Here is a 62,807-nt window from a genome sequence, read left to right as displayed (position 1 = left end):
GGCTGCGGCTGGCCCTGCAGCGAGCTCGACAGCCCCTTGCCCGGCTGCTCGGCGGGCCGCGGTGCCTGCGGCAGCACCATGCCCTGCGCCTGGCCCGTCCCGCAGCCCAGCGGTGGCTCTGCCACCCCGGTGGCATCCCCGTGCTGCTGGGACAACTCGGGACGGGCAGCCCCGGGGCTCGGCAGCGGCGGGGCGAGCAAGGCGCCAGGCTGCACGGGGGCCGGCCGCAGCGCCGGCTGCGAGCCCAGGACGCCCGGCTGCGGGGAGGCCAAGAGGAGCTGCTGGCCTTGCCCCAGCTCAGCCTGGTGCTTGGGGGCCGGGGGCTCCGGGCCACCCAGCCCTGGGGGGTTGAGGGCTCCCTGCTGCTCCTGGGGGCCCCCGTGCAGCTGCCCCCCGCTCTCGCTCCCCTCGGCGGGCAGGGCGCCGCCGTCCACCCCTCCGGGCTGGTCCTTGGCAGCCAGGACCGCCGGGGCCGGCTGCATTCCCTGACTCAGGTGCAGCACAGAGGGGGCCTGGCCCACCGCCCCGTGCTGCGGAAAGTGCTGGATCGAGGGCTGCCCCTGGCCCAGCCCCAGGAGGCCCGGCTGGGCGGCCGCCGAGTTCTGCTGCTGCTGCTGCTGCTGCGGGGCCAGCATCGCCCGCGACTGCCCCAGCTGCTGGGACAGCACGAGCCGGTGGCCCAGCATCCCCGGAGTCTGCGGTGCCAACTGGGGCGAGCCCAGCACCCGTTGCTGGTGGGGGGCCAGGAGGACCTGGCGCTGGGGCGGGGGGTGGCCCAGCACCGCCTGGTGCTGCAGCCCCGGCGCCTGCGTGTGGCCCAGCAAGCCCGGCTGCTGCTGGGGCGAGAGCTGCTGCACCAGCAGGCTCTGCTGGCTGCCCATCAGCCCCGGCTGCTTCGGCACCATGGGCTGCCCCACGGCGCCCGGCTGCGGGGCCGGGGCCGGCTGCTGCTGCTGCCCCAGGAGGCTGGGCTGCCCCACCATGGCTGCCGGCTGCAGCGAGCCTTGGCCCAGCACGCCGGGCTGCTGCAGCGACGGCTGCGCCATGACGCCGGGCTGCTGCAGCGAGGCTTGTCCCATCACACCGGGCTGCTGCAGCGAGGCTTGTCCCATCACACCGGGCTGCTGCAGCGACGTCTGCGCCATCACACCGGGCTGCTGCAGCGAGGCTTGTCCCATCACACCCGGCTGCTGCAGCGAGGTCTGCGCCATCACACCGGGCTGCTGCAGCGAGGCTTGTCCCATCACGCCGGGCTGCTGCAGCGAGGTCTGCGCCATGATGCCCTGCGCCTGCATCGAGGTCTGTCCCATGACACCCGGCTGCTGCATCGACGCCTGACCCAGGACGCCCTGTGGCTGCATCGACGCCTGTCCCATCACGCCCGGCTGCTGCATGGACGCCTGCGCCATCACGCCCTGTTGCTGCATCGACGCTTGTGCCATGACGCTCGATTGCTGCATCGAAGTTTGTCCCATCACACCCGGCTGCTGCATCGCCGCTTGTCCCATCACACCCGGCTGCTGCAGGGATGCCTGTCCCATCACGCCCTGTTGCTGCTGCTGCTGCTGCAGCGAAACTTGTCCCAGCATGTTCTGCTGCTGCAGTTTCTGGGCCAGCTGCATCCTCTGGAGCTGCCTCTCCTGCATCAGGCGGCCGTCGGCGGCCAGCCCACGGAGCGCGGGGTTGCCGGCGAAGAACGCGTTGGAGGTGCCGGGCACCGGGGCGTTCCCCACGGCTTGCTGGCCCATGAAGGACAGACCCTGCTGCATGGCCATGGACACGCCGCCCTGGGGCAGGCGAAGCCCCCCGGGCTGGCCCGGCTGCTGGCCCAGGCCTTGCGCGCCCACCACGGCCCCCGCCGGCTGCTGGACGCCGTGCGCCGAGAGCAGCTGCCCGGGGAGCTTGGACATGAGGCGGGGGCTCTGCGAGGGGCTCAGGGCCATGACGGCCGAGGCCTGGTGCTGGTGCTGCTGCTGCTTGTTGCGGTACTCGGCCATGAGGTTGGTGTGCTCCTTCTGCTGCTTCCGCACCTGCCGGGGACGGCGGGGCGTCAGCGCCGGGGACGGCACGTCGGCGCCGGGGACGGGGGCGCCGACCCGTTACGCAAGGCCCTACCTGGTCCAGCTGCTTCTGGATTTTACTCTGCTGCTCCGTCACCAGCTTCAGCTTCTCGGCGTCGGCCTCGGGGAACTCCCGCCCGGCTTTCTTGGCGGTGCGCTGCTTGGCGCACAGGGCTTTGCGCGACTTGCGGTGCGCCCCGATCTGCTCCTCCAGCACCTTCAGCTGCATCTGCAGGAGCTGCTGCGTGTGGAAGAGCCACTCCTCGTACTGCCGCTGGTCGGCCTCGTCTGCGGGAGAGCGGAGAGGGGCTCGGGTCAGCGGGGACCCCGGCTCTGGAGCGAGGCCGGCCACGGCCCTGCTCAGCCCAGCGTGCCGGGGCAGGGTGAGACGTGGCCAGCGCTGCCCCGGCCGCCTCCGCCGCACCGGTACTCACTGATGACGCCCTGCGCGAAGGTGGGTGGGTTGGGGCGAGCCTGGGTCGGGTCGGTGCCGCTCCGCTCCTGGCAGAGAGGGGAGCGTTGGGAAAGTGTGCCTTGCCACCCCGTCCCCTTCCCCACGGCTCCTACCTCCCCACGGAGCCGCAGACCCACCGGCCGGAGCGGCTCCTGCCCGGCAGGGTCCCGAGCACCAAGGCAGCCCCGAAGGGACCCCCGTCGGCCCCACTCACCTGCCCGCTCCCCGCCAGCAAGTGATTCTGCATCTCGGAGACAGCCGGGCCCCCCGAGAGCCGCTGGGCCAGCAGGGAAACCTGTTGCCTTTGGGGGGGGGGGGGGACACACACGCAGAGACGAGGGGTGAGCCGAAGCCACGGCCCCCTGCCCGCCCCAGGCCGTGCCCTGCTGCCCGCCGTGCCCCTTACCTGTTCATGCCCGGGGCCACCCCAATGCTGCCCTGCGCCATCACCTTCTTGATGCCCTTCAGCGCCACCATCTTGGCCTTGGCAATGGGGTCCATGATGTCCTCGGCCGCAAACTTGTCCAGGTCTGCCACGGGAGAGTCAGCACACGGTGCCGCAGCACGTTCAGCCCCGTGGCCCCCCTCCCCGTCCCCAAAAGGTGCCCCCCCCGCCCCCCGTCCCCAAAAGGCGCCCCCCCCCCCCCCCCCAGAATCGACCCCCCGCAGCCCCTACCTGTGTCCGGGAAGAAGCTGTTGGCCAACTGCTGCTGCATGACGAGCTGGGGGGGCTTCAGGCCCAGGGCGGGCGGCTGAACCCCGGCCATCGGCTTCTGCACCAGCACCTGCTGCTGGCTCTGCTGCGGCTGCGCCAGCGCCACCTGCACGCCGTGGGGGGCTGCCAGCACGTGGGGCTGCCCGGGGGCCATGCCCATGTGGGGGGCGAGCGCCGGGCCCTGCTGGGGCGCACCGAGCCGGGGGGGCTGCGGCGGCATCAGCGGCGGCCTGGGCACCAGCCCCAGCTGGAGGGGCGGCTGCGGGGCGCCCAGGCGGGGGGGCTGCCCCTCGGGGGGCTGCCCGGCCACTGCCGTGTGCAGCATGGGGTGCCCCGGCGCTGGGAGATGGGGGGTGCCCCGGGGCAGGTGGGCCGACATCTGCTGCTTCTTCTGCAGCTCCTTCTTCTCGTGCTCCAGCAGGTCCTCGATGAGCAGGGGCAGCTCGCTGGCCACCAGCGAGCTCTCCATCTTGTCCAGGTCGTCGGCCGGGGAGTGCCGGGCGCTGCCCAGGCCCAGGGCTCCACCGTCCAGCTCGAACTTCTCCAGCAAGGGGTTGCTCTGGCTGCCCAGCTGGGCAGGGGCCAGCCCGCGGCTGGGGCCGGTGTAGAGGTCCTTCTCCGGCACGGGGATGCCGGCGTGGCTGCTGTTAGGGAAATGAGTCAAGCCGAGGCGAGCCGGGCCGGCCCCAGGGCTCAGGAGGGTCTGGCCGGATTTGAGGCTCAGCCCCAGCGAGGCGGAGATCTTATCCGGGCCCTGCAGGGCCTCCGACTTGACGGGGACCGGGAGCCGCTCGGGGCCGCCGGCGGTGAACTGGCAGGGAGAAGTCTTCAGGCAGCCGTCCTCCAGCTTGGGCTTGACGTCGGCGGCCAGCGAGCCCGCCGCCACCTCCGAGCCCTGCGCCTTGAAAGCCGGGTCGGGGGCCAGCGCGGCGCCCGGCGGGCAGGGAGCGGGTCCCAAGCCCACCCCGGGCACCAGCCCTTCCTTGGGCACCTCCCGCTCCTCCGCGGACGGGGCCGTGTCTTTTGTGTCCCCAGGGTCGGGGACCTTCAAGCTGGGCGCCGGCGGCTCCGTCTTGAGCTGGGCTTCGCGCTCGGCTTTCTCGTTGGCCGACTCGACCAGGCGGAGATGCTCGTTGAAGATGTCCTTCTTGTCACCCGTGTCCAGCTCCGGGTCGGTGTAGGCCAGCAGGTCGAACTCGTCGCCGTTCAGCAGGTCGTCCAGGTGGGGGTCTGCCGTCTCCAGGCTGTCCAGGTTGTCCAAGTCGTCGTCCCCTTTAGCCACGTCTGGATCCAGGCTCAGGTTAGCCAAATCGTCATCATCTTCCAGGTCCTTGTGGGAGCCGAAGTCATCGTCCAAATCGGGCTCCACCGGCACCTCGCAGGGCAGACGCCCCCCCTCCAGGCTCAGGTGGCTCTTCCCCGGCGGCGGAGCCGGCGCAGTGTCCGGTGCAGGGCTGTCCTTGGGTCCCTCGGGGCGGAGAACGGAGCTGGAGGACAGCGGGCGCGGGGGGACGTGCTGCAGCTCCAGGCTGGGGGCCGGCAGCGGGGGGCCGGCCGCTGGTTTGGCGTGAGGCTGGTGGTGGCTGTTGCTCATCTCGGCTCCCTGCGGGGAGGCGGGCGGCAGCGGCACCGGCATCTTCTGGGGCTGCAGCGCCGGGGTGGGAAGCGCCTGCATGGGCACGACGGGGGTGCAGAGGGCCTGGGGGGTGCCCTCCTCCCCCGGCAGGAAAAAGCGAGGCCGGGGTGCCTGAGGGGCGAAGGGGGAGCCCACGACCCCCCCGGGTCCCTTCTGCACGTTGTGCCGCAGCTCGATGAAGGGGGCACCCAGGGCGGCGGGCGAGGAGGGCACCGTCTCGGCGGGTGCCGGCAGGCGGGTGCCCAGGCTGCCCACGGCGGTGCCGGCAGCCGGTGGGGCGAAGCGGGAGGTCACGGGGAGCCGCAGGGCCGCGGCTGCCTGTTGCTGCTGCTGCTGCTGCTGCCAGAGGTGCTGCTGCGGGGACGGCGCCGGGAAGACTCCGCGGGAGTAGAAGGCCTGGGGAGGCCCCACCGCTGCCCTGCAAGACACCGGCGCGGCGTTGGCACCGGCTCGGCACCGCCACGGCCCCGACGCACCACGCGCAGGACCCCGGAGGTCCGCACCGCGCCAGGCCCCCAGCGAAACCCCAGCCAGCCCGTCCCTCCGGGGCGATTCCCACCAGCAGGAGCGGGATGGGATGTGTCCCACCAGGGCGAAGCCCCCCTCGTTTCTAACCGGCTGCGGCGAGCCCCTCGCCCCGCCGCTGGGCGCTCACCTCCCGTTGATGTCCAGGGCGGACGGCGTGGCTGCCGGCGGGGGCCGGGAGAGCCGCTCGTCCTGCGCAAACGCCGCCTGCGCCATGACGGAGCCAGGCAGCTTCCCAGCGCCGCTGGCCAGCGTCCCGAGGAGCCCCTTGTCCTGGGAAAGGAGAGCAGGAGGCGGCGTCACCCCTCCATCCCCCCCAGGCTCCCAGCAGAGCCGTTCCCCCCGAGCTCTCCTACCTGTGCCGGCTGGTAGGGGGCCATGCCCCGGCTCAGCTCGAAGGCCTGGCTGCCGGCCTCGGGGGCCCAGGCGGCCGGCGAGGGGGTGGCGGCCGCTGCCGCGCTCTCCTTCTCCTGCCGCAGGCTGTTGCGTTGGATCTGCTGGCGGATGAGCAGCTCCCGGAGCCGCTGGCGCTGGGAGGAACCGAGCGTTAGGGCCGAGAGCGGAGACACGGGAGCGAGACCCAGGACAAACCACGCGTGGAGACCCCTTTGCCGCGCCCATCTACGCCCCCGCGCCCCCGCCACGGCTCTGGCGAAGGAGCCACAAGCGGAGCGGGGCTCCTCGACCCCACCACGGGCCGCAGAAGTCCCAAGTTCCTCCCTCACCTCCCCTCCCAAACCCGGAGAGACGCCGGCTTGACCACGGGTGAGCCCTCACCTGCCGCTGCTTCTCCAGCTCCGACTGGCTCATGGTGCCGAGGGCCCCGTCCTGGCCACCGGGGAGCTCCGCCAGGTCCCGGTTTGGGGGTGCCGAGAGCCCCGCGGCCGCCTCCTCCCTCTTGTCGGCCGCCGGCCCCAGCGCCGCTCGGGGCAGGAAGGCAACGGAGGCGTCCTGCTGCTGCGGGGCGGCCGGGGGCTGCTGCGGCAGCACCGAGGGGGGCCGGAGGGGCGAGAGGCTGTAGGTCTCGGCAGCCGCGGCGCCCGGTCCCAGCGGGCTGCCGGCTTGGTGGAAGCCGGGGGACGAGGCGTAGGCCGAGGTTTGGGGCTTGCCGGGGACGTAATGGCTGTTGATCCCGTGGGGCTGGTGGGACGGGGAGCCCTTGAGCGGCTCCGAGACGGCCGGGGGGAAGGTGAAGCGCATGGGGGGCTGGCTGCCCGGGAAGACGCTGGCTCCGGGGGAGCGGGAGAAGGGGGGTTGCTGCCCGGCCTGCGCCTTGGCATGGGGCTCGCCCGCCGGGGTACCCCCGAAACCCCCGCCGGCCGCCGGGCTGTGTGAAAGCGGCACCGACTTGAACCCCGGCTCCGGCATCTGGGGCCGGGGGGGCTTGTGGAGGGGGGTGAAGGGGTCCCGGGACTGGGGCCTGGAGGGCGGCTGGGAGTAAGGGTCCGGAGACTGGAAGCGAGGGGTAACGGGGGACTGGCAGAAGGCTTCGTTGGAGAGCGGCCGAGGGGTGAGGGGGGACTGGGAGCTGGACTGGGACTGGGGGCTGGCGGGGACACGGGAGAAGGGCTCCGAGGGGAGGGAGCGGGGCGGGAGGGCGCAGCAAGCCTCGGGGGGCTGCGGTCGGGGCGTCAGCGGGGGCTGCGAGTAGGGGTCCGGGTAGGGGGACTGACGGTAGAGATCGGGATGGCCGGGGGGCGAGGGGGCCAGGGGATGGGGGTCGGGGGGCCGGTGCCCCAGCCCCGGGCTCTGCGGCTCTACCTGAGAGACCCGTGGGGTCATGGGGGCTTTGAAGACGTCAGCCGCCTTCAGCTCCGCAGCGGAGAGGTGGGGGCCGCCCGGGGAGTCCCCGTAGCCCATGGTGGGGGCGTAGCCGGGCGAGCAAACCCCCAGGCTCCCCCCTTCCTCCTTTTTCACCTCCAGGCCCTTCTTCTGCTCCCCAAAAGGCAGGGGAGAGAGCAGAGCCTCCGGGGGCCGAGCCCCGGGGCTCCCCGGCACCGAGAGGTTGTCCAAGGAGGGGCACCGGGGCTTGAGGAAAGGGTCAGGGGTGCCGGGCTGGTGCCGGGGGGTGCCGGGAGGGGTGGGGTGGAAGTCGGGGGGCTGGCAACCGGGGACAGCGCGGGGGCCAGTGAGGGGTTGGGGCTGGGGCTGGCCAGGGAAGGGCTGGAAGGCAGCGCCCGCCGTGGGGCTCTGGCCCAGGGGCGAGGGGAAGCGGGGCTCCAGCGCGTAGGCGGGCGCCGCGCCGTAGGGGTCGTGCGAAGGCACTTGGGCGGGGGACTGGGGCGGGAGTTTGAGGAAGAGCTCGCTGGGCGACTCGGGCCCTGCCCCGGCACCCGCCGGGGGCTTCAAGAAGCCCTCGCCGGTGGCAGGGGGGCTGCCGATGTAGACGGGCTGGGCCCCCGGCGGCACCGGGATCCGCAGGTGCAGCGAGGGCCTCTCCGGCTTGCGCAGTCCCTCCCCTTTGGTCTGCTTGTTGATCTGGCTCTCGGCCTGCTGCAGAGAGAGCCGGGCCGTCAGGGCTGCGGGGACCCACGCCTGCCCCGCCCGGGAGGGCTGGGGAAGGGGCTAAGGGGGCAGGGGGTGGGCACACCACGTCCCCCCCAGCGCTGGGCCAGGGCCGCCGGGCACCTCCCCGCTCCAGCACGTACCTTCTGCACCTTGTTGATGCGATGAGCCGCCCGGTTATCTTTGGCCTTTTGCTAACAAAAACACGAAGCCAGCTGACTCGCAGCCCCCCCGCGCCCAGGCCGCCCCGCCCCCACCCCAGCGACCCCCCCCGCCGTGGCACTCACCAAATAAGGGGCTTTGTCTGTGGCGGAGACCTTCCTCCAGAGCTTCATGATCTGTTTGCAACGGCTCGACCAGTCTGGGAGGCCGGTAGGAGCAGAGGAAGAGGAGAAAAGCGACGTTAGTCCGTGCCTGACGAGCCCACCCGGGGCCCTCGGTGGGGGACCGTCCCCCTTCACACGCAGGGACAGCCCCGTGCCCAGGAGCTGGCGCTGAGACCCCCCACCATCGCTGCAAGAAGCCCTTCAGCCCTGCAGCAGAGCGGACGGGCTCTCCCCTCCCAACAGGGACCAGGGGCGTTACACCGCACCCAGCTCCCCCCTGCCCTCACCCCCCTGGCAGCGGCCACAGCCCCCCCAGGGCCCTACCTGGATAATCCTGCTTGAGGTTCGGGAAGTTCATGTTGGCGTAGAGCACGGGCGAGATGGTGGAGAGCTCGCCCAGCTCCTCGTCCTTCTCCCAGCGCTGGAGGCTGCGCTGGTTGTAGGACAGCCCGTCGCCCTCGCCCTCCGTCGTGGGCGTCGTGGGGGTCGAGGGGGTGGTGGCAGCCGAGCTGCTGGCCCAGGGGCTCTCGGGCTCGCAGTGGTCCGGGCTGAAGAAGCCACTCCGCTCCCTGCGTCAGGGACAGAGCGTCACGGACCCGCAGGGTGGGAGGAAAGAGGGGGTCCCGCAACACCCCGGGGTTCGCTCCCTCCAAGGAGACCAAGCCAGCTCCCCCGGCCACCTCCATACCTGTTGTCGAGGAACGGGGACTGGCAGACGCCCGAATAGGACTCCAAGGAGACGGCTCCGGAGAGCGAGCCCAGGGCAACGCTCCCTGCGAGGGAAGGGAGAGGGGTTGCAGGGAGGGCAGAGCCGGGGCTCCAGCCTGCGCCTGCCCCAGAGCCCCCAGACGGTACAAAATCCCCCCAGACACCCCCAAAACGCTTTCCACCTTCATCCCCAGAGCAACGGGGAAGACCCGGGAGCCCGGGCTCTGCTGTGCCGCAGGCACCGCTGCTCTTCAAAGAGCTCAGCCCCAACGAGCACCCCACACGTTGGCTTTCCCGCAGCAGGCGGTGAGTCCTGCCCTTCTCCCCAACCTGCCAGGACCCCCCCCCGACCCCGATCACCGTGTCTCGGCTCGGGGCTGTGCCCCCTCCACCCACCCTGCCCCGGCAGCTGCAGATCTCCTTGCAGGAACGGCCGCTGCGCCCGGCTGGGGTCCTGCCCTGCGCCGCCGGCCTCCATCCCTGCGGCCACGCAGTTCAGGGGCTGCTCCCCGCGCTCCGCCGAGCCCAGCACGTCCTTGAAGAGCTGCTGGACATCTTTGCTCTCCATCTTGGGCAGCTCTGCAGGGGGAAACAGAAGAGCTGAGCCACGGCGGGGGGCGCGCGGGGCGAATCTCCCGCTGACACGAGGTGGAGGGAGGAAAAAACTGGGGGTCCCAGCCTCGGGGCCTCGCTCGCTTCAGCTGACAAGGGGCACGGGGGGGGGCACAGGGGGGGCCCTCACCTTCTGTGGGGATCTTGTCGAGGTCGGAGCTCAGCGCGCCCTCGCCCGGGGTGGCCGGTTTCTCGGCGTCCCCAGGGTCCGGGGAATCCTTCGGCTCGTCGGCCCCTGCGAGGAGGAATCAGCAGGTGCTCTCAGCACCCCGGGACCCCCAGCTCAGGGCTCGGGACCCACACGGGGCAGCCCCCATCGCCCCCAGGCCCTACAAGGGGACAGGAGTCCTCCAACCCCCTGGGGCCGTGCAGAGCGCCGCACCACGCGGGGGCGCTCTAGGTGCCACTCTATGGTCACCAGCGCCGGGAAGCCACCTGGGGAGACCATAGAGTTCCTCTCTCGCACTTCCCGCCCTTGCCTAGAGCGTACTCCTCAACCATAGAGCACTTCCCTCTCTATGGCTGCAGACGCTCTAGGCCGCCTCTCGAATGCCCCGGCGGAGGACTCGGCTATCGGTCCGTCCCGCACAACCGGGCACGGCCGCGGACAGGGAGGGGTCCGGGGGATCCCGGGGGCTCACCCAGGTCCTCGGCCTTCGCGTCGTCTTTGCCATCGTCGTCAGGAGCGGCGGCGCTGCCGTCGGTGCTGTCGTCCCCTGCGGAGCCACCAGGCCTCAGCGGGACCAGCACCCCCCAACCGCCCCCGGCGGCCCCCCCCAACCCCCGGGGGCGTCCTGCGCCCCTCGGAGTCAACCCCCAACAGCCCTCAGCATCCTCCAACACCCCCCCAGCGTCCACAGCAGCTCCCAACAACCCTCAGTATCCAACAACCCGGGCGCCCCCGCCAAGAACTCCCCGGGTCCCTCTTGGGGACAGGGACCAGGGTTTGGGCTTCCCGGCCACGCTCACCTCGAGGGTGCGTGGGGGTCTCCCTCCTGTCCAGGGGGGCACCCTGCAGCGCCCCAGCCAGGCTGGGGTCCCCTTTGGGTCGCGGGGCACCCTGGGCCAGCGAGGGCCGGGCGGCCCCGTCCCCCACGCCGCCCGCTGCCAGCAGCGCCTTCCGGCTCAGGTCCATCAGCGCCTTCCCAAAAAACGCCTCCTGCCGAAGGGAGAGCTGCCATCAGCACCGCGGCGCCTCTCGGGGCGTCCCCTCTGTCGGGGCGTCCCCTCTGTCCATCCCCACCCTGCCCACCCCAGTCCCACCTGCAGGTAGGGGGGGAACATGTCCTCCAACTTGCTCTTCTTCCTTCCCCGGCGCTTCTTCTTCTCGTCCGCCTCTGCCGAGCCCGGATCCAGGCCGCCCTCCGGCGGGAGGTCGCCCGGAGCCCCTGCAACAGCCACCCTGTCAACACCTGCCCCGGCAAGAGTTTGGGGCTGTTCCTGTGCCACGGGAAGGGCTCTGGCACAGCCCCACGGGACGCACCCCGCGGTGCCTCCCCAGCCCCAGGGGACAAGCGGGCAGGGGGACAGGGAAGGGAAGTGGCGCCATCGGGCCCTACCGTCCTCCGGGTGCCCCTCGGCGCTCAGCCCCTCGCGCCCCACCTCGGCCAGCACCGCCGAGACCTTCTTCAGGCGGGTGTGGGATTTGCGCTGCCGCACCATGAAGCCGCCGATGCCTGGAGGGCCGAGGAGATGGGGGGGGGGGGGTCATAGGGGGGGCTTGAGGGAGGGGGTCTGGCGTTGGGGGGGGGGCAGCCCCGGGTGGCACTCACCAGGCCGGTAGGGCTTGCGCTTCCTCTTCTTGCATTCCTCCGGGTCCTCCAGCCCCTTCCCCGAGTCCACATCAGCCCCGATGTCGCGGTCCGGGCTGGCCGGAGCCTCCAGCTTGATCTCGCACTCCATGTGTTCGACACCCACTGCTGGGAAGGGGGGGGACACATGTCAGGAGGGTCCCGTGGCACCCCCACATCACACCCCACTCCTCCAGCTCGCCCGCCAGGGAAACGCACCTTCGGCTTTGAGGAGCTCGTCGGCGTCCAGGTCCCCGTCCTTCTTGTCGTCGGGGCCCAGGGGGTCGCCCCCCTCCAGCCCCCCGTCCCCGTTCAGGGCGCCCAGCCGGCCCTTGCGCTGCCGTCGCTTGTGCAGGGGCGACAGGGAGAGGTTGCGCAGCACCGCCATCCCCGTCTCCGTCAGCCACACGCCCTCGAAGCGGAAATACTGGGGCTCTGCGGGGACCAAAGCCAGCATTGGGGACCAAAGCCAGCGCTGGGGACCAAAGCCAGCGCTGGGGACCAAAGCCAGCGCTGGGTGCACGGGCAGCCCCGGGGAGCCCTTGGCACCGACCCACCCTGGCACCGGCACCGCACGTACCCGGCTCCTTGGCCTTGACCGAGATCTCCGGGGGAGGCACGGGCGCTGCAGAGGGAGAAGCAGACGGGGAGGTGAGCCCCTGCATCCCCCCAAACGTCCCCCAAACCCCTCAGGCTCCACCTGCCCCGGGGGCTCACCGGCTGGCTTGACCACGTAGGGCTGGCAGGCGCTGCAGTCGAAGCCTTCATCCGCAGCCTGCTCCACCTCCTCCTCGGTGAAGAGGCTGTCGCACGCTGCGTGCAGCCACCTACGGACAGCAGGGACCCGTCACGCACCCCAGGGACCCGTCACGCACCCCAGGGACCCCCCCCTCTGGGGAACCCAAGCATGAAAATCCCCCACCGACCCCCACGACCACCCCGCCGGGGGTGGGAGGCGCGCGGCGCTCACCGGTCGCAGTGCCGGCACTGGATGAGCAGGTCGTCCTCCACGTACTTCTCGCGGCAGAAGGGGCAGACGACCAGGCTGGCGCAGGGCGCGCAGTGGGTGTAGTTGTTCTGCCACTCGCAGTGGAAGCCGGGGGAAGCCGCCCCGCACTGCACGCAGCACACGCACCTGCGCCCGGGGAGGGGGGGACACACACACCGGGGGGGAGTCAGCACCAGCCCTGAGCCCCCCCCCTCGCCTCAGCACCAGCCCTGAGTCCGTGTCCCCCCCCGCCCTCGCCTCAGCTCCCCCCACCCCGGGGTTCCCCTCACGTCCCCCCCACGCACCACTTGCACTTCCAGCCGCCCTTGGGGACGGTCTGCAGGGGGGGGTCCAGGCAGTAGGTGTGGTAGCTGATGTCGCAGTCGTCGCAGAGCAGGAGGCGGGAGGGGTCGGAGGCTTTGCCGCACACCTCGCAGACGATGCACTCCACGCAGCGCCAGCCCTTCAGCAGCATCACCTTCGTGATCTGGGGGGGGGGGGGGGGTTGGGGGGCGGCCATGTGAGCCCTGGCCACGGCCGGGGGTTCCCCTGAGCTTAGCACGCCCCGCAGGGGACACCCCAGGGCTTGGCACGGCCATGGGGGGACACCCCCGAGGACGGCACCACCACACGGACGCGGCCTGGCGTGTGAGCCCCAAGGGACGTGGCCCCGAGGGACACGGCACGGTCCTGCCCACCCGGCGCAGGGCCAGGGCGTCCCAGTGCCCCCCTCTCACCTTGCTGTTGACGCAGTAGGGGTGGTAGCACTGGGAGCACTGGGAGCAAGCGAGGAGGTGCCCCTCGGCCCCGCGCCCGAAGCTGCCGCACACCACGCACATGTCCTGGGGGAGAGAGGCCGTGAGAGGAGCTGGGGGGCGGGGGGGGGGATGACAGGAGCTGGCAGGGAACAGGAGTCTGTCCTGTCCCGTCTTTCTGTCCTGCAGCGACCCCGTTACCTGCATGAGCACGAACTTGTCGGTGTTGGAGAAGAGGACGACCGTGTTCTGCATCGTGTCATCATCGTCCTCATCCTCCTCCTTGCTGGGCGAGCTCTCCACGTCGGCGAGCTGGGGACAGAGGCGGGGGGGGCTCAGCACCGAGGACCCCCACCTCTCCGTGCAGTTTGGCGGGGACACCAGTCACAGTCTGGTGCCAAACTGGGGGGCACAGGAACACGCGGGGCAGCAGATCCCCTGCCTGCAAGCCAGCCCCTTCCCGGGGGGCAGCTCCACACCAGCCCTATGCTTGTGGGGTGAAACCCCCCGACCCACAGCACAGCCTCAGGCAGTCGCCTCCCCCTTGGGACCCCCACCCAGCCCACCCCGAGGGCTCCCGAGCTTTTCCAAAGGACTGGGATGGTGGGGAAGGGGATGGGGGGAGACGTTCGGCGCTCAGCCCTGCCACCTCACAGCTCGGGGACCCCCCCCACCAGCCCCCCACCTCTGCCCCAGCCCAGCCTTACTGCTAGGGTGTCAACGGACGAGGTGGTCGACTTCAGGCGTGCACGGCCCCGGCCCCGGCCCCCGTGGGACCCACCTCGGGGGCGCCTCCGCCCGGGGAAGCTGCTGCTGCGACCCTAGGGCCAAGGGGAGAGGGCGGTTACAGCAACCCGGGGGGGCCCGGCCGGACCCCCGGAGGGGCACAGCCCCCATCCCACCCCCCCATCGCGCGCTCAGCCCTCGCCTACTCGCCCCAGGGGCAGCCCAGGGAGGGGGGCACAGCCCTGGTGGGGCAATGAGGGTGGTGGGTCCCCCCAAGATGGGGCCAGCAGGGTCCACCCCAATACCTGCTTGACGCGGGAGCGCCCCGGGGAGCTGCGGCGCCGGCTCTTGTCCCCGTCCCCCTTGGCGGCCGGCTCGAAGAGCAGCGAGTCGTCGGTCTCGGCGCCCAGCGGCAGCGACCCGGCGTCCTCCTTCTGCAGGCTGGCGTCGGCCGAGGGCGGCCCCAGCTCGAGGGACAGCGACCCCCCGCCCTCGGGGTCCGGGGAGCCCAGCAGCGGCTCCGAGCCAGGGAAGCTGCTGCTCGTGTCCCCCTGGCTCAGGTTGGAGATCTCGTTGAGGATGTCGGGCCGAGGGCGCAGGGCGGGGGGTTCGGGGACGCCCTCGTCCCCACGTCCCAGCAGCTTCTCCCCGGCAGAGCACACTTCCATGGGGGTCTCGGGGCCCAGCTCCTCCGGCTCCAGGAGCAGGGGGGACTCCTTGGCTTCGGGGTCCCCCCCAGCACGGCCTTCCTCCAGCACATCCTCCTCGCTTAGCGGTGGGGAGCTCCCGCTGGTGCCCTCCCGCTCCAGCCTCGGCGCCTCTTCTTCCTCCTCTTCCTCCTCCTCAGGCAGGCCCGGGAAGGGCCCCAGCTCCGGGGCTGGGCTGGCATGGGGGCCATCTCCGGGGGGGCTGGCTGGCGACTCCCCCTCGCCACCAGCCGTCTCCATCTCCTCATCCTCGGGGGGCTCGGCGGGGGCCAGGGTGCAGGCAGGGGAGCCCAGGGGAGGCGGCGGGGAGCCGGGGGGCTCCGTGTCCATGGCGGTGCCGGGGCTGCTGGGGGGCTCGGGCAGGGCTGGGGTGGGGGGCTCGGGCACCTCGTCCTCCTTGGCGTCAGGTGAGGTGTCTGGGGGGTGGGCAGGCGAGACGGCACGGAGATCTGGGGGGGCACAGAAGAGGGGACGGTGACACCGCAGCCCCCAGTAAAGACAACCCCCCCCGTCCCCAACCCTGGCACGTCCCCAGACCCACCTGGGGGAGCAGGGGGTGGGGGTGCCGTCTCGGGGGGCAGCAAGGGCTCCGGCTCCAGCTCCATCTCCTCTTCAGTGGACACCTCCGGGGCCAGGGCTGGCGCTTCCTCTGCCACAGCCACCTCTGGGAGGAGACCTGCAGGATGGGGTCATGGGTGAGGGGGGTACAGGGGTCCCCTCCACCCCCCGTACCCACCAGGCCCGGGGCTGAGAGGCAACAAGCATCACCTCAGCCCGGCCCAGGGACCACCCAATGCCCCACATATCCCCAAAATGGGGCATCGAAGTATGAAATCAGGGTCATCAGGCTGAGGGTCACACAAGGCCAGCACTAGGAGAGGACCCAGGTGTGGGACCCCTGCACCCAAGGGAGACAATAGGAGGAAAAAGGGGACAGACTCCGAGGTCCCTCGTTTACCTGGTGGCTTAGGGTCCTCCTCGGGGGGCAGCTCGCTGGGGAGCGGCTCTTCGGGGGGCAGCTCGTCAGGGGGAGGTTCTTCGGGGGGCAGCTCGTCGATGGGTGGTTCATCGGGGGGCAGCTCGTCAGGGAGCGGTGGCTCGTTGAGGGGCAGCTCATCAGGGGGTGGTGGCTCGTTGGGGGGTGACTTGTCAAGGGGGGGCTCATTGGGGGGTGACTTGTCAAGGGGCGGCTCGTCGGGGGGCAGCTCGTCGGGGGACGACTTCTCAAGCGGTGGTTTATCGGGGGGCAGCTCATCAAGGGTAGGGATGTCAAGGGGCAGCTCATCAAGGGGGGTTTCACTGGGGGGCAGCTCCTCGAGGGGGGGTCTGTCAAGGGGGGGCTCGTCGATGGGGTGTCTCTCAAGGGCCAGTTCATCAGGGGGTAGCTCTTCGGGGGGCAGCATGAGAGGAGGGGGCTCCTCGAGGGGCTGCGCAAGAGGAGGGGGCTCCACAAGAGGAGGGGGCTCCTCGGGGGGCTGCACGTCAGGGGGCTGCATAAGAGGAGGGGGCTCCTCGGGGGGCTGCACGTCGGGGGGCTGCACAAGAGGAGGGGGCTCCTCGGGGGGCTGCACGTCGGGGGGCTGCACAAGAGGAGGGGGCTGCACATCGAGGGGCAGTTCATCAGGGGGCACCTCGCTGGGGGGCACCTCCACAGGGGTCAGCTCACAGGGAGGAGCCCCGCCATCACCCGGGGGTGTCTCCTGGGGGTCCCCCCTTGGCTGCGTCTCCTCATCGCATCCCGCAGGCTCCGGCTCAGGCAGGGGGACGGGCACATCCGCCAGCTCGCTGCGGTCAGGGGACGCCAACCTGGGGGGGGGACACACAGCGTGAGGGGAGCGGGGCTCAGGCCACCCCCCCCGGGGCTGCGGGACACGTCCTCCCACCCACAAAAGGGGCACCCAGCCTGGCACCCACCAACCCCCCCCAACCAGAGGTGTTCCCCCCCCATCCCCACTCACATCTGGGCGGGTGGGTCCGGCTGCGGCGCGTGTGCCGGCCCGGCGCAGGCCTCCTCTGCGGCACGGCGCCGCTGGCAGCCCTCGCACACCGAGTAGCTCCGGTACCACTGGCAGCCGGGGTCGAGCCCCGCCGGGCGCCGGCCGCAGTCTGAGCAGACCCGGCAGTTCTGGGCAGGGCGGAGGCAGAGATAGGTCGGGGGGGGGGGGTTCTGCACCCCCGTACCCCCCCTCAGCGGGAGCGGGACTCACCTTGCACTTCCAGGAGTCGGTGGGGAGGCCCTCGATGGCCGGCTCCATGCAGAAGGTGTGGTAGCCCTTGTCGCACGCCTCGCAGACCAGCATCATGGAGTCCTCGCCGGGCTGCCTGCGGGGTTTGCCAGGGCAGGGGTGAGGGTTGCGTGTCCCCCCCTCCCCGCCCCGTTGTCTCTCTGTGTGCGCGTGTGTGTCCGTCCCCACCCCGCCACGGGGCTCACCTGCAGGTCTGGCACACCTTGCACTCGGGGCACTGCCAGCCCGAGCGCTTGCGGGGCGTCAGGGCGATGTCCAGGCAGGCCCCGTGGTAGTGCTGCCCGCAGCTGGTGCAGAAAACCAGGTCCCGCAGGTCGCCCGGCCCGTCGCACACCGAGCACCGGGCGTCCTCTGGAGAGGGGGGAGCGAGAAGGGCGGGGGGGGGGGGGGGGGGGCGGGCTGTGAGCACCACCCCCTCGCCAGGCTCTGCGCCCCTGGGACCCCAGCCCCGCAGGGCGGGAGGGAAGCCAGCACCCAGGGCTGGCGGCCCCCAGCCCGCACGCACCCATCTGAGCGGCCTCGGCCACGTGCTGGGGACAGAAGAGCCGGAGGGTCTTCATGGACTGGAAGCAGCCGCTGGCGGCGGCGCAGGGGAAATGGTAGAGGTGGGGGCAACCGGCCGCCCGGCACGGGATGGTGGCCCCCAGCCGCCGACAGTGTTCACATTTCTGCAAGGAGAGGACCCCGGTGGGGTGCAGGTGGGGTCAGAGACGCTGCCCAGGGCCGGGCTGAGCCCCCCAAAGTCCTGCCCGGGACCGGCTCACCTGTGAGATCCCTGAGAAAACAGCTCTGTCCACGCCGGCCAGCCCCGCCGCCGCCTCCTGCCCCACGCCGGCGGACCAGGCTGCGCACCAGCGGTGGACCCAGCAGTGCCCTGTGGGGAGGGGGGCGTCAGGGACGGGGTGGGGCAACAGCCGGGAGGATGGGACCAGGGACAACCCCCCCCCCCCAGCGCCACCAGGGCCTTTACCCGTTGGCTCGAAGAGCTGCGCTGGAGTCACCCGCTCGGAGAAGCCGATCTGCGCCAGGTCGTCGCCCGCCGGCTCCAGCTCCGGAGGGGGCTGGCCGGGACTCTTGGGGGGCTCGTGCCCCACCAGCCGCTCAGGCCAGTCGGGCGCCGGCTCAAAGCGCTGCAGCTCCCGCTGCCCGTGCGGGCTCCAGTCCCCACAGTTGCAGAGGGCGCAGCGGCGGGCCGGCGTGCTGGGGAAGGGGGGGGATAGGGGGTGTCAGGGGCGCTCAGGACCCTCCAGCACCAACAACTCCAAGCCACCCCCTGAGCCCGCCCCCCCCTAGTCCTCACCTGCCGGCCTGGGGAGGTCCCTTCGTGTCCGTGCTCTCCGGCTCCGGCCCCGCGGAGGCTCCTTCAGGGGGTTTCAGGGGGTCCCCCTCCGCGCTGCCCATCTCCTCCGAGGCCACGGCCCCATCGGCTGCTGGGAGAGCGGCTGTCGGCCACTGGGGGGGCGCAGGGGGGGACGACACGACACACAACACAGCGCCAGCGCCCCCCCCCCCAGCCCCCTGCCCTGCCCCACGCTCACTTGGCGCGTCCGCGTCCTTCTCCTCGCTGGGCGGCTTCTGTTCGTCCATCCTGCCTCCGGCGTCCCTCGGGGGAGGCCCGCGGCTGCCAGGGGGTGAGAACCATCAGCGTGGGGCCGAAGGGCCCCCCCTGCCCCCCGTGACCCCCCCCCCCAAGGGACAGGGCAGCCCCCTCCGACCGCTGGGGTCTCAGCCTAGCGGAAGGGTCCCTCCCCGTCCCTCCCCACGTGTGCCAGGTCCCAGGGGGTCCCAAGACCCCGTGCCCCACAGTGGGAACGGTTCACCTACTGCCCCCCCAGTCCCCCCCCCCAGGTCAGGGTGGGGACAGTGCAGGGACACCTCAGGGCAGCCCACTCCCCACCAGCGAGGCTGTGTGGGGGCCTGGAGGTCCATGACCTCAATTAAACCTGGGGGGCGGGGGGGGGGGGGGGGGGGGGACACGGACCGCAGCACCACCTCACACCAGCACCCTGAGGGGTCACCAGCACCCCCAAGGAGCCACCCAGACCCTCCCAACAGCAACAGCACCAGCTCTGCGGCAGGGGGGAAGCACCCTCGGTACCCACAGCGAAGCCAAGAACCCCCCAAATCCTCTTGCTGTGGGACCGGTGGGGATTTGGGGTGCAACAATAAAGCGGGGTGCCCGGGGTCCCATCTGCCAGCATCCAGCAGCCACCTGTGCCTCAGTTTCCCCAAGCACAGCACCGACCCGGCCGAGCCCACGCAGCACCGGGGGGGTCCCAGGATGGGTGCGGGGGGGGGGGGCACCCCCAAACACCACAACCAAAGCTGAGGGTGGACCATGTCCCCACCCGCAGCCACCCCCTCCCGTGCACCCTAGAAACGCAGGGGACGGGGGCCCAGGCGGTGGCGGGGGGGAGGGGGCAGCAGAGGAGCCCCCAAACCCGACTGCGAGCCACGCGGTGGGGGGAGAGGGGCTGGGCGGACCCCCCCCAGCTCCGCGCACCGAACCCCCCACACACACACCCCAGAGCACGGCGCACCGGGGAGCGGCGACACGCTGGGGCAGCCCCCTGCCCCCCAAAACCCCGGCTGCCCCCCAAGACGGCGCGGGGGGCGCGGAAGAAGCCGCCGGCCGGGCACGGGGGGGACCCGGCCCGGAGATGGAGGCGCTCCCACCCCCCCCCACCCCTCCAACAAATCCCCTCCGGTGATCCCGGAGGGATTAGGGCGGCCCCGGGGCGGCTGCGCCCTCCCCGGAAGGACCCCGGCGTGCACCGGAGACGGGGGGGGGGGGGGGTCGGTGGAGGGGCCCGGCCGGGCCTGCCCGCACCCCCGGTCGGGGCTGAAGCACCGCGGGGGACGCCCCCCCCCCCCCCCCATCTCTCGGTACCCCCGGACCGCGTTCCCCCCCCGCTCCCCGGTACAAACGGGCTCTCCAGGAGGACCGAGCCAGCCGGGACCGCTGCCCCAGCCCGCCGCGGCCTACCCGGGCACCGGCACCGGGGCCCCGGAGCGCCGGGCCCGGCCGTACCTGCGCTCAGGCGGCGGCGCGGCCGCCCGGGCCCCACCGGCTCCCCGGGCGGCGGGCATCGCCGGTACCGGTGCCGGTAGCGGACACAAAGGGAGCCGGGGACCGCGCTCCGGGCCCGGCCACCGGGGAGGCCTGGCCGGGAGGAGGCGGCGGCGCGGCCCGGCGCGGCGGAGGCGGCGCGGCCTGGGGGCCGAACGCGGGGCCTCTCCCTTCCGGGGCCGCGGGGCCCGGGCCCGATCGCGCGGGAGCCCCGGCGGGGCCGCCCCCCGCCCCCCGCCCGGCTCTTACCCCCGCGGCCGCCCTACGCCGACGGGCCTCGGGGCGCGGGGCGGACGGTGCTCCCCGGCGCGGCCATTTCCAGAGGAAAGTAGGTCCCGCCGCCCGCCCCCGCCCCGCCCCGCCCGCCCGCCCGCCCCACCGGGGCCGCCGCGCTGCGCCCTGGGGGCCGCGGCCGGGGGGCGCCGCGCCCGCACTACTTGGCGGCGGGGGCTCGGGCGGAGGGAGACGACGCGCGGCGGGCGCTGCGGCCCGCGGGGGGGTGTGACGGCGCGGGCCGCAGCGCACGCTGCCGGGAGGGATCCCTCCGCGACGCTTAACCCCGCCGGCGCCGGGGCGGGCGGGCGCGCACGTGGGCACGGCGGGGCGGCACCGGGCAGCGGCGGTGGCTCCGCCCACCCCCCCCACCCCCTCGCGCGCGGGGACCGGAGCGGCCCCCCCTGGGAACGCGGGTGCCTGTGGGAAGGGCTCCGCGCCCGGTGCCGGTGTCTCCGGGACAGCCGCCGTGTCCGGTCCTGGCTCCCGCGCTGAGCCCCGGGAGGGGCGGTTGGGGGGGGGGGGGGCCGCGGCTCCCCTCGGTCACAGCCGGAGACCACCGGCAGGGACAGGACGGCCCCGGGGGGGAGGGGGGTGTCAAGGGCAGGTAAGGGGTGGGCGAAGGGGCCCCCCCCCCCCGGGAGCCCAAGCCCCCGGACCCGGTGTGCGGGGGTCTGGGGGGAGGGCGCAAACCCCCGTTAGCCGCCAGGCTGTGACACCCGCTTCCTTCTCCGTCCCAACACCAACCACGGGGAGCAGAGCGCCCTCCACCCCCCGCACCCCAACACCCCACTTCCTTCCCCAGCAGCCGCCCGCTCCTCCTCTCTAACAGCGTAATTGGGTAATTAGCAGTAATTAGCCCGCCTAGGTGGAGATAAGCCACATAAGGAACCGCAGCCAGGCCGGGTACCCCAGCACTGCAGAGCGCCCCCCCACAGTCACCCAGCCCAGGGTGCAGCTTTCGGGGGGTGGGATGGGACCACGGAGCCCCCGAGGGTCCCAACGACAGCCCCAGGGTGCTCAGCCCCGTACGGGGGGGTGCTCAGCCCCACAGAGCACTCAGAGGAAGCCCAAATCTGGGCACCCCCCCTGTGCTGCCTCACCTTTGTCGTCCCCCCCTCCCCGGGGCAGGAGCAGCCCCCCCAGCCCCAGCCCGGGCTCCGAGGGGCTTCGCAGACAAAACAACGTTTAATTGTTCCCACCCCGCGGCCCCGACTCCCCTGAGCGGCGGGGGCTGCCAGCGCGGCACGGCCGGACCGCGGCCCCGCACCGGGAACAGCACCCACATCCAGCCCCCGCTCCCCACGGCCTGGGGGGGGGAACGGCCCCAACGTGTCCTTGTGCGAGGTGAAGGGGAGCAGGGGGGGCTCCCCAGCTGGGAGGGGACCCCTGTCCCAGCTCCCCCCCGCCATGACCCCTGCAGCCTGTGCAAAGTGAAGGGTCCCGTACGACAGCGGGATCACGTGGCTCCAGGACCACCCCCCCCACACCACCCCCCCCCCCCAAAAAGCCACCACCGTGGTCTGGGGGGGAAGGTCCCGTGGGAGGTCTGTCCCACCCGGGGGTCTGCCCCAAGCGGGGCTCACATCAGGCGGCAGCCAGTCGCTCTGCCGTAGGAGTTGTCCACCCGGTCGATCTCCTCGATGATCTTCGTGAAGATCCCCTGGGTCACCTGGGGACGAGGGGATGTCAGCCCCGGCACCCCAGGGACCCCAACTTCCCAGCCCCAGCTGGGGAACGTCACCCTGCCCCAGACCTGGCTCTCCTTGGCCGAGGATTCGAGGAAAACGGCCCCCCACGACTCCGCCAGCTTCTTCCCTTCATCCGTCTTCACCTCCCGGCTGGAGACATAGCAGAGGACAGGCAGGGTGGGCCACCGGGTCCTCAGCACGGGGGAGACAGGACCCCCAGAGCCCCCCTTACCTCTGCAGGGACAGGTCCGCCTTGTTCCCCACCAGCACCACGGGCATGCTGCGGGCACGGGGAGGGTGAGGGCCTGGCCCCCCGCCAAGCCCCCCCCCCTCCCCAGGAGGAACAGCACCTACCACGTCTTCCCCCGGCTCTCGTACAGCTTGTTGTGAAGGGTCTTCACCACCTGGAAGCTGTGGGGAGAAAGGGAGATTGGGGGACTGCCCCCACCCCCCCCCACCGGGGTGTCCCCCTCCCCCCTCAAGGGGACCCCCAGCCAGGCAGGGAGGGCGGCTGGGGTCCTCACCTCCGCAGGGACGTCACCGAGTACACCAGGACGTAGCCGTGGATGCCGATGACGAAGGAGTGCGGCAGGATGGTGTACTCGTCCTGAGGGAGGGCAGGATCGGTGCTGGGGCCAGCTCTGGGGTCAGGAGCCCCTTGCCCCCCCTCCCCCCCAACCCCTGCCCCAGGGCCTGTGCCTTCCCCCCCCCTCCCCCAGCATTACCTGCCCGGCCGTGTCCACCAGCTGGAGCTGGAACTCGTCCTTGCCCACCACCACCATCTTGTTGTAGGCTGCGGAGGTGGCACCAGGTCAGTGGGGCTGCCTGGACCCCCACCCCACTCCGGGGGCTCCTCAGAAGTGGGGACACGTGTGTCCTCATCACCCATGGAAGCAAGAGGAAGGGGGACCCCAGGCAGGCAGCCCCCCCCCCCCCCCCCAAACTTACTGCTCTCCACCGTGGGCTCGTAGCACTCCACAAACTTCCCCTCCACGAACTGGTGCGCCAGGGAGGTTTTGCCTGGAGCGGGGGAAGCGCAGGGCTGGGGCCGGGGGTCCCAGCATCACCCCGGGGCAGGGGAAGGAGCCCCACGGAGGGAAGGGAACGGCCTCGATGCCCCTGACTCACCACCCCCTCCCGGGGAGGGGCTCAGGGGACACGGCCCGGGGGTTGACAGGGGCTCCCGGGGTTGGGTGTCCGGGCTGAGCACGGTCCCACCGGCGTGGGCGGTAGGAGGCACCCACGGGGGGTCCGGCACAGCCCCCCTCCCCCCCCCCCCCCCCCCCCCCCGCCCCACGCGGTGCACCCCTTGCCCCCGGCAGCGCCCCGTGGGGCAGCCCCGCTCCCACGCAGCACCCGGGCAGGGCCCCTTCCCCCGCCGCCCCACCACAAGACCCCCGCCCCGCACTGACCCACGGCGCGGTACCCGAGGATCAGCACTTTGCGGTGGCGCACCGGCGGCATGGCCCACACCGCGGGGCGGGGGAGGGGGGGGGACGCGGGCGGGCGCAGCACACAGCGCTATAAAGCGCCCGCCGCGGCGAGGGGGGGCGGTGCCACCGCCACTACACCGGCGGCCCCACGTGACCATAACACCTCCCGCGCGCCCCCTCCCATTGGCCACGCGGCGGTCGCGGGGGCGGGGCGAGGCGGCGGCGCAGGCGCGCTGGCCGCCGGGTCTCCATTCATGAAAACGGAGGGAACGGTTCAGGCCACGTGGTGGCCGCGCACCTGAGCGGGCTGGGGTGGGGGGGGCGCCCGCCTCCCGCCCCCCCCCCCAACCTGCCCCTGCCTGGGGACCCCCGGGGACACCCGCACCCACCTCCTGTCCCCCGGGATCCCCACTCCGGCCTTCCCCAGGCCCCCGGGACGCTCGACCCCAGCACCAGGGATCCCCAGGCCCCCGGGGATGCCCCAGCCCCCCGGGGATGCCCAACCCCAGCCCCCCCGAGGCTCCTGGCACAGCTCTCCACAGCCCCCGCTCCCAGACACGGCTTCACTAGGGCCATAGAGTCTCTTTATTTACCCAAACAATTAAATAGTAGTGTTTCCTTTTTTTTAAACAGAAGTGGTTAAAAGCAGGCTGGCCCCCTGCCCCGCGGGGCGGGCCCCACTGCCGGGGAGGGGGGCTGGTGCGAGGGACATTTATATTACCATTTATAAATAGAAAAATAAAACTCTCAAGCAGGGCAGGTTAGCAGTTAGCACGGTTAGAGCTGGGCCTGGGGCAGAGTGCCTGTGCCCGCGGCAGACGCCCTCCGATGGGGACAGGGACATTGCGGGTGATGGAGGGACAGCCCCAGAGCTGGGAGACGGGCAGGAGCTGCTGCCAGGCACTGATTTGGCATCCTCCCCTCGGGCTGGATTTGGCCCCGGGGCAGGGTCCGGTGGTGCCCAGCCTCAGCCGCAGCGGTTAATAAAGCAATAAATACAGGGGGAGTGTGCGGGGGTCCATGATGTGGGGACCCAGCCAGGCACCTGGCAGTGCTGGGGGGGGCTCTGGGACACAGGAGGGGGCTGAGCCCAGGTCCCTGTGCCGCCCCGTGACACCCTGTCCCAGGGACCCCATCCCCACCACCCCACGCCCCAGGGCAGCGCTGAGCTGAGATGCATCCCAAGCTCCCCACAGGGCCAAGGGTGCCCCTGTCCCTCCTCTCTGTGTCTGAGGGGGGCCTAGAGCCAGAGCCCCCCACTTCCAGTGTGCGGCATGATCTGCAGTGCGGTGACAGGGGGGGCTGGGGACCCCTATGCCTGCAGGGCCTCGTGGCCCAGCACACCCCCAGCCAGCCGGTAGAGCAGGCGGGAGTACCAGTGCATGCCCGCCTCCGGCACCGTCCCGTTGCCCGCCTCGGCGCGGGTGGGCAGCAGCGAGAGGAGCCCGTGGAAGAGGCGGAGGGGGGCGAAGGCGCGGTGGGCCCAGCGGTGGCTCTCCAGGACGGCGTAGCAGGATGCCAGCACCCCGTTAACCAGCAGGGTCCCGTGGGAGGTGAGGGGGGCGAAGACCCCCACACCGTCCTCCCGCGAGACCCGCAGCACCCGCGCGGGGCGCAGCCCCTGCCCGCCAGCCCCGTGGGCCAGCACCGCGTCGCCCGGTCGCACACGGCGGGCGAAGACGGGCAGGAAGGTGGCCGTGCCGTTGGCCGCCCCGCGGGCCGCGAAGACCAGGTGGGACGGGGTGAGAAGCAGCCGGCGGGACGGGCTGGCTGTCTCGATGGCCACGAAGGAGGTGCGTTGGCCCAGGTCACGGTCGAGGAAGAGCAGCACCTCGGTGGGCACCAGGCGCCCGCCCGGCTCCGCGCCCAGCACCCAGTCGCCCCGGCGCAGGTCAGCCAGGCCCCGGCGCTCGCCGCTCCGCAGCGTCACGGTGGCGTGGCCGGGGAAACAGCCGCCGGTGCGGATGGCCAGCGAGTTATCTGGGCGGATGGAGGAAGCCATGGGTCCCCCAGCCCTGCTGGCCACCTCCACCGGCCACCACCTCCAGAGGGGAAACGGCCCTGAGCGGAGCCGCCCCGCCAGGCCCCCAAACCGCCCCCGGAACAAAGCCGGTATTTTCCGAAGCCCCCCTGGTTCCTGCACGCAGCTCCCGGGGAGGCTGGGTGCTGCAGGGCCCCTTTGTCCACCCCGCACTGATGCCCTTTGTTCGGGGCTGGGGACGGTGACATTTATGGCCACTTTCACTTTCTGTCGATTGTCACTTCTGGGCCGGATGGGGGCTGCGGGCTGGAGCGGCTGCAGGGCTGGGGGCCGTGGGCTGAGTTGCAGCGCCCGCACCGGCTCAACAGCCCTCGCTCTGCCTGGCACCGGGAGCTGGACTGTGAGGGTGGCTCCGGCAGGGCAAAATTTGGAGGAGAAAGTGTGGGGTTTTTTGTCAATCTGGTGGCCGGAAAGGCCTGGGGGCGGGGGGGAAGCTGGGCTGGGGCCAGCCACGGGCTGAACCTGTCAGAGCCGGAGCAGGGCTGCATCCCGCGTGGATCCGGGATGCCCTGGGGGAGCAGTGGGGGCTGCGGGGCTGTGGGCTGGGATGCTTATGGGGCTGGCAGCCCCCCACCCTGGCGGCAGCCCCCTGCCGCGTAGTACCTGCTTTGACGGAGACGTGGATGTGCGCCTTGGACTCGTAGTAGACCCAGTCGAAGCCGGCCTCCACGGCCAGGCGTGCCAGCATGCCGTACTTGTGGCGGTCGCGGTCGGAGGTGGTGATGTCCAGTGCCCGGCCCTCGTAGTGCAGCGAGTCGGGGAGGTGGTGCCCATCCTCGTCCCAGCCCTCCGTCACCCTCAGCTTCACCCCCGGCCACATGTTCATCACCGCGATGGCCAACGAGTTCACCCGCTCCTTGCAGCGCTGGGGAGGGGGGACACCAGCACCGGCATCACCCCCAGCCCTGCCGCAGCGCCCGGTCCCCTCCCTGGGGGGTTCCTGCATGCAGAGGGACAGATGGACACGGGGCCTGCGCGGGGCTTGGAGGGAGCCCGAAGGGGCTGCTAGTGGGGGGCAGATGGGGTGTCCTCCCCTGGCGCACAGAGGGGCACGGCTGAGCTGCCCCCCCCCCCCCCGCGTCCGGGCACAGGTTGAACGTTAACGTGCCCCGGGGTCCCGTGGTGGAGCCGCTCCTCAGCGCGGGCAGCCGGGCAGAACGGGCAGGGGACCGGGACGGGGACCAGGACGGTGTCACCTTCCCGGCGGCCACGGCCGTGACTGATTAACCCGGTGGGGGGGGCTGTGGGGCAGAGCTGGGGGCGCAGCTGACCCTGAACCGGACCCGAGTCCCGGAGCAGCACAGGGGGTCCAGTGCCCCGCGATGGCGGGGGGTCCTGGGCGGCTCCAGGGTCCCTCACCCCACCGGCAGCACCGACGTGGGGTGCAGGGGTCGCAGCTCCCCCTGGTGTGTCCCCCCGGCAGCCGGTGAGGTCACGGCGTCCCTCCGCGCCCCAGTGCCCCCCGCTCCCCCGTGCAACAAAGCCTCTCCCGGGAGCGCGGGGCCGCGGGGGCGGCAGTGCGGGACGCGGGCCCGGGGCGGCCCGGCCGGGACGGGGGGGGGCGGCAGCGCCGGGGGGGCAGGAATGTGCCCGGCCCGGCCCGGCCCGGCCCGGCGACAATAGGCGCCTTCCAGCCCGGCGCTGACCTCAGGCCCCGGGAATGCCGGCCCGGCCACAAAGGGCCCTTTCAGCCGCCCGCACCCCGGGCCGGCTCCGCGCCCGCGGCTCCGCCGGGCCCCGCCGCCCCGGCCCCGCCGCCCCCGCCGCCCCGGCCCGCGGGAGCCGCCGGCGCCGCTTGGACCACTCGCAGCATCCCCCGTCGCCATGGCGACCGCGGAGCCGCCCCTCGCCATGGCAACCGCGAGCATCCCGGAGGGGCGCGGGGCGTCCCGGGCTCCCGCCGCCCCGGATCCCCCACCCCCGGGGAGATGGGTGCCGGCGGCGCTCCCTCCCCGCTGACCCGCCCCGGGGCCGGAGCGTGGGGGAGCGGAGCCGCCGGTACCCCGTGTCCCCGGTGCGGCGGCCGGACCCCAGCCTCCCCCGCCCCGTTATTCCCCGACGGTGGGTCCTTAATGCCCAACGCCGTACGACCGCCCCGTCGGTGCTGCCGCGCCTCCGTCAAGGGCCGGGGAACGGCGACGGGGACCGGGGAGAGGCGCAGTGAGGCGCCGGGAGGGTCCGTGCGCCCCGGCAGGATCGGTGCGCCCCGGCAGGATCGGTACCGATCGAGGAGCGTCGGTGCGCCTCGGAGAGGGTCGGTGTCCCCCGGGAAGTGTCCGTGCGCCCTGGGGAGGGTCGCTGCGCTCCCGCCCGCCCCCGCCCGCCCCCCATCCGCCTCCCCCGCGCCCCCGGGAGCGAGGCCGGGCCGGACCGGGAGCAGCCCCCACCTCGGTCATCAGCCGGTCCGCCCCCGTGTTCTCCTCGTCCTTGAAGATGATGTCGGGGTTGTAGTTGGGCACCAGGTCCCTGAAGCGCTCCGAGCCCCGCAGCACTTTGCCCTCCGCCTTCCCGCTCGCCCCCAGCGTCTGCTCGGGCACGTTGGGCACGAACTGCTTGTAGAGCAGCGGCGAGAGCTGCCGCCGCCCCAACCGCCGCCGCCCCACCGGGCCCCGGCCCGGGCCGCAGCCCAGCGCCGGTGCGGCCAACAGGCAAGCGGCGAGGCCGAGCAGGCCGAGGGCGAGCGGGCTCCGCCGGGGCATCCCGGCCGCCGGGCCCCGTTGTCTCCGCGGGCCCCGCTCAGTCACCGGGGGCACGGGCGGCCGGGGCGGGCATGGTCCCGGTGCGGCGGGCCCGGGGCTTTTAGAGGGTCGCGGTGCCAGGGGCGGGTCGGCGCCGTTTCCTTCTCACACCCACGGTCCCGTCGTCGCTGCGGGATCCGCGGCCGCCCGGGACGACTGACCACCCCCCCGACACCCCCCCGCCGGTGCCGCCACCCACTCGGAGCGCTGCGCCCGGGCACCGGGACGGCCCCCCCCGCCGCCGGCTCCGCGCCCACAGGCCCGGCACCTCCCCGGGGGACTCCCCGACACAGCCCGAGCCTCGGGGAAAGCCCTCCTACCGCTGCGTACCGGCACCGGCACCCCGCACCGGGCGCTGTCCCGGGACTGGCACCGGACACCCAGCTCCTGGCGCTGCCCCGGCACCGGCACCGAGACCTGTTCCCGCTCCTGACCCCGCGCCCCGATCCCTCTCCCTCCTCCTCTGCGCTCCGGTACCGGCCACTCTCCCCGCTCTCCGGTACCGGGAGTCCTAACGCTGCGCTTCTGGTCCTGGGACCTCTCCGCTCTCCTGACACCGCCTCTCGGGACTGGGGACCCCCCCTCTCCTGGCGCCGGCCCCGGTGTCGGCCCCTCTTCTCCTACGGCTGCCCCTGGCACCGGGGACACCCGCTATCCTAACGCTGCGCCGCCGGTACCGGCACCTGCTCCGGCCTCTGGCACAGCCCCGCTCCCGGGACCCGCTTCCTGGCACTACCCCGCTCCTCCCTGTCCGGTCCGATTCCCGGTACCAGTACCCGCTCCTGGCCCAGCCCCCGGTACCGGCTCCCCGGGGGTGCCGGTCTTCACCGTGCCGCTGCCCGCAGCCGCCCCGGCCGGGCTGCCCCCACCTGCGGCCGCTCGGCTCCGGCACTGGGCAGCCCCGCCGGGCCCCGCCTCGGATCCGGCCCCCGGGAGCGGCGGCAGCGACGGCCACATCCCCCGGGGCCGCCCCCGCCACGCTGCCCTGCCCCGAAGGGCCCCCCCCCTCCCCGCACCCCGGGACAGGGACACCCACGGGACCGGGGTCCGCCAGGGATCGAGGCACCCCCGAGGCTGGGACCGGCCTCCCCGGAGGACAGGGGCACCCGTGGGAACAGCGCACCCCCGGGATCGGGCTCCCCCCGGGGCTGGGGCCGTGCCCCCCCCCCCCCCCCCCCAGCACCCGCAGATCTCCCGGCGAAGCACCCAAAGGTGCCGAGGGCCCCAGCGAGGACAGGAGGCAGCAGCGGGGCGGTGGACGGGTGGAAGCGGATCGAGGACGGGGGGGCGGCCCCCCCGCGGCCCCGGTGCCAGCCCGGGGTAACTGGGAGGGGAACAGGTCGCGGGGAAATCGCGGGCACCGATGGCCTCATTTCCTGCAATATAAACCGGGCTTCCTGCGCTTCCTGCGCGGCCCCGGCCGGGGGGGGGGCCGGGGGGGGCCCGGGCCCCCCACCCCCGCCATGGGGGGGGGCAGCCTGGCTCGGCCCCAGCCGGGGCAGGATGGGTGGGGGGCCGGTTCCCGGGGCAGTTTCCGCTCTGGCCGCATGACCCCCACCCCTGCTCCCCAGGAGTGCAAGGGCTGGACCCCCCCCAGCCCGTGCCCCTCGCTGGGGACAGCTCAGTGGCCCCCCCTCCCGCACCCCGAAGCAGCCCAGCGTCCCCCCCTGATACCCCCGGGTCCCTCATCCCTGCGCAGGGACCTGCCCTCACCTTCGGCCTTTCCTGGAAGAGTCTCGTTAACCCCGGCCAGGAAAAGGGTTAATTATGGGCCCCAGGGAGAGGGGGGGCAGGGCTGAGACCCCCACGGGCAGGGACACCCCCCCTGCTCAGCAATGTCTTCAGGGGAATAAACCCCCCCATCTTCAGATACTTTTATATAAAAAAAAAGAGACTTCATTTATTGCTCCAACCAAATTCCGTCGTAACAGAGACCAAACAGACTCATCACAAAAAGCTGCCAGAGGGGGGGCTTGTCCCCAGCACCCCGGGACCCTCCAGCCCTGCTCCTCCCTTGGGGACCCTGAAGGCCTCAAGCTGGGGGACATCCAGTGCCCTCCCAGCAGCCTCACAGTGACATGGGGACGGGGTGTGGAATGACTGGGCAGGGGGGCACAGGGCCCCCACTGTAGTGTCAGGACAGTCCCCAGGGTGGGGGTCACTTAAAACCCAACCACGCCCCAGGGAGCAGCCGGGGCAGCACCGGGGGGTCGGGGGGCCAGGCCGCTCCTGCACGAGGTATGTAAAGGGGGTGGGGGGCCGCAGCCAGTGCAGCCCCTGAGGGACCCTGCGCCCCCGGGGGGGGCTGTGACAGGGACATGGCTGAAGGCCAAGGCTCAGTAGTGCAACAGGCTGAGATAGAGCTGGGGGGGGAGGGGGGGGGCAGGACCCCCCCCTCCAGGGTCTTGGCTCTCCCAGGGGGGCTCTGATGTCCCTGAAGCATCAGGCACCACCGGGGCTGGCTCTGTGGCTGGCGACCATCCCAGGGACCACCGGGGTGCAGCGGGCCACGTCCCTGTCCCCCAGCCCTAGGAGGGCTTGCCGAGGGGCCGGGAGCACGTCACAGGCAGCGGCAGCTTGTGCAGACCTGGGGCGAAGGGAGAGCGTGAGAGCCCGAGGAGGGGGACACGCGCCCCAGCACCTGTCCCCGTGTCCCCCTCCTCACCGAAGGCGCGGATGAGCTCGGCCTGGACGGCCCAGGAGACCCTCTTCACCAGGCACAGGGTGGTGAGCCCCGCGAAGCCCATGTTGTAGAGGAAGACGATGTAGAAGTTCCCCAGCCAGTTGAAGCGGCCAAAGTCCCCCAGGAGGTCAAAACGGGTGATCCCTGGGTGCGTGGGGGGGTGGGCGGTCAGGGCATCCCTGTCCTTGGGGACCCCCAGTCCCTTGGGGCACCCTGACCCCCGCCCAGTGCTCACCCAGCGTCCTGGAGAAGACCGGCAGGGCTGAGCTGAGCACCAGCAGGGAGACGCAGTTCCCGATGATCTGGGGGGAAGGAGCACTTGTTGGGGGGGGCACAGCGCTGTCCCAGGGCCTGGTGTGTCCCCACCGCTGGCTGGGGAATGGGCTCCCCAGTACCGGATACCCACTGGGACCCCAGAGGCAGTGGGACGTGGGGGGAGACGCGGTGCCCTCGCGTGGGGACACCACACAGGGACACACCAACTGTGCACTGCAGGGACCGGGGATCCTGTACCCCGAGGGGGGGTCCGGGACCCCTCCAGCCCCAGCCCGGTGCTCCCACCTTGGTGAGGGGGGTGTCCTGCCGCTCGGGGAGCAGCCGGGTGAAGAGGGGGGAGCTGTAGAAACCCACAACGGAGGAGACCATCAGGTAGCTGCAAGGGGCGTTAAGGAGAACGGGGTGGGATGGCCTTGGGGACAGCGCTGGGGACACGAGTGACTGCCTGAAGGATACAAGATGAGGACGACCTGCAGGGCAGCTCCGAAGGAACCAAAGATGGAGAAGGAGACCTGACCCAGGGACGCATCCTGCCGGGAGAGGACATGTGTTGGAGGAGCAGTGGTCTCCGGGCTGGCGTGGGACAATGTCACTGCCCCCGTCCCCCTGCCCGGGTACCTGGATACCCCGTGGCATCGCAGCATCATCCAGCAGCAGCTCCAGGACGTGGAAGCAGACAATGAGCACGGAGATGCCCTGGGAGGAGCAGGGAGGGAGTGAGGGCAGCTGGGGGTGGGATGAGGACGACCCCCAGCTCCCTCGGGAGCCCAGGGCCACTCACCGTCAGCGCCAGGAGGCCCAGCATGGCCAGGGGGTAGCCCAGGTTCCTCTGCCAGGGTGACGCTCGGTGCCGCAGCTCTGGGGGGGGACGACACGCCCGGGTGAGAGGGGAACACGAGCCCCCACCCGAGGGCAGGAGATTGAGGGGGGCCCTGAGGTGCTGGGACAGGCGGCTACAGCCCCCACCCCATTTCACACCCACCCTCCCTCCCTAGGACAGGGGCTCGCAGGGAGACAGTGCTCCCAGTGCTGAGCTGGAGGGAATCCAGGCGTCCTGGGCTTGGCCCCCCCCAGGCTCCTCACCCAGCTTCCGCCTCTTGCTCCGGATGGTGAAGAACTGCTCCCGCAGCAGCTCCACGTCCAAGTTCAGCCAGCAGGAAGCTTTGCCTGCCAGGGAGGAGACGCCGAGGGGCTCGCGGGGGCCGAGGGCTCCGATGCGGTGGGGCAGAGGGGCCCCCAGTCTGCCCCGAGCCCCCCAACGCCCAACCAGCGGCTGTGCTGGGCACCCACCGGAGGAGATCCTGCGGGACACGGCAGCTTCCTCGAGCCTCGTGCAGCTCAACTGCTCGTCCAGGTCTTCCAGGAGCTGGGGATGGATCCCGTGAATGGCACCCCGGGCCTGGGCAGCGCCGGGGAGAGCGAGCCCCCAGGCTGGGACGGTGGGACCGGGGAGGGGACGCCTTACCCGGGGTTTCACCAGCAGCTTCCCGGTGACGGTGAACATGATGGAGAGGCCGAAGGGGGTGCACACTGCGGTGGGAGCAGAGGCTGAGCAGGGGGTGCCCCAGCATCCTACCCCTCCCTGCATCCCCAGAAGGGTCCTGGACAGGGACTGGGTGCTCAGCCCTGCACCACGACCCCTCCGGACCCCAGCACCGTTTGCAGGGAGCAGCCGCTCCCAGTCAGGCACCCCAGGGGACCAGTGCCCGGCACAGGATGGGCCACCCAGGCCGGGGCACCTCGGGGGAACGTCCCACGACTCACGCAGCAGGAGCAGCACGCCGAAGAGCGAGATGCAGGAGTAGAGGTAGGGCAGGTAGTATTCCCAGAGGTCTGCGGAGACGGCAGGGTCAGGCCAGTGGCACCAGGCCCTGCTCCTGCCCCGCCGGAGCCGGGAGAGCCCCAGCGCACCCCGGCAGCACCCACCGTAGAGCGACTGGCGGCTGGCGGCGTCGTTGCCGACGATGGCGGAGGCGACCCAGACCATGCCCAGCACCAGCAACGTCAGCAGCAGCAGCACCACCGACGTCTCGTACACCCTGGCCATGATGCCCTGCGGGAGAGGGGTTAGTGGGGAGCTGGGGACAGCAGGGATGGGGGGGACGCCACCTGCAGGGCCACCTACCTTCTTGGATCCCGCAAAGCCCTCCGACTCGGTGAAGAAGTAGGCGAAGGGCATGAGGAAGACGAGGGACAGATTGGAGAAGAGGAAGACCAAGTTCCAGAGGCCTGGAGGAGGCGACAGTGTGGGGTGAGCTCCCAGGGGGACAACCTTGACCCACAGCCCTTGGGGCACCTTGGGGCTGCTCCATGCACCCACCGTGGACGAGGGACCCGTTCAGCCACTGGATGTAGTAGTTCTGGGGGAAGGAGAGCAGCACCTCGTTGCTGATGATGGAGAAGGGCAGCAGGAGGACGGCGCCCAGCGCCACGGCCAGGGTGAAGGTGCACAGCCCCAGCCTGCGGGAGGGTCGAGCGTCGGCTCCGGCACTGGGTCTGGGCCCCCATGGGTGTCACAGCCCGGCCGCTGTCCCCAGGGTCACCGACCCCTGTGGGCTGGGGGGACGTGGCGTTCGGGCCGGGCAGGGAGAGGAAGTGGCCGAGCATCCAGGAACTTACGCAATCCTGTTGACAGCAGCATCCTCATCATCGTGCACTATGGGGGGGAAAAACCCAAACCAACAGGGCTGGGGGAGGCAGGGCTGCCTGCAGCACCGCTCCCTGCCTGGCTCCCAAACCTCCCCCTGCTCCAAACGCTGCAGAAACGCTCCCAGGGGGGCTGGGCTCTGCTCTCCACCCGTGGTAGCTGGGGAGGTGCCCCGCAGCGACCGATGCCACAGCGACCCAGGCTGTGGGGGGACGGGGGCTTCCTGCAGAGGCCAAAAGCGGCGCAGGACCAAGCCCCAGGGAGGCTGAATGAGGCGGCTGATGGCTGCCCCGTTCCGGCAGCTCCTGCCCTCCTACCTGCCGCAAAGTCCGTCTGCTTCTTGAAGTGGGTTATGATGAAGTGGCAGAGGATGTAGAGGCTGGCGAAGAGCAGGGCACAGATCTGCAGGCAGAGGAGCGCGGGCAGTGCAGGCAGGCCCAGAGGGCAGTGCTCCCACCCTGGGGCGATGCCACGGGCCCCGGGGCCTGTCAGCTCCACCCTATTTGTTTTTCCACTTCTGGCCCTGGTTACACCCCATACCTGTGCTCGGTGCTGGCCGTGCACAGGGGCTGCACCCAGGGCTCACCCATGGGTGCTCACAAGCTGCCACAGCCCCCAGGCCAGGGGGTCCAGAGGGGCTGAGACCACGGGGAGAGCCCACCCAGCAGCTCTGGGTCAGCCTGTGCTGGCCGAGCTGGAGGTCTGACCCCATGGGACATCCCTGCACTGCCCGACCCCCGCAGCCCTCACTCTGCTGGCACCGGCACCCGGCAGAGCTGCGGGAACAGCCTTGAGCCAGGCACCAAGGCCGGCGGTGGCGTCCCTCCCACCACCGCCGGCACGCTGAGGTCCAGACCGAGCCGGTGATGTTCGAGGAACACGGTGACCTTTCATCCCACCGGGTACGCGGCAGGACGGGGAAAGGTCGCCCGAACCCGCCACCTTGGCACAGGCGGAGCGGAGCAGCCGTGGCACCTCCCTCCTGCCCAGCCCGGGGGGCTCAGCTGGCCGGGGGTCCCCAGCTCGGCTGGGTGGGGTGTCAGGGAGCCCTGGGAGCCAACCCAGCTCTGGACCCCTGGAGGAGCTGTGCCCAGCAGGTCCTCCCATTCCTGCTGCCACCCAGGGAAGGGTCTCAGGCCATGGGTCCCCTCCTAACGTGGGCTGTACCCCTGCAGCCCAGAGCTCTGCCTGGCTGGGGGACCCCCAGCACCTCCCGCACTCGGCGAAGTCAGGCCAAGCGAGCTCCACGCTGTCTGTGCTGAGCCAGGAGCTCCTGGGCGAGACGTGGCTCCCCGGGACGGGTCGGGTCAGAAGTCTGGGAAGCTCCGGGGCAGGGATGCTGGGCTCTGGCCACCAACTCCTCCCCACAGACACGGAATCAGGCTGTGGCAAGGTAGCCCTGGTGCTGCTGGTCACAGCCCGCTTGGCTACCCCATACGCAGCATCCCGGAGGGCCCTCGGGAGACGCCAGGACCAGGGTGCCCAGGTTGTCCCCATCCCTGAGCGCATGGCAGTGGGTGCCCTGGCTGGCAGAGCAGGACCAGAGGAGCAGACCCAGCCGCCTCCCTCTGCGGTGCCCACGGTTTAGGGGAGGGTCTGCAGGGCTCCTTCCCGCTGACACCGGGAGCCCTGGGGAGAGCTGCTGGCCTGGGGGCAGGGTCAGAGTCAGGAGCCTGACACGGGTCTGGCCTGGCTCAGACACCGCCGCACCCCAGCAGCCCCAGTCCTCCCGCTCACCCAGGGGCTCCCCGTCGGGGCAGGCAGGGCCCAGCCCCGGGGCTCCGGCACTGCGGGACCCCAATGCCGTGCGGAGCGGCCGGGATGGCGGGGCCGAACCTGGCAGAGGGGTCGCGCCCGGAGCTCGGCACAGCCCGGGACCCCGCTATCTGCGGGGCGCACGGCAGACTGCCCCGGCTGCGGCACCGATAAGGGCCGGGCGTGGGGCACAGCGGCAGCCGGGCCCCAGAGCTGCCGCCGGGGATCCCGACCCTCTCGGGGGGACTGCGGGACTCCCAGCCCCGACCCACAGCTCCCCTGCCGCCACACCAGGACCCTTCCTCCCGCCCCTCACCGCGGCCGCGGGTACTCACGATGCACTCGCGGACCCTTTCGTGGAAGAGCTGCTCCCGCAGGGCCAGCGCGTCCTGCTCCGCGGGGGCCATGCTGCGGCCAGCATGGCCGGGCCGGGGCCGAGCGGCGGGCCGGTGCTGCCGGGCCGGGGCCGAGCCGGTACTGAGCGACTGGCCGGGGCCGAGCCGGTATGAGCGGCGGGGCCGGTGCCGCCGGGCCGGGGCCGAGCCGGTGCCGCCGGGGGAAGCGCGGAACCAAGCCCAGCCGAGGGAGGTGGCCCCGCCCCTCCCGGCCCGGCCCCGCCCCTCGCGTCCGGTGCTCGCTACATTGTATCCTCGCCGCCACGGCCTGAAAGAGCCCCGCCAGGCCCCTCCTTCCCCTTCCCCCATTGGCCCCGGGAATTGAATGAGGCGCTGCTGATTGGTGGAGAGCAGCGCGGGGCGCTCTGATAGGCTGAGGGAAGCCGCTCAGCTCCCGCCCGTGGCTCCCACGGCGGGGGCGGCGGCCCCAGGGCAGCCCCCCGGGCGGGCAGAGCGGGGATTAGGCGCAGGGATCGGACTAATCCCGGGGCCAGGGCTAATCCCCCGGGCGGCTAAATCCCCCGCTGGGCCGAGGGGGGCAGGGCCAGGCTGCTCCAGCGCTGGTGGCAGCAGGCAGAGCTTCCCCCGGGACGACCCCAGGCAGCCCATGGAGGCACCCAGCAGAACGGCAGCACCCGGGGGGCCCTGGCAGCGTCCCCCCACCCTGTAGCACCCAGCAGAGAGGAGCAGGGGAAGGGCCGGGCAGAGGCAGGTCTCGCCGGAGCGCTGCCATCCCCCGCCATCTCGCTGGGCACAGACAATGGGGACAGTCTGTTCCCGTGGGACCGGGCCAGGCGGCCGCGGCCGCTGACACAGAGGGTTTGTATCCGACACAGTGGCAGCTTCTCTTAAAGCCTTTTATTCACAGACATGGTACAGACACATGGAAAACCGACATTATCACATTGGAGAGAGCACGAGCCCGGCCAGAGCAGCGCGTCCCTCCAGCCGGGCCCACGGGGCTGGACCCCACCCAGTGCACAAGAAAGCTGAAGTGTTTGAAGCGGACATTTTGTGGACATGCTACAGCGACAGAAGGAACCCAGCTTTTAGTATTCCTCCCCTTCCTCCTCTCCTTCCCCTTCCACTGAATCCACCCCCACCTCCTCGTAATCCTTCTCCAGGGCAGCCATGTCCTCCCGGGCCTCCGAGAACTCCCCCTCCTCCATGCCCTCCCCCACGTACCAGTGCACGAACGCCCGCTTGGCGTACATCAGGTCAAACTTGTGGTCCAGGCGGGCCCAGGCCTCGGCGATGGCCGTGGTGTTGCTCAGCATGCACACCGCGCGCTGCACCTTGGCCAGGTCCCCCCCAGGCACCACCGTGGGCGGCTGGTAGTTGATGCCCACCTTGAAACCTGTGGGGCACCAGTCCACAAACTGGATGCTGCGTTTGGTCTTGATGGTGGCGATGGCGGCGTTGACATCCTTGGGTACCACGTCCCCGCGGTACAGCAGGCAGCACGCCATGTACTTGCCGTGCCGCGGGTCGCATTTCACCATCTGGTTGGCCGGCTCGAAGCAGGCGTTGGTGATCTCCGCCACCGAGAGCTGCTCGTGGTAAGCCTTCTCGGCCGAGATGACGGGGGCGTAGGTGGCCAGCGGGAAGTGGATGCGCGGGTACGGCACCAAGTTGGTCTGGAACTCCGTCAGGTCGACATTCAGGGCCCCATCGAAGCGCAGCGAGGCCGTGATGGAGGACACAATCTGGCTGATGAGGCGGTTGAGGTTGGTGTAAGTGGGCCTCTCGATGTCCAGGTTGCGGCGGCAGATGTCATAGATGGCCTCGTTGTCCACCATGAAGGCACAGTCAGAGTGCTCCAGGGTGGTGTGGGTGGTGAGGATGGAGTTGTAGGGCTCCACCACGGCCGTGGAGACCTGTGGGGCTGGGTAGATGGAGAACTCCAGCTTGGACTTCTTGCCATAGTCGACAGAGAGGCGCTCCATGAGCAGGGAGGTGAAGCCAGAGCCGGTGCCCCCTCCAAAGCTGTGGAACACCAGGAAGCCCTGCAGCCCCGTGCACTGGTCAGCCTGGAAGAAGTAAGAGAAAACAAGACCCATCTGTCAGTGATTCTGAAGTTTAAGATGGTACCAAGTTGACCAGGAAGGCAAATATTCACCCCAGGACCTGAGGCCTTTGGGGACCCATCTCAGGGACACAGGCAGGGGCAGGCACCAGCCAAGTGCCCCAGCTCCGCTTCCAGCCCCAGCACCCCGTGCATCAGCACCACCGGCCCTTGGGAAAGGGGCCCCTTCCCGCAGGGACTGGGGGACACTCGGCCCCTTCCTGCTACAGGAGCCGGCCCTGGAAGCCCCTGCGCCCAGCACGACCCACGGTGCTTCATGGGAGTCTCAGGGCACCCAGAGCTGCCGTCCTGGGGCACTGTCTGGGCAAGAGGCTGGCACTCATCGAGGTCCGCCAGGCACCCGCACCCCCCTCCCAGGGCATGAGCTGCCCAGCACGAGTTAAACACTCGGCACAGCTGCTCATAAGCAGTTGGTCAAGAAGGGTCAGAGTCCAGATCAAGGAGAAAACCTCACATGACCCTAAAAAAAAGGATGAAAAGGGTTTTTTTTTCCCCCCAAGGGCAGAAACAAGCCAGCCTCCCCCAAGCCCCGCCTCACCCCCAGGCACACGCTACCCTTGGGGTGCATGTCTTGGGCTTGCAGCTGTAGTGGGTTTGCAGGGTCCTGAGGAAGGGGATTCAATGCATGGGGAGGGGAAGGGGCTGATCCTGATCTCCACTCATGGAATCCAGACCCCACAGGGAGTCCCAAACTGGTGCAGGGTGCCAGGAATCATAAAATGCACCCGGGCCCTGGAGGCACAGCCCAGCTCCTCATTGCCACCCAGGTCCCACCGGAGGGCTCCCCTGACCCCACTGGCTCCAGTCGCGCTGGCACCACTCGGGGTTTGTACCCACCAGCTTGCGGATGCGGTCGAGGACCAGGTCGATGATCTCCTTCCCGATGGTGTAGTGCCCGCGGGCGTAGTTGTTGGCCGCATCCTCCTTGCCCGTGATCAGCTGCTCGGGGTGGAAGAGCTGCCGGTACGTCCCCGTGCGCACCTCGTCTGCGGGGAGAGCCCACCCGCACCGTCAGCGCCCCGGCCACGCCGGCCGCCCCCCGCCAGCGCCCGCCCGCCGGCTGCCCCCTGCCAGCGCCCGCCCGCCGGCTGCCCCCTGCCAGCGCCCGCCCGCCGGCTGCCCCCTGCCAGCGCCCGCCCGCCGGCTGCCCCCTGCCCGCTCACCGATCACCGTGGGCTCCAGGTCCACGAAGACGGCCCGCGGCACGTGCTTGCCGGCCCCGGTCTCGCTGAAGAAGGTGTTGAAGGAGTCGTCCCCCCCGCCGATGGTCTTGTCGCTGGGCATCTGCCCGTCGGGCTGGATGCCGTGCTCCAGGCAGTACAGCTCCCAGCAGGCGTTGCCGATCTGCACGCCCGCTTGGCCCACGTGGATGGAGATGCACTCGCGCTGCGGGGGCACAAGGGGGGTCTCGGGCTCAGGCTCGCCTGGGGGCAGCCCCCACCCCAACACCAGTTGCGCCCCGGCTCCCCCAGCCAGACCCGACTGGGTGCCATCCCAACCCCCCAGGTGGAGCAGCGCGGGGGCAGCCCAAGAGGCGAGCTCGCCCCCGGGGGGAGGTGTGGGGGCGACCCCACGCCTATTTGGGGACAGGCTGGAGCCACCAGTTGGCGCAGCGCTGGGGGTAACGTCCCCCCCCGCATCATCCCTCCATCTGCTCCCAAATGGCGCCCAGGGAGGACATTTTGCAGCCCCGCAGGGCGAGGCTGCGCTGCAGGAGGAGGAGGAGGAGGAAGCAGCGCAGCAGCGGGGACGTGACTGCACCAGCCGACCCAAAACCACCCGATGGCGTCACCCTCCCCGCCCCGGGGGGGGGACCCTCTTCCCCCCCCCCCCCCCCCGCGGGTGCAGCGCATTCCCGGCCGCACCCCGCCCCGCACCACCTGCTCCCGCACATTCCTCCCGCCCGGGGGGGGGGGGGGGGGGGGCGCGGGTGTATTGGGGGTTCAGGGCTGGATATAGGGGGAGATGGTGACGTAGGGGCGGGGTTGTGGCCCTGGCGGGGGGTGGGGCTGAGCCCCCGCCCCGCGGCTTCCCGCGCGCGGGAACGGTAACGGTCGGCACTGGGCGCCAAACGCGGGACAGAGCCCCGCCCCTGTCGGGGGGGGGGGTGGGGTGGGGGGCGCTAGCAGGGACCACGTGCTGCCCCCCATAGGGGGCTGAGCCCCCTCCTAGGGGGCTCCCCTCGCCAAGGGCGGTACCCCCAGCCCATTCTTTACCCTCCCAGCCGCTGTTCTACCCCCACCGCTGTGCCCCCCCCCCAGCTCCCTGTCTGCTCCCACCCCCCAGTCCCTGGTCTGTCCCTCCCCCTTACCCCCCCCCCAGTCCCCGCTCTGCCGTATGTCCCCCCCATCCCTGTTCCCCCCCCCCCCCCCCATGTCTCTGCTCCCCCCAGCCTCTCCTCCTCCCACCCATTACCCCCGCAGCTCTGACCCCCCCCCCCCCCCCTTACCATGGTTGTGGCGCGGTTACTCGTCCCGACAAGCAAGGAATCGACGCAAGTACCAGGCTGCAGCCGCCCCCGGGCGCCCCCCTATATACCGGCCCGGGGGGCGGGCCGTGCGCCCCCGCCCCGCTCTCCTATTGGCTGCCGCACCCGCCCATCCGTGCACTCGCCACCGCGGATTGACTCAGCGGAGGCGCTCCCCCCCCTTCCCCCCCCCCCCCCCCGCTGCCGGGCGGGCGCTGCGGGGTTTGGGGGGGCCCCCCCGACGCGGGGTGCAGCGCCCACCCGGGCCTTGCGAAGGGCCCCCGCTGCACGGCAAGGTTGGGGGGGGATCGACTGGGGACCCCTGACCCCCCCCCTCGCGGTCCTCAGCCCCCCCCCCCCTCGTTGCGTTTGCTGCGGAGGGGGGGGCCACGGCCGCTCCCGCCCCCCCCCCCGCCTCCCCCCCCGCCCGGTGCGGCTCCGCTGCAGAGGAAAACTGCGACATTTCGGGGGGGGGGCGGCGGCGGCACGTGCTGCCGCGCCCACCCCCACCCCCCCCCCGCCGCGTCCTGAGGTCGTTAATCGGCTTCTCCAGCCGGACCCCCCCGCCGCGCCCCCGGCCCATCTGCACCGCCCGGACCCCCCACCCCCCGCACCGGCCCATCTGCACCCCAGGGGGCCCCTCCCGGCCCATCTGCAGCCTGGGGAGCCCCCCCCCCCCAGCTCCCCCCTCGGGCCATCTGCACCCCCCGGCCCCCACAGCCCTGAACCCTGCCGCGATGGGGGGGGCACCGTGCCCTCGCCCCCCCCCCCCGCCCCCGATCTACACGGGGAGGGGGGGCAAACCCCGCTGGATCGGCCCCGGGGGGCCGCAGACCCCCGCTCACTGCGGTGGGCTTTGTCTCAGCCGTGCCCGCAGCACCGGGCCCCCACCTCCCTGCGTGACCCCCCCACCCCACTTCCCCCTCGCCTGCCCTGGGGACCACCACGATGCCCGTAAACTGGGGGCCATGCTGGGCTCCCCCCTTTGCTCAGCGCAGCTCCCTGCCCGGCAGCGAGGCCATGGGGTGCCCGGTGCTGGGGGGGGGGAGCCGGGGGGGACACGACCCGGCCCCAGCCCCCATCTAATCCCCGGAGCTATTTGCTCCCAATAATCCGCCTTCCTGTTTTGCCCAGAGCTTTGCGGACAACCCAGCGGCCCCTTCGGCACCGCACGCCGCCATGCGCTGCCGGGGTGTGCCCCCCAACGCCATCGTCCCCCCTTTGTCCCACCCGGGCCACTCCATAGCGAGGCCACCCCACAGCCGAGGCCACCCCGGGGTGCGCAGGGCTGGGGCTGGGGCGGCAGCACCCGCCGCGGCGGCACTGCAGCGGGTGACGTGGCTCCCCGCCATTTCCCTCGCCCGGCTGCCGCATGGCCGCCCCGGCACCTCCGCTCCCACCGGGAAGGGGGGGTTCTCCCCCCACGGCTCTGCCTGGCCACACCGGGCTCCCACGGGCACCCTCGGTGCGGGGGTCCCGGGTGGTGTTTGGGGCTGGTTTGGCTCCGAGCGACACCAACGTGGCCCCGGCTGGAGAACAGCCGCTCCCAGCCCCGCTCATCACCGCCCTGATGGGAGCTGGCGGTTCTGGCACAGCAGCCCTAGGGCCTGGGGGGGTCCCCGGGTACCCCACACCCCCTCACTGCAGCACCCGCTCACGTTTCACTCAGTGTTCAACTTCCCTTTCATTATTTATCCCTGACCGGAGCCAGCAGCAGGGGGGGTGGGTGGGGGGGACACAGGATGACACAACACACAGCAGCAGAGCCTGGCTCCCCCATACCCAGGCAGAACTGGGGGGCCTGCTGCCCCATTTCCCCCCTCCCAGTGACTGGGGCTGCCAGGACCACTCCTCCCCGCAGGAGGGAATACAGGGACTTCAAGACACACCATGGAGGGGACACACACACACACCCCCCCCCCCCCCCATCCTTGGCCACCCAGCAGGATGAAGGGGCCACTCTCAACTCCCCCCTCGGGGGTTGAGGCTCTGCAGCCTCAGTGCTCCCACTCATGGGGGGCAGCAGGATACACCCCCACAGCCAAACAGGGCCCTCTGAGACAATGCAGCCCCCCCAAGGCATGTCAGGCAGGAGAGACCCCCCCCCAGGCTTCTGCCAAACTTGGGGGGGGTGTGTCCAGAGATCCCCAGCCCCCCAGGACGGGTGAAGTCACCCCACACTCACATGGCTCCTGGTCCTAAGAAAACCCAAACATCCCACCAGCCCCCACTGCAGGGCAAGGGCACAGCACAGGGGGCACATCTGGGGGGCACAATGCCCAGCCCAGCTCCAGGATGGGGAGGGAGGACCAGTTTGGGGACCACAGGGCTGGATGGGGGGGGGGGGGGGGGGCAGCAGGGTGCTGGGCTCATGCCCCAGGGACCAGGCTGGAGACTGTGGGTGCAAGCAGGGACCCCAGGGCCATGCCCTGGGCTGTTGGGGACAGTGTCCAAACGCAGGGAGGGACGTTGCAGCACAGAGTAACGACGCCAGAGCCGGGTGGTAAGACAGGGAATGCTTTTTATTCAGACCCACGGGAGAGGACGGGTGGGCCCGTGACAGACTTTTCCATTGAAGCACAGACCATTGAACAGGACAGACCGCGGCGCACACACTGCTACAGACCCACGGGGGGTCTTCAACTAGGTTATGTTCCCTGTAAGAGCAGCACCCTTGTGAGTTTAGTATTCCTCCCCTTCCTCCTCTCCTTCCCCTTCCACTGAATCAACCCCCACCTCCTCGTAATCCTTCTCCAGGGCAGCCATGTCCTCCCGGGCCTCCGAGAACTCCCCCTCCTCCATGCCCTCCCCCACGTACCAGTGCACGAACGCCCGCTTGGCGTACATCAGGTCAAACTTGTGGTCCAGGCGGGCCCAGGCCTCGGCGATGGCCGTGGTGTTGCTCAGCATGCACACCGCGCGCTGCACCTTGGCCAGGTCCCCCCCGGGCACCACCGTGGGCGGCTGGTAGTTGATGCCCACCTTGAAACCCGTGGGGCACCAGTCCACGAACTGGATGGTGCGCTTGGTCTTGATGGTGGCGATGGCGGCGTTGACATCCTTGGGCACCACGTCCCCGCGGTACAGCAGGCAGCACGCCATGTACTTGCCGTGCCGCGGGTCGCATTTCACCATCTGGTTGGCCGGCTCGAAGCAGGCGTTGGTGATCTCCGCCACCGAGAGCTGCTCGTGGTAAGCCTTCTCGGCCGAGATGACGGGCGCGTAGGTGGCCAGCGGGAAGTGGATGCGCGGGTACGGCACCAGGTTGGTCTGGAACTCCGTCAGGTCGACGTTCAGGGCCCCATCGAAGCGCAGCGAGGCCGTGATGGAGGACACGATCTGCCCGATCAGCCTGTTGAGGTTGGTGTAGGTGGGCCTCTCGATGTCCAGGTTGCGGCGGCAGATGTCATAGATGGCCTCGTTGTCCACCATGAAGGCACAGTCAGAGTGCTCCAGGGTGGTGTGGGTGGTGAGGATGGAGTTGTAGGGCTCCACCACGGCCGTGGAGACCTGTGGGGCCGGGTAGATGGAGAACTCCAGCTTGGACTTCTTGCCATAGTCGACAGAGAGGCGCTCCATGAGCAGGGAGGTGAAGCCAGAGCCAGTGCCCCCTCCAAAGCTGTGGAACACCAGGAAGCCCTGCAGCCCCGTGCACTGGTCAGCCTGGGAGGAGAGACAAAGGGGGGGCATGATCAGACCGGGCAGCAGCAGAAGTTGCTCCTTCCTGTCTGTAGCCTCCCGAGGACATTTGGGGGATTTCCAGCAGAGCAGGAGCCACCAGGATTGGTGACAGGGTGGCACGGACCCATCTGTTGGACGCTGACTCATGGGGGTGTTGAATCCCCAGGGAAGCCCCTTGGCCTGGGAGAGCGGCCAGAAGCCCCTCGGCAGGGGCTGGGTGCCACCGCCTCAGCAATGGGGACAGGTTTGGGCATCGGGAAGCAGGACAAAGCACCGGCCTCGGCACGGCCACATGGCTCTGGGAGGGGCCGGTTGGGGCTGCCACGGCCTGCCCAGTCCCCAGGACGCCCGTTCCCAGCCGCACGCAGCTGGACTGGGCCGTGGCGAGAGCCAAGCGGGAACAAAGAGGGAATTGCACAGCTCAGCACCGCCGGCGCCCGGGGGGCTGCGGCGCTGTGGAGCAGCTCCAACACCCCAGCTGCGCCGCGGCCCACGGCCGGCCAATGGCAGCCGCTGCAGAACAGGATTAACATTAATTAATATATTAAATCTAGACCCAGCCCGGCTAGTCTGGAGGGGAGGGCGAGACGGAGAACCGAGTCTTTGTCCTCAGCTCACCACCCCCAAGCCCCACCCCAGCCCCTACCAGCTTGCGGATGCGGTCGAGGACCAGGTCGATGATCTCCTTCCCGATGGTGTAGTGCCCGCGGGCGTAGTTGTTGGCCGCATCCTCCTTGCCCGTGATCAGCTGCTCGGGGTGGAAGAGCTGCCGGTACGTCCCCGTGCGCACCTCGTCTGCGGGGAGAGCCCACCCGCACCGTCAGCGCCCCGGCCACGCCGGCCGCCCCCCCGCCAGCGCCCGCCCGCCGGCCGCCCCCCGCCGGCCGCCCCCCGCCCGCTCACCGATCACCGTGGGCTCCAGGTCCACGAAGACGGCCCGCGGCACGTGCTTGCCGGCCCCGGTCTCGCTGAAGAAGGTGTTGAAGGAGTCGTCCCCCCCGCCGATGGTCTTGTCGCTGGGCATCTGCCCGTCGGGCTGGATGCCGTGCTCCAGGCAGTACAGCTCCCAGCAGGCGTTGCCGATCTGCACGCCCGCTTGGCCCACGTGGATGGAGATGCACTCGCGCTGCGGGGGCAGGACATGGCGCCGTGTCACCCCCCGGGCTCCCCCCTTTGTCCCCCATCCCCCTCAGCTGCAGCAGCCACCCAGGACCCCGCCAGGATACCGCCCCGGGGATGAGCTGGATGGGGCCGGCTCATCCCAGAGGCCAGATCCTGCCCAGGCGCAGCCTATTGTTCTGGGTCCTGGCAGACACTGAGGGCTGCAGAAGGGGGTGCTCAGCTCTGGGGGTCCCATCCTGCACACACCCCCGAGGGAGCTGGGATCCTGCCCATTGTGGGATGGGGAGGTCAGCACTGGGGCCTCATCCTGCCCCAAGGGACTGGGACCACACCCAGAGCAAGCCAGGCTGCCCCGAGGGTCCCATCCTGCCCTACCCGTCCCGCTGAGACCCCGGGGGGGGGGTTGGGGTGGGGGCTCAGCACCAGGGGCTCATCCTGGCCACTCTGGTCCCCATTCACCCAGGGCCACGCCCATGCGGGACTGGGGAGGGGGCCTCATCCTGCTCTGCCTTGTCCTCCAGCACAGGATGGGGTGCTCAGCACCGCGGGGGGGGCCTGTCTGCCCCACCCCACACCAGGGGCTCATTCTGCCCCGTTAAACTGGGGCCACGCCCAGTGCAGCACCGGGGGGGAGTGGGGTCTGTCCTGCCCGGTCTAACGGGAGCCACGCCCAGTACGGGACGGTGACTCAGCACCGGTAAGGGGGGGCCTGATCCTTCGTCGTCGAACCGGGGCCACGTCCAGTACGGGCCCAGGGCTCAGCACCGGGGACCCATCCTGCCCGGTTTAACGGGAGCCACGCCCGGTGGGAGCTCGGGGCTCAGCACCAGGGACCCATCCTGCCCGGTTTAACGGGAGCCACGCCCGGTGGAAGCTCGTGCTCAGCACCAGGGACCCATCCTGCCCGGTTTAACGGGAGCCACGCCCGGTGGAAGCTCGTGCTCAGCACCAGGGACCCATCCTGCCCGGTTTAACGGGAGCCACGCCCGGTGGGAGCTCGGGGCTCAGCACCAGGGACCCATCCTGCTCAGTTTAACGGGAGCCACGCCCGGTGGGAGCTCGGGGCTCAGCACCAGGGACCCATCCTGCCCGGTTTAACGGGAGCCACGCCCGGTGGGAGCTCGGGGCTCGGCCCCGGGGAAGGCAAGGGGCCGCCACCCAGCCCTGTTTAACGGGAGCCACACTCGGGGCTGGCTCCCGGGAGATCCCTGCTCCCCGCTGTAACGGGAGCCACACCCGGTGCGGGCTCAGCCCCACGATCGAGGGCCCCATCCCGCTGATCCGGGGACGGCGGGGGAGGGGGGCGAGGACCGGAGACAATGGCGGGACCGGGGGGATGGGGACCGGGGACAACGGCGGGACCGGGGACAACGGCGGGACCGGGGACAACGGCGGGACCGGGGACCCCACCCCCCCCCTCCACGTCGTCGTGTCGTCCTCCCCCCCCTCACCATGGCGGCGGTCGGCTCCGGGGTGGTCTCACAGCCCGACGCTAAAGGCGGTCGATGTAAGAGGCGCGGCGGAGCGCGGGGCTCGGCGCGGGGCTTTATAGGGCCGGCGGGGCGGGGCGGGCGGCGGGGCCGGGGGCGGCGGCGGCGGCGGCCATTGGCGCGGGGCGGGGATGAGGTAATGCCCCCCCGGAGCCGCAGACAAAGGCCGGGCGGGGCGGGGGGGGGGGGGGGGGGAAGGGGGGCGGGGGAGCCGGGGGCTGCGGCGGCCACGGCCCGGCCCCGCCGCCGGTTCCTGCCCCGCCGCCGTCTGGGCCTCGGCCGTGTCCTTGTCGCCTTGTCGGTGCCGTAGCCTGGTGGCCGTTCTCGGCCCCGGCCCCGCCCTGGTGTCCGTCCCCCCGTCCCCTCATCCCCGGTTGTGCCGCCGTCCCCAGTCTGGACGTTGGCGCCGCTGGTCTGGCTCCCAGTTACGGCCTTGTCCCCATCCTCGGCCACGCCCTGGTCCCCAAGCCCAGCCGTGTCCCTGTCCCCATCCCCAGCTGCGCCACCACCCCCCTGTCCGGCCCTGCTTCCCAGTTATGGCCCTGTCCCCGTCCTCGGCCACGCCCTGGTCCCTGTCCCCGTCCGTGCTGTGGTCCCCATCCCCAGGGACACTCTGGTCCCCATCTCTATCCGTGTGCCTCACCCCAGCCACATCCTTGTCCCCATCCCCAGGGGCACTGTCCCCATCCCTGGCCATGCCCCAGTGCCCTGGTTCCCAGCCACGTCTTGGCCCCCGTCCCCAGCGTGGCCCAGTGCCTGTCCTGGCCCTTTCCCGGCCGTGCCCCGTCCCTTCCAGCGCCTCTTTGTCTGCAGAAACCAGCCCCGCGGGGCCCAACCGGGGGGAGAAAGTGTCTTCCCACAGGGCAGCTGGGGACGAGCAGGGCTGGGGGGGCTGGGGACAGCAGGGGGACATGGGGGACAAAGCCCCGAGGTGGCTCCCAGTGCAGTTTTTTTTTTGGGGGGGGGGGGCAGGACCGAGCAGCAGCTGCTCTGCGGCAGCTGGTGGTTGGGACACAGCTGGGACACGGGGGCACATGTCCCTCGGTCACCCCTCCGTCTGCTGCAGCCCCTGCGTGGCCCCCCCGAGCCACAGGACCCATGGCCCTGGGGGGGGGGTGTCCCCTCCTTGGGGGGTTTCCCCCTCCCGTTTGTCCCCTGCAAACCCCACAGTGGCTGGGGGTGGGGGCCGGGGGCCATCCTCTCCGAGGCGGTGGGCTCTAAGGGGGACGGGTCCCTGCGGAGGGGTGACCCCACGCTGCACGCGTGGGCACGGCTGGCCCCAGCTGCCGCAGGTGGAGCTGCCAGGATGCCCCCCCCCTCCAGACACCCTGCTGAGAAATCACATTTTTCTCTGCATTTCCCACATTATGCAGATTTTTGGGCAGCTCCAGGTTCCCACGGCCAGCCCCAGGTCCCCACAGCCAGCCCCACATCCCCACCGCTGGTCCCGCACTCTGCCATCCCAGTGGTTTTGGGGTGCTGCTGAAGGGGGGTGGGAGCAGGGAGGGGGGCTGGGGCTCAGCTTCCCTGGGGCTGCAGACAAAGAGGGGCCGGGATTTGGGCATCGCCCACCAGAACAAAGGACCGGGTGGTCCTGGCTGCACCGAGCAGAGGAAAACCGGGAGCTTTCGGCTCCCACCGGGCTGGTCCCAGTTGCAAACGGGTGTTTGGGGGGGACCCTGGCCCCAAAGCACCTCAGCCTCCAACCCTGACCCCATGGCGGGTCTGTCCCTGCATGGGAAACGCCTCCTGCCTTTGTCTACCCCCAGCGCCCAGCACTCAGCACCACTGTGGGGCCTGGCAGGGTGTCCCCAGGGTGTCCCCAGGGTGTCCCTGGGGTTTAAGGGGCTCACAGCAGTCGGGGACCCCCTCTCCAGGCTGGGGGGGAGGTGTCCCTGCCCATCCTGAGCCGTGGGCACGGGGTGCCCGGTGGGGCGGCGGGGGGGCTCAGCCCCCCCTCGGGCGATGCAGGGTGCAGGGGCTCAGGGTGCCAGGGGGGTGTCGAGTGTCCCCCCCCCGCAGCCCCCTCCCATCTCGCTTGGTATGGAAGGCCACTCGTCCCCTTGCCACCGTCGTGGCGGGGTTGCTAGGAGACCGGTTGCTAGGAGACAAGCTAGGGGACCCCCTCCTCCGCATCCCCCTTCCCCGCATCCCCCTTCCCCAACATCCATCCGCTGCGGGGGGGTGGGGTGTGTGCGGGGACACAGAGCTGGGGTTCCCCCCCCCCCCGCTGCCCAGCCCTGCTGTGCTTGGGGGGAAGGGGGGTGTCACCACCCCCGGGGGGTCCCCCCGATGTCCAGCCCCAGTGTGTTGCTGGCTGGGGGGGGTCTGGCGTAGCTCCCAGGCCCCCCCCCCCCCCCCCGCAGCTTCTGCTGTGTTGACTGTTGGTAGCAACGCGGCGGCTCCTGGTGACGGTTGCTGCCCCCCCCCCCCCCGCCCTGTCGGCCGCCCGAGCGGGACATCGGCCCCACTGGGGTCCCCCCCCGACCGCTGCCCATGGCTGCCCCCCCCTCCCCGCGCTGGGCATCTTGGGGAGGGGTCTCCTCCTTGGAGCCGGGGTCCTGCTCCCCTCCCTCAGCGCAGCCCCGGCATGGGGTGAATTCCCGGCTGAGGCTCCCAGCTCCCTCCCAGTTTGGGCCTAAACTGGGGGTCCCTCACAGGTGACCTCGCACCCCACAGCCAGGACACATTTGTCCCCGGGGATCGGGGGGGGGGGGATCCTGGCCCTGTCGGGTGCTGCTGCGGCTCCCAGGGAGGGGGTGAGGCCCCGGGGAACCGGCTGCTGCTATTTTTAACCTGTTTTCCCGCAGAACGCGGCGTGCGAGCGCCCGCTCCGTCCCTCCGTCCGTCCGTCCCCCCTCCGCCGCCATCGATGTGACGGGTTCATCGGGACGGAGAGACGGGGCAGCTCGGGGGGGCAGGGGGGGGCTGCTCCTCGCCGGGGTGCAGGATGAGGCCCCGGTGCGGTGGGGGGCACCGGACGGGCCCCGTGGTCCCCCCGCAGTTTGCTCGAGGTGGGGCGGGGGGGGGCACCACCCATCCCTGCCCGTGGCCGACCCCCCAGCCCCCCTCCGAAGGGCAGGGTGAGGGACCCCCCGACCTCCCGGTGCTGGGGTCAGCAGGTGACCCCACCCCCACGGAGCAGGGGGGTGTCCCTGTATGTCCCCGCAGCCTGGGTGCCCCGCACAGCCCCCCTCCCCCCGCCCACCCCCTTGCAGCCCCCGGTTCCTCCCGGCAAACAAAAGGGAGGCTCAGCCCCGGGGAGGGGGGACACAGGGGGGGACACGGGGAGGTAGGACAGGGTGGAGGGGAGGCAGCCGCGGGGGCGCAGGGGGCTGCGGCCGTGCTGGCCGTGGGGAGGGGGCTGCAGCCTCGCTCGGCGCTCGCAGGGCAGCTCCGCATTGCGGCAGAGCCGGCGATAAAGGAGCGGGGCGGTGGCGGCGGCGGGAGGGGGGGGCGAGGTGGGAGAGACCCCGCTGCCGGGGAGCCCCCGCTCCGCCCGGGGACACCCCCCCCCCCAAAGCAACCCCCTGACCCCCAGCAGGGTCCCAGAGACGGGGCGGGGGGGTTCGGGGGGCTCCAGTGGCTCAAGGAGTGGGTGCCAGCACCGAGGGCGTGCCCAGGGGGCGGGGGGACACTGCGGGTGCTCAGGGAGGCGGGGGGGGGGGGGAACACTGGGGGTGCCCAGGGGAGCCCAGGGGGCTCCAGCTCAGCAGTTGTGCGCGGTGCTGTGCAGTGGGGGGCTGGGTGCAGCCTTGGGGCGGGGGGACAGGCACCCCAGGGGTGCATGGGGGGGGACACCGTGGTCCCACAGGGATGCGCTGCTCTCCAGCCGTGCGACGAGACTCCCCACGAGAGGGGGGGTGTCACCGTGGCTGGTCCCCCGGGGACGTCCTGGTGTGTCCCCCCCCTCAGCTCTCTGCAGTGCAGCCCTGCATGGGCACAGGGTCCCTTTGTCGGGGGGGGGGGGGAACACGAAGGGAGTGACCCCAGTGCAGGGGTGGGGTTCGAAGCTCAGTGTGGGTGTCTCTGGGACTATGCATGTCCCCACGCTGTCCCCAAACCCACCTCTGGCCCTGGGAATGTGACCCCGACCCACACACACCCCCCTCCCCGTCCCCATCCATCCTGCCCCACAGGAATCGCCCCTCCGTGGGTTCCCCCGAGGAGCCGCCCCGGGGGCTGGCAGGGGAACACGGGCGGTGGCCGGGTGCAAGGAGCCGTCGCGGCGGGTGCCCGCAGGGCTTCCCACGGGAATGGGATGGGGACGGGAATGGGATGGGATAAGGACTCTGGACCCCCGTGGCCCCCAGCCCAGGCTGGGCCGTGGTGCTGTGGGTGGGGGGCACAGGGACCCCATGGGAAAACACCAGAAGACTGGGGAGGAGGATCATAAACACCTTCAAGTGACTTGCAGGTGGGGTGTCAAAAACCGGGTCTGTCACCCGGATTTGGTGAGCAGAACATCCGTGTGTGTGTACCAGGGGGGTGCGGGGGGCTTGGGGGCACCTTATCGGACGTGCTCGAGATTCCTGCCCTGCTGTGGGAGAGAGCAAAGCGCCGCGGGAACCTCCCCCCCCCCGCAAAAATCCCCGGTAAAGCAGCCAAAAGCGGCGGCTTTCTGCTCGCCAGCAAGGCCCGAGCGTGGTGGCGCCTGTGGCCCCGCCTCCCCCCGGGCGCCGCTGCCGGGACCCCCGGCCCGTGAGGGGGACGGGGAGAAATTCCCCCTTTGCCTTTTGTCCGTGGGGTTGTTCCTGCACCGGCTTCCCCCTGCCCCGGCTGAACCCCTCGGCCCTAACACCCCCACAGTCCCCCCACGCCTAAACCCCCCTAAAGCCCCCTAGATCACCCCCAGCTCCACTGCCCCTAGTGCCCTCCGACCCCTCCTGCCCCCGGCTGAAATCCCCTGGCCCTAATACCCCCACAGCCCCCCCCTCACACCTAAGCCCCCCTAACCCCCTCCAAGCCCCCAATGTCCCCCAGCCCTAGATCCCCCCCAGCTCTGCTGCCCCTAATGCCCTCTGACCCCTCCTGCCCCCAGCTGAACCCCCCAGACCCAATACACCCCCGGCCCTAATACCCCCCACCCCTAACGCCCCATAAAGCCGCCTAATGGCCCCTCACCCCTAGATTCCCGCCCCAGCCCCACTGCCCCTAATGCCCTCCAACCCCTCCTGCCCCCGGCTGAACCCCCCTGGCCCCAATACTCCCCCCAGCTGCCGCTGTGCTGCCCGCCGCCGCCCCACCCTCACCGCTGCCTAAACCCCCCTACCCCCCCCCAAGCCCCCTAATGCCCCCCAGCCCTAGATGCCCCCCCAGCCCCGCTGCCCCTAACGCCCTGCGACCCCTTTTGCGACCCCTTTTGCCCCCCCCGCCGGCCCCTCCTGCCCCAGCGCCCCGCCCCTCGCCCCTCCTCCCGCCCTCCACGTTCCACTCTGCCCACGTCACCGCCTGCGCCACCTCGCCGACTTTCGAACCGGCCAATCGGAATCGAGGCGGGGCGGCGAGGGCGTGGCCGGACGAGAGGGCGTGGCTGGCGGGGCGGGGCAGTCGCGGAGGGGCGGAGGAAAAGGCGGGACTCTGCCCCCCCACGCCCCGCCCCCTCACGGAGGCCCCGCCCCCCGGTGTATATCCCGGGGGGCTCCGCCGGGCGCCCCTCGCTTCGCTCCTCGGCGGCTCCGTAACGGTTCGGGCAGTGAGCGGCCATGGTGAGGGGCGGGCCGGGGGGCGTGGGACCCCCCCGGGGCGGGTGTGGGGTGGAGGGGAGGGGGCTGTGCCGTGTGCTCCCGTGTCCAGGACCCCCGTGGGGCTGCTGAGCACTTGCGCGCCCCCGGGCAGGCCCTGGGGTGGGGGGGACGCGACGACCCGTGTGCCCCTGGTGTGGGGACAGGCAGGTCCTGGACACATCCCCACAGCCAACCCCCCCCCCCCGCGGCTGGCAGTCCCCAAACCGGGAGGGGTACCTGCCTCGGGGGTGCTGGGGGGACCCTACTGCACCCTACGGGGTGCCCCTCACCGGGAGCACGCAAGGAAGGGAGTCACGGTGGCGGGGGCAGCCCCCACCCTCCGCCTGGTCCGGTCATGGCCACCAGCGGGGGAGGCTCTTCCCGGTCTCCGGAGTTTGCTCCTGCCCAAAGCGGAGCTGCGGCCGGCGGAGCGCCCATCCCCGTGCGTCGGGGCTGGTGCTGGCGGCGGGGCCGGGACAGCCCGGGGTTGTGCAAGAGCCTTGCGTGGGACTGGGAATGGTGCGGACTGGGAATGGTGTGGACGGGAATAACCTTGGGGAACCCCAGTTCCTGGCTCTGGGCAGTGAGGAGGGGTGAACCTGACTGGTGTTAGGGTGGGGGCTGCCCCCAGGCGAGCCTGAGCCCCCCTTGTGCCCCCGCAGCGCGAGTGCATCTCCATCCACGTGGGCCAAGCGGGCGTGCAGATTGGCAACGCCTGCTGGGAGCTGTACTGCCTGGAGCACGGCATCCAGCCCGATGGGCAGATGCCCAGCGACAAGACCATCGGCGGGGGGGACGACTCCTTCAACACCTTCTTCAGCGAGACCGGGGCCGGCAAGCACGTGCCGCGGGCCGTCTTCGTGGACCTGGAGCCCACGGTGATCGGTGAGCGGGCGGGGGGCGGCCGGCCAGCGGGCGGGCGCTGGCGGGGGGCGGCCGGCGTGGCCGGGGCGCTGACGGTGCGGGTGGGCTCTCCCCGCAGACGAGGTGCGCACGGGGACGTACCGGCAGCTCTTCCACCCCGAGCAGCTGATCACGGGCAAGGAGGATGCGGCCAACAACTACGCCCGCGGGCACTACACCATCGGGAAGGAGATCATCGACCTGGTCCTCGACCGCACCCGCAAGCTGGTGAGCGCCCCGTGGGCTGGCGGACCCATCCGCGGGGGGCGACTGGGGACACAGGGAAGGCCACGTCCCTGGGGAGAGGATCAGCAGGTCCTTCTCGCTGGGTCAGCACTTTGGGGCAGAAGGTGGGGCTGCCCCAGGAGGGACCAACCTGCGGCCGCAGAGTGTGGGTGACAGGTCTGGGCTGTCCCCAGGGCCAACACGGGACACACCTACAGCCCCCTCCCAGCCAGGTGCCAAGCGGGGCCATGGGGAGGACAGGAAGCCCCATGCCTGTGGCAGGGGGGCCGCGAAGCCCTAGTTTGGGTGCTGGTGCAGCACTGGTTTGACTGGTGTGGCTGCCCAAGCTCTTTGAACCTCTGGTTCCCACGCTGGGGCTGGCACAGGGGCTGGCCGGACCTGCTGTGCCGCCGGCTCTGCTCGGGGAGCTCCTGGCACATCAAAGGCTGAGCTGTCTGCCCACGGGCTTGCGTGGGATGGGTGGCTCCTGCTGCACCCATCCTGGGGAGGACGAGGGGGCAAAGCCATGGCTGACCTGCTCCGGACCCCGCTGGGGTCTCTCCCAACAGGCTGACCAGTGCACGGGGCTGCAGGGCTTCCTGGTGTTCCACAGCTTTGGAGGGGGCACTGGCTCTGGCTTCACCTCTCTGCTCATGGAACGCCTCTCCGTCGACTATGGCAAGAAGTCCAAGCTGGAGTTCTCCATCTACCCGGCCCCACAGGTCTCCACGGCCGTGGTGGAGCCCTACAACTCCGTCCTCACCACCCACACCACCCTGGAGCACTCTGACTGTGCCTTCATGGTGGACAACGAGGCCATCTATGACATCTGCCGCCGCAACCTGGACATCGAGAGGCCCACCTACACCAACCTCAACAGGCTGATCGGGCAGATCGTGTCCTCCATCACGGCCTCGCTGCGCTTCGATGGGGCCCTGAATGTCGACCTGACGGAGTTCCAGACCAACCTGGTGCCGTACCCGCGCATCCACTTCCCGCTGGCCACCTACGCCCCCGTCATCTCGGCCGAGAAGGCTTACCACGAGCAGCTCTCGGTGGCGGAGATCACCAACGCCTGCTTCGAGCCGGCCAACCAGATGGTGAAATGCGACCCGCGGCACGGCAAGTACATGGCGTGCTGCCTGCTGTACCGCGGGGACGTGGTGCCCAAGGATGTCAACGCCGCCATCGCCACCATCAAGACCAAGCGCACCATCCAGTTCGTGGACTGGTGCCCCACGGGTTTCAAGGTGGGCATCAACTACCAGCCGCCCACGGTGGTGCCCGGGGGGGACCTGGCCAAGGTGCAGCGCGCGGTGTGCATGCTGAGCAACACCACGGCCATCGCCGAGGCCTGGGCCCGCCTGGACCACAAGTTTGACCTGATGTACGCCAAGCGGGCGTTCGTGCACTGGTACGTGGGGGAGGGCATGGAGGAGGGGGAGTTCTCGGAGGCCCGGGAGGACATGGCTGCCCTGGAGAAGGATTACGAGGAGGTGGGGGCCGACAGCGTGGAGAGTGAAGAGGAGGCGGAGGGATACTAGTGCCTTGTCTGCTCCATGACACTGTGGGGGTGCTCATTAAAATTGATTTTTCCAGTTCTGCCTCGTTTGTTGTCCCAACGTGCTCTGCCTTGCGGTGACCTGGGGGGACATCCCAAGTTGGGGGGAATGTCCTGGCTGTGCTGGCTGCCAGGCCCTGCTGCCAGCTGGCACCGGGGCTGACCTGGGGGGGGCTGTGTGGCACCCGGGGTCCCTTTGCTGGATCCTGTGCTGTGAGCTGGCCCTGCCCTGCTGGGCCACCTGCGGGGAGGTGGGGTGTTCATGTCCCCCCTGCATTGTCCCCAGGGCTCCCTGTCACATAGGTGGGGTGAGGACCCCTGGGAACATCCCCCCAGGGAGTCCCCAGCACCCTGCCCCTGTCCTTGCCTGCCCCAGCCCCGGGTGCGTGGGCAGGATCTGGCCCTGGGCACAGACAGTCTGTACGTGGCGTCGTGCTGCTCCTGGCACGGTGCTGGGCTCTGCGTGGTGCTCTGCAGAGCTGGGGGGGAGGGGGTCCTGGGTGGGAGGGACACACACCCCCCCCCCTGCAGCCCCTGGGCAGGGCACTGACCCCTTCCTGTAAGTCCCACCCGGGAGGGGGGGTCGGGGGAGGGGGGGGCAGATCCCGTTTTCCAGCGCTGCCCCACGCACGGTGGCTCTGGCAGAGCCGAGTCACGGCTGCCCCTACAAAAGGAAGGGGGGGGACACGACACACGACAGGCCCTGGGTGCTGGGGGGGGGGGGGGGGGAGGGAGTAGGGCCCGCACTGCCCCCTCCGTGGGGCTGAGCGCCCTGGGCAGGATGGGACCCAGCCGAGATGGGAGCTCACCCTCCAGCCCCTGTCTGCCTCCCAGTCGGGGGGTCTGCATCCCCACGGTCCTTGGGGGGAACCCCACAACCCCCTGGTATTGCCCTGCGCCCCCTGGGGGCCCCCAGCCCCTCTCCGGTGTCCTGGCAGGGGGACACCCGGTGCTGCCCAGCCCCTCTCCCTCTGCCCGAGCGGGGTCTTCATCCCTCGGGCCCCCCCCGGCCCCTCTCCCCACTGCCCCTGGTGCTGCTGGGCCCCTCTGCCGGCATCCCCGGGGGGGACCCTACAACCCCCCCGCCCCGCATCCCCAGGGGGGTTCCCGGCCCCTCTCCCCGCCCTCCCCGAGGGGACGCCCGCAGCCCCCGGTCCTCCCCCCGGCCGGGAGACCCCTCCCCTTGCGCCCGCAACCCCGGGTCCCCCCGGCAGGGCGGAGCCGCCGCCCGCTATAAACAGCCGGTACCGGCAGCCGCCGCCCTCCCGGTGCTGCCATGAGCCGCGGCGGCCGCGCCCCCACCCCGCGCCGCGCCCTCGGGGCGCCGCCGCCCCTCACCGTGGCTCCGGGGCGGCTGGCGGCGGCGGCGGCGGCGCGGGGCGCGGAACGGGAGGAGCTGGCGGCTCTGAACGATCGCTTCGCCGCTTTCCTGGAGCGGGTGCGGGCGCTGGAGCGGCAGAACGGGGCCCTACGAGCCGCCCTGGGCCGCGCCACCGCCGCCGCCACCGCGCCCCGCACGGCCGGGCTGGTGCAGGGGGAGCTGCGGGGGCTGCGGGAGCGGCTGCAGCACCTCGGCCGGGACCGGGACCGGCTCCAGGCCGAGCGAGACGGGCTGGCGGCCGACCTGGCGGCCCTGAGGCAGCGGTGGGTGGGCGGGCGGGCGGCGGATCCGAGGGGTGCACCGGGATGGGGACCGGGGGATGCACTGGGAGGACGGACGCACCGGGATGGGGACAGGGGGCTGCACCGGGAGGACAGATGCACCGGGGTGGGGACAGGGGGCTTCACCGGGTAGAGGGATGCGCCGGGAGGGGGGATGCACCGGGATGGGGACAGGGGGCTTCACCGAGAGGAGGGATGCACCGGGGTGGGGACCAGGGGGTGCGCCGGGAGGAGGGATGCGCCGGGAGGAGGGATGCACCGGGATGGGGACAGGGGGCTGCACCGGGAGGACAGATGCACCGGGGTGGGGACAAGGGGCTGCACCGGGAGGGGGGATACACCGGGATGAGGATAGGGATTGCCCTGGGGCATTTGGGGGTGACAAGGACCGGGGGATGCCCCGGAGGCAGCGGGGAGGGGAGCGCGGCACGTAGCGGGGGGCGCTGGGGAGGGCCCGGGGGATTCCTCGGCTGTACTGGGGAGGGAGCGGGCGCGTACTGGGGAGGGGATGCGCCCAGCAGCCGCTGGAGAAAGCACCGGGGGTGCCCGGGAGGGGCACTGGGAGGGGCAGGGCCCTGGAGCGGGACCCAGGGTAGGGAGTGGGAGGAACTGGGAAAATAGGGCTCTGCAGAAGGGAGGGACACTGGGAGTGGACTGGGACGAGCACTGGCGGGGGGGGATGAGGCAGGGCTGGACCCCCCCCAGGGGAGGAGCGTGTCGCAGTGAGGGGCCCTGGGGGGCTGCAGTGGGGTCATGGCCCTGCCAAGGGGCGGTGACAGGGCCCGGGTGGGGTCCCCCAGGATCTGGGGGTCCTGCCCTGGCTGTGCAGGGACAGGGACACCCCAGGACTGCCCCTTCCCGGGGCTGGGGCCAGCTCAGGCCCTTGGGGGCTGAAGGGTGAGGGGAGGCTCAGGCCCTTGGGGGGCTTCTCTTCCTCCACCTCCATCCCCGTGTGCCTGCAGCGTGAGGGGGGGCTGTGGCAGGGCAGGGGGCCCCAGGCAGCAGGAGGCACGGGGGGGGGGGGGGCTGCCCCCTGTCCCCCACCTCCTCCTCAGCCCTGTTCTCCCCAGGCTGGAGGATGAGACGCAGAAGCGGGAGGATGCAGAGAAGAGCCTGGTGCTGTTCCGCAAGGTGAGGGGGCTGGGGGGGCCTGTCCCCCCCCGCCATGCGGTGCCCATCCCCCTGTGTCCCCCCCCGTGCAGCACACACGGGCGATGCCCACGCCCTACGCACGGCCCCCGACCCGGCTGCTCATGGGAGCGAAGGCCCCGGCAATGCCCCAGGTGCTCCCCATCCTGCACTGCCCCATGGGGGGCTCGGGGGGGGGTGTCCTGTCCCCTCCATACTGCCCCACAGCTCGTCTCGGCCTCTCCCCGCAGGACGTGGACGACGCCACGCTGTCCCGCCTGGAGCTGGAGCGCAAGGTCGAGCTGCTGATGGATGAGATCGGCTTCCTCAAGAAGCTGCATGAGGAGGTGGGGGGGGGTCGGAGGAGCCGGGGTGGGGGGTGGGGAGGGAGCGGGGGGGGTCCGTGACGGCCCTCACGGCCACGCAGGAGCTGCGGGACCTGGAGGTGAGCGCCCCGAGCCCGGCCATGCCGGTGGAGGTGGAGGTTTGCAAGCCGGAGCTGACGGCTGCGCTGCGGGAGATCCGCACCCAGTACGAGAGCATCGCTGTGAAGAACCTGCAGGAAGCCGAGGAGTGGTACAAATCCAAGGTACCCAGGGCTGGGGGCGCTTGGGGAGGGGCTGGGGCACCCCGGCAGCCCTGACTCCCCCGACCCCTGCAGTTTGCCGACCTCTCGGACGCAGCTAACCGCAACCACGAGGCGCTGCGGCTGGCCAAGCAGGAGATGAACGAGTCGCGGCGGCAGATCCAGAGCCTCACTTGCGAGGTGGACGGGCTGAAGGGCATGGTGAGAGCCAGGGAGGGGGAGGTTTTTTTTTTGGGGGGGGGGCGCAGGCACCAGGTCCCTATCATGGTCCCACTCAGCCCCTTCTCCTCGTCCCCCGCAGAACGAGGCGCTGCAGCGGCAGATGCGGGAGATGGAGGATGAGTTCGGGGAGGAGATTGGGAGCTACCAGGACGTGGTGGGGCGGCTGGAGCAGGAGATCCAGCAGATGAAGGAGGAGATGGCGCGGCACCTGCGCGAGTACCAGGACCTGCTCAACGTCAAGATGGCCCTGGACATCGAGATCGCCACGTACCGCAAGCTGCTGGAGGGCGAGGAGAGCCGGTGAGGCCGCCGTGCCCGGCGAGGGGAGGCTGGCACGCACGGCCTCACGTCCCTGGCACTGCCAGGGGGCACAGTCTGGCCAGGGGAGGTGTCCCCCCCGCCACAAGCTGGGTCATCCTGGTTGTGACGGGATTTTCTTGCTAAGGAGGCAGCTCTGGGCAAACGAAACGTTCCCACGGGAGCTGCTGGCGGCCGAGATAAGGGCAAGGCCGGGGGTAGGCGCGATGGTGGGGGAGCTGCCTCCTCCCCAGCCGCCTGCCCGGCAGCCCCCGGGCACAGCCACCGCCGGCCCGGCACAGACTAACCGTGATGTGGGTCAATGGCGGGGAAGGGTCAGGGTCACCAGTGATGCCTGGGAGCCCCAGACCCCCCTCAACCCCCTCTTCCCCTCCCCAGGATCACTGTCCCCCCGCACCCCGCCGCTTCCTTCAGCATGAGAAGTTCAGGTGAGGGCGGGACAGGGGTCCCCCCACCGTATCCAGGGGTCTTTCCTCCCCCTTATGGGGCAGAGACCCCATGGGGGTGCAAGTGGGTCCCTGCTTGGGGTGGCCTTGCACCCACCTGCACCCCGGGGGGGCAGGGGGGGCTGACGGCCTCTCTGTGCCCCAGTGCTGGAGCCGCAGCCTGCGGAGAGCCCGGCACGGAGGATGGTTCTGATCAAAACCATCGAGACGCGGGACGGGCAGGTGAGGGCTGGGGGCTGCGGGCAGGGGGAGGGAGGGAGGGTTCCGCTGCTGGGGGGGACACGCACACACACACACGACACACCGATGCCGCCGTGGGGCTGACCCTCACCTTCTCCCCCCACCTCCGCAGCAAGTGGTGACGGAGTCGCACAAGGAGCGAGCGGAGCCGGGGAAGTGATGGAGGGGAGGGGGGGGCTTCGCTGGACCCCCTGTGCCCCCGCTGCCAGCACCGTGGCGTGATGCTGCGCCCCATCCCAGTGCCTTGTGCCCCCCCCCCCTATTTATTGCTATTTATGGCCTATTTCTCTTTCTTCCTGCTGGAACCTCCGTTGTATTCAACGTTTACCGACTGTGTCCCGCGCTGCCCTGGGGCTGGGGGGGGGGTCCTGGCTCCCCTCCCGCCGGGATTGGGGGGGTCCTGGCTCCCCTCCCGCCGGTGGAGGCAGTTTGTGGGTGTCTCTGCCCAGCTGCCCCCACCCTGCCTTTGCCCCAGCTCCCCCCCGGCCCTGGGGGTGGGAAGGGCTGTAGGGCCCAGCTGGGAAGGGGGAGGGGGGAGGGGGGGCTCTGGGGGCTGCCCCCCCATCCTGCTTGAGCGGCAAATAAAGGCTGTGGCGAGGATGGGGCCGAGTCACTGGTGGGCAGGGGGCGGGGAGGGGACCTGGGGGGGGGCACTGCCGGGGGTGGGGGCCAGGCCCGGCGGACGCGACCTGGCCCGGGGCTGGGGGGCGCGGGGTGCGGGACCCCCACGCTGCGTTGGGCGCGGGGCCGCCGCCATCCCACAATCCCCCGCCGCGCCCTCGCGGCGCTCTGACCCTCCACATCCTCTCTATGATCAGCCGCTTCCTTCCCCGGAGCTGATAGGCTGATACTCAGCCTGTGACAGACAGGCCGAGCCCCGGAGCGGCGCTGAGCCAATCACAAGAGAGAACCTGCGGCCTCTGCCGCCACTCATTGGCCAGCGCTAGGCCGCGGGGCGGGCCATCCGCCATGGCGGTGGTTTACAAACCGGCGGCCGCCGCCGCTCCCCGCGTTCGTGGAGGAGCCGCGTCCCGGCCCCCGCTGCGGGGGGGGGGGGGGGGGGGAAGAACCGGGCCCCGGCCCCCACCCCGTGCCGCCGCTCCCGGTGCCGCCGTGTCCGCGGGAGGGGGCTGGGGATCCCCGCGGCCTGGCCGGGCCCGGCGCAGCCCGGGGGACCGGGACCGGGCGGCGGCGGGAGCGGGACCGGGCACCCCTCTGCGGACACCCGGCTCCCGAAGGTACCGTGGGGTGGGGGCAAGCCCGGGGAGACGTACCCTGGCGTGGGGGGGGGAGCTGTGGTGGTGGCGCACGCCGCGGAGGAGCCGGCGGGGGCTGCAGGTGAGCGACGGCGGGCCCCCCCGGCCCCGGTGGCTGGTCCTGGCCCCCCTCTCCGGTTCTCGCTGCGGGCCAGGTGCCCCCTCCCGCTCCCCCCCCGGCCCAGGAGGCGCGGAGCTGGCACCAGCCAAAACACGGGGGTGACCAGCGCTGCCCCGGCCCCGACCCCCCACCCCCGAGGCTGCAATGGGGAGAAATACCGCCCCCCCCTCCCGCCTTTACCGGCCCCTTCGGTCTCCTGCAGCGCTGTGCCCGTGGGGGTGCCCAGGCCCCGCCACCTCCTTCCCTCCGTACCCGGGAGAGTGGCGCTGTCCGGTTGCCCCCGCCCCCCCCCGTAAAGTAGTACCGTAGGTACGTGTGCCCCCCCCCCCCCCCGGCTGCTCTGCCGCCGCGGGGGGGCCGTGCCGGTGCTCAGGGCCCCCCTTCTCCCCCTCTCTGCAGGCAGCGAGACCCCTGGAGCCACCGGCACCAGACAGTGGTTTGTACGGGGGGGGGGGGCACCCGGAGCGCCCCCCACTGACCCGAGGATGCAGCTGTGCCCTGGGTGAGTGCCGGGGGATGTGGAGCCCCTCTGGGCCCCCTGTCCCCCCACCCAAAGGCTCAGGGGAGTGGGGGCCCTCACGTGCCGTGACTGTGGGGACACCCCCCAGGAGGAGAGTGGGGTGCAAGACTTTGGGGGGGGGACAAGGGCCAGGGGGACCCTGAGGTGGCGGCGCTGGCTCTTCCCAGTGTCTCCCCTGGCATTTGTCATGCTGAGGGAGCTGGGGGGGGGGGGGGGGGGTGTCTGGGGACTGGGAGGGGGCTCAGAGTGTGCGTGTGGGGGGGATCCTGGGGTCAGGGAGGGACGCAGGGAGCGGGGCTTGGGGACATCTGGGGACAGGGGTGTTTCTTGGTAGGTTGTGGACAGCTTGTGGGGGTTGGCGCTGGGGGGGGGGGGGGGGGGGGGGGGAAGATGACCTGGGGAGGGGGTGGGCACGCTGGGGAGGTGGGGGTTACCGCGGGGAGGAGGAATTTCCCCCCGGGGGGCAGTCGGGACCACCGGGGGGGGGACACCAGGCTGGGGAGCGTGGGGACGCACCCGCGGACACCGCGCAGATCATTAAACGGTTGATGCTGCACCGTGTTGTAGGGTCTTCTCGGAGCCGGGGGCCCTGGGGGAGGGGGAGCCCCCAGCCCTCCCTGGGGGTCCCCAGGCTGTCACCACCCCCCACCCCCCCCCCACTCCGGCCCCAGCCGGCGGAGCCGTGTCCTCCCTGGCACCGGCCACGCGGTGGCAGCACCGGACCGGGCCCGGGGCCGCCTCCGCCCCGCCGGGGTCCGCGGGGCTCGGGGACCCCAAACACCCCCGGGGCAGGCGGTGTCCTCTGAATGGGGGGGGGGGGTGTCCCACCCCGGGGAGGCGAAGGCAGCAGCTGCACATCCAAACCCCGAGTGGTTTATTGGGGGGGGGGACGGGACACGCGGAGCCCAACGATCAGCCGCGGGAACGGGGGGGAGGGGGTGCCCCGGGGGTGGGGACAGCACCGGGACACCCTGATATACCACCCTTGGGGGTGCTGGCATGCGGGGGGGGGGGGCGCGCTGATTGGGGTGATTTGGGGGGGGGGGGGTGCTGGGCGCCGGGGGGGGGCCCTGTGGATCTTGGCGGGTGTCTCGTCGCACCCAGCGCTATCGTGGGGGACAAGTTGTGCCAGGGGGAGCTGGGACGCCCCCCCCCCCCCTCCAGTCCCTGCAGCCCCCTCCCCAGGCCGGGGGGGGGGGGGGGGGCGGGGGGCCCTCAGTCGGGGTAGATGATGAAGCCGGAGAAGGTGCTGTACTTGTTGGTGTTGCCGCCGTGCACTTTGCCGCCGTCCA

At 71.4% G+C, this 62,807-nt stretch overlaps 9 protein-coding genes across 9 annotated transcripts in view; 2 read left to right on the top strand and 7 right to left on the bottom strand.

The window, feature by feature from the left end:
* Nucleotides 1-18,340, bottom strand: part of KMT2D (lysine methyltransferase 2D) — a 25,107-nt gene extending 6,767 nt beyond the window's left edge. The window contains exons 1-41 of the mRNA XM_086478582.1: nt 18,292-18,340; nt 18,054-18,180; nt 17,724-17,953; nt 17,518-17,627; nt 17,259-17,421; nt 16,939-17,104; nt 16,715-16,829; nt 16,466-16,632; nt 15,466-16,313; nt 15,049-15,183; nt 14,106-14,956; nt 13,782-13,895; nt 13,276-13,386; nt 13,057-13,161; nt 12,625-12,806; nt 12,302-12,466; nt 12,049-12,158; nt 11,912-11,956; nt 11,551-11,766; nt 11,314-11,457; nt 11,101-11,217; nt 10,805-10,929; nt 10,511-10,700; nt 10,183-10,257; nt 9,672-9,776; nt 9,326-9,508; nt 8,910-8,994; nt 8,549-8,790; nt 8,183-8,268; nt 8,039-8,089; nt 6,168-7,883; nt 5,747-5,920; nt 5,521-5,663; nt 3,191-5,283; nt 2,921-3,044; nt 2,729-2,816; nt 2,495-2,561; nt 2,116-2,348; nt 1,545-2,030; nt 1,085-1,484; nt 1-985 (exon numbers count right to left, since the gene is read on the bottom strand). The exon at nt 1-985 is cut by the window's left edge and continues 1,078 nt beyond it. Coding sequence (XP_086334708.1) covers nt 1-985; nt 1,085-1,484; nt 1,545-2,030; nt 2,116-2,348; nt 2,495-2,561; nt 2,729-2,816; nt 2,921-3,044; nt 3,191-5,283; nt 5,521-5,663; nt 5,747-5,920; nt 6,168-7,883; nt 8,039-8,089; nt 8,183-8,268; nt 8,549-8,790; nt 8,910-8,994; nt 9,326-9,508; nt 9,672-9,776; nt 10,183-10,257; nt 10,511-10,700; nt 10,805-10,929; nt 11,101-11,217; nt 11,314-11,457; nt 11,551-11,766; nt 11,912-11,956; nt 12,049-12,158; nt 12,302-12,466; nt 12,625-12,806; nt 13,057-13,161; nt 13,276-13,386; nt 13,782-13,895; nt 14,106-14,956; nt 15,049-15,183; nt 15,466-16,313; nt 16,466-16,632; nt 16,715-16,829; nt 16,939-17,104; nt 17,259-17,421; nt 17,518-17,627; nt 17,724-17,953; nt 18,054-18,180; nt 18,292-18,340 — 11,921 coding nt within the window. The remainder of the gene's footprint in view (nt 986-1,084; nt 1,485-1,544; nt 2,031-2,115; nt 2,349-2,494; nt 2,562-2,728; nt 2,817-2,920; nt 3,045-3,190; nt 5,284-5,520; nt 5,664-5,746; nt 5,921-6,167; nt 7,884-8,038; nt 8,090-8,182; nt 8,269-8,548; nt 8,791-8,909; nt 8,995-9,325; nt 9,509-9,671; nt 9,777-10,182; nt 10,258-10,510; nt 10,701-10,804; nt 10,930-11,100; nt 11,218-11,313; nt 11,458-11,550; nt 11,767-11,911; nt 11,957-12,048; nt 12,159-12,301; nt 12,467-12,624; nt 12,807-13,056; nt 13,162-13,275; nt 13,387-13,781; nt 13,896-14,105; nt 14,957-15,048; nt 15,184-15,465; nt 16,314-16,465; nt 16,633-16,714; nt 16,830-16,938; nt 17,105-17,258; nt 17,422-17,517; nt 17,628-17,723; nt 17,954-18,053; nt 18,181-18,291) is intronic.
* Nucleotides 18,341-21,678: 3,338 nt separating this feature from the next.
* Nucleotides 21,679-23,251, bottom strand: RHEBL1 (RHEB like 1). Its single transcript, XM_086478680.1, has 8 exons — nt 23,200-23,251; nt 22,736-22,807; nt 22,513-22,580; nt 22,312-22,394; nt 22,142-22,198; nt 22,020-22,067; nt 21,853-21,937; nt 21,679-21,768 (listed from the first exon to the last, which is right to left on the bottom strand). The coding sequence occupies exons 1-8, from the start codon at nt 23,249-23,251 to the stop codon at nt 21,679-21,681; spliced, it is 555 nt and encodes a 184-aa protein (XP_086334806.1).
* A 1,281-nt stretch (nt 23,252-24,532) lies between these two features.
* DHH (desert hedgehog signaling molecule) lies at nt 24,533-27,960 on the bottom strand. Its single transcript, XM_086478636.1, has 3 exons — nt 27,649-27,960; nt 25,865-26,126; nt 24,533-25,200 (listed from the first exon to the last, which is right to left on the bottom strand). Exons 1-3 carry the CDS (start codon nt 27,958-27,960, stop codon nt 24,533-24,535), a joined length of 1,242 nt encoding a protein of 413 aa, XP_086334762.1.
* Nucleotides 27,961-30,475: 2,515 nt separating this feature from the next.
* Nucleotides 30,476-35,767, bottom strand: LMBR1L (limb development membrane protein 1 like). Its single transcript, XM_086478622.1, has 17 exons — nt 35,696-35,767; nt 33,923-34,007; nt 33,578-33,614; nt 33,279-33,418; nt 33,084-33,187; nt 32,885-33,011; nt 32,723-32,791; nt 32,424-32,488; nt 32,249-32,324; nt 32,042-32,125; nt 31,740-31,816; nt 31,577-31,654; nt 31,415-31,488; nt 31,244-31,334; nt 30,918-30,984; nt 30,665-30,826; nt 30,476-30,586 (listed from the first exon to the last, which is right to left on the bottom strand). Exons 1-17 carry the CDS (start codon nt 35,765-35,767, stop codon nt 30,528-30,530), a joined length of 1,467 nt encoding a protein of 488 aa, XP_086334748.1. The 3' UTR covers nt 30,476-30,527.
* A 1,037-nt stretch (nt 35,768-36,804) lies between these two features.
* Nucleotides 36,805-40,314, bottom strand: LOC104341862 (tubulin alpha-1B chain). The gene is made up of 4 exons (XM_086478623.1): nt 40,291-40,314; nt 39,005-39,227; nt 38,679-38,827; nt 36,805-37,785 (listed from the first exon to the last, which is right to left on the bottom strand). The coding sequence occupies exons 1-4, from the start codon at nt 40,291-40,293 to the stop codon at nt 36,805-36,807; spliced, it is 1,356 nt and encodes a 451-aa protein (XP_086334749.1). The 5' UTR covers nt 40,294-40,314.
* A 2,495-nt stretch (nt 40,315-42,809) lies between these two features.
* Nucleotides 42,810-46,588, bottom strand: TUBA1A (tubulin alpha 1a). The gene is made up of 4 exons (XM_086478629.1): nt 46,563-46,588; nt 44,893-45,115; nt 44,636-44,784; nt 42,810-43,971 (listed from the first exon to the last, which is right to left on the bottom strand). Exons 1-4 carry the CDS (start codon nt 46,563-46,565, stop codon nt 42,991-42,993), a joined length of 1,356 nt encoding a protein of 451 aa, XP_086334755.1. The 5' UTR covers nt 46,566-46,588; the 3' UTR covers nt 42,810-42,990.
* A 6,503-nt stretch (nt 46,589-53,091) lies between these two features.
* Nucleotides 53,092-54,999, top strand: LOC147413465 (tubulin alpha-1A chain-like). Its single transcript, XM_086478633.1, has 3 exons — nt 53,092-53,212; nt 53,310-53,458; nt 54,025-54,999. The coding sequence occupies exons 1-3, from the start codon at nt 53,092-53,094 to the stop codon at nt 54,997-54,999; spliced, it is 1,245 nt and encodes a 414-aa protein (XP_086334759.1).
* A 1,293-nt stretch (nt 55,000-56,292) lies between these two features.
* On the top strand, nt 56,293-59,778 carry PRPH (peripherin). Its single transcript, XM_086478575.1, has 9 exons — nt 56,293-56,660; nt 57,749-57,809; nt 58,058-58,153; nt 58,234-58,395; nt 58,468-58,593; nt 58,694-58,914; nt 59,311-59,360; nt 59,524-59,600; nt 59,731-59,778. Exons 1-9 carry the CDS (start codon nt 56,293-56,295, stop codon nt 59,776-59,778), a joined length of 1,209 nt encoding a protein of 402 aa, XP_086334701.1.
* Nucleotides 59,779-62,730: 2,952 nt separating this feature from the next.
* The window catches only part of C1QL4 (complement C1q like 4), a 2,087-nt gene continuing 2,010 nt past the window's right edge, over nt 62,731-62,807 (bottom strand). Inside the window, exon 2 of the mRNA XM_086478688.1 lies at nt 62,731-62,807. This exon is cut by the window's right edge and continues 103 nt beyond it. Coding sequence (XP_086334814.1) covers nt 62,731-62,807 — 77 coding nt within the window.

The sequence above is a fragment of the Leptosomus discolor genome, chromosome 27, assembly GCF_034619465.1.
Source record: "Leptosomus discolor isolate bLepDis1 chromosome 27, bLepDis1.hap2, whole genome shotgun sequence".
Taxonomy (NCBI): Eukaryota; Metazoa; Chordata; class Aves; order Leptosomiformes; family Leptosomidae; genus Leptosomus; species Leptosomus discolor.
The sequence above is the reverse complement of the archived record's forward strand: the minus strand, read 5'-3'. Positions and strand labels throughout refer to the sequence as shown.

Coding starts and splice junctions, on each gene's coding strand:
- RHEBL1 (XM_086478680.1), bottom strand. CDS start 23,251: ATGCCGCCGGTGCGCCACCGCAAAGTGCTGATCCTCGGGTACCGCGCC. Junction 22,808..23,199: donor CCTCGGGTACCGCGCCGTGG/GTCAGTGCGGGG, acceptor CCCCCGCTCCAG/GCAAAACCTCCCTGGCGCAC. Junction 22,395..22,512: donor TGGTGGACACGGCCGGGCAG/GTAATGCTGGGG, acceptor GCCCTCCCTCAG/GACGAGTACACCATCCTGCC.
- DHH (XM_086478636.1), bottom strand. CDS start 27,960: ATGCCCCGGCGGAGCCCGCTCGCCCTCGGCCTGCTCGGCCTCGCCGCT. Junction 26,127..27,648: donor CGGACCGGCTGATGACCGAG/GTGGGGGCTGCT, acceptor CCCCCTCCCCAG/CGCTGCAAGGAGCGGGTGAA. Junction 25,201..25,864: donor CCACGTCTCCGTCAAAGCAG/GTACTACGCGGC, acceptor CCATCCGCCCAG/ATAACTCGCTGGCCATCCGC.
- LMBR1L (XM_086478622.1), bottom strand. CDS start 35,767: ATGGCCCCCGCGGAGCAGGACGCGCTGGCCCTGCGGGAGCAGCTCTTC. Junction 33,615..33,922: donor GCAGACGGACTTTGCGGCAG/GTAGGAGGGCAG, acceptor TCCCCCCCATAG/TGCACGATGATGAGGATGCT. Junction 32,489..32,722: donor CGGCGTGCTGCTCCTGCTGC/GTGAGTCGTGGG, acceptor CTCCCACCGCAG/TGTGCACCCCCTTCGGCCTC.
- LOC104341862 (XM_086478623.1), bottom strand. Junction 38,828..39,004: donor CCTGGAGCCCACGGTGATCG/GTGAGCGGGCAG, acceptor CTCTCCCCGCAG/ACGAGGTGCGCACGGGGACG. Junction 37,786..38,678: donor TCGACCGCATCCGCAAGCTG/GTGGGTACAAAC, acceptor TACTTCTTCCAG/GCTGACCAGTGCACGGGGCT.
- TUBA1A (XM_086478629.1), bottom strand. Junction 44,785..44,892: donor CCTGGAGCCCACGGTGATCG/GTGAGCGGGCGG, acceptor CTCTCCCCGCAG/ACGAGGTGCGCACGGGGACG. Junction 43,972..44,635: donor TCGACCGCATCCGCAAGCTG/GTAGGGGCTGGG, acceptor CTCTCCTCCCAG/GCTGACCAGTGCACGGGGCT.
- LOC147413465 (XM_086478633.1), top strand. CDS start 53,092: ATGCCCAGCGACAAGACCATCGGCGGGGGGGACGACTCCTTCAACACC. Junction 53,213..53,309: donor CCTGGAGCCCACGGTGATCG/GTGAGCGGGCGG, acceptor CTCTCCCCGCAG/ACGAGGTGCGCACGGGGACG. Junction 53,459..54,024: donor TCGACCGCACCCGCAAGCTG/GTGAGCGCCCCG, acceptor CTCTCCCAACAG/GCTGACCAGTGCACGGGGCT.
- PRPH (XM_086478575.1), top strand. CDS start 56,293: ATGAGCCGCGGCGGCCGCGCCCCCACCCCGCGCCGCGCCCTCGGGGCG. Junction 58,915..59,310: donor CTGGAGGGCGAGGAGAGCCG/GTGAGGCCGCCG, acceptor TCCCCTCCCCAG/GATCACTGTCCCCCCGCACC. Junction 59,601..59,730: donor TCGAGACGCGGGACGGGCAG/GTGAGGGCTGGG, acceptor CCACCTCCGCAG/CAAGTGGTGACGGAGTCGCA.